General features: G+C 39.3%; 1 pseudogene; it reads right to left on the bottom strand.

The window, feature by feature from the left end:
* Positions 1-9,753: 9,753 nt before the first annotated feature.
* On the bottom strand, positions 9,754-41,824 carry LOC135269627 (histone-lysine N-methyltransferase SETMAR-like; annotated as a pseudogene).
* Positions 41,825-72,089: the final 30,265 nt, after the last annotated feature.

Consider the following 72,089-nt stretch of genomic DNA (forward strand, 5'->3'; position numbering starts at 1 on the left):
CCTGAGGTCAGGAAGCATCCCTTTGCACCCTTAGCCTCTGGGCTTCCCTCCTGCTGGCTCCTGAGTTACCATCACAGAACTTTAGTCTCTTCAGATTACAGGCCAGAGACATCCACCAAAGCTTGTTGTCTGTTTGTTGCTTAAAGCGGAGAGATTGGCCAGAGATTTTGTTTTAAAATTATCCTGGAAACTGTAAGCAAGTTATCTCAGAATGTAAGAGGGCATGGAAAGAAAATCCATTTATGAAGGTTTAGTGACACGTTGCACTTTTGAAAAGAGAGGAAGAAATTTATCATGACTCCAGATGTCCAGTGCAGGATAGACAAATGGCTGAACTAGAAAACAGAGAAGGAGGATTGAGTTAGGAGAGGCACTGGGAGAATTTAAAGAATGCGGCAATTTTAATTATGTTGAGTTTAAGGGCTTGTGGCACACACAAATATAAATGTCTATAAGATGAGTACGTATAGACGGGTGTGGGGTTTTCATGCAAAAGGGTAGATTGGCAATTCACACACACACACACAGGGCAGATAATAACTTCTCAATTGCAATCATTCATTCATCCACTGATTTATCAATTAATAATTTCTTGGAGAATTATCTTTTCCAGGCACTGTGCTGACCCCTAGGAATGTAGAAATCCATCAGACCACGCCATCCCTGAGCTGGCAGCCTAGTGGGCATTAACAGCTACAACTCCACCTAACAAACACAGATACACATAGGGTGTCAGAGAGCACAGAAGAGGTGTGATGTGGAACGACTGCATTTCCCTGAGATGACCTTTGAGCTGAATATCAGACATTTGCTGGTGGATGTGGGTAGGAACAGTGTTGCAGAAAGAGGGAACTGTCTGTGCAAAGGAATAAATTTTTTAAAAGCCTCTATGTTCAGACCGGCTTGTTGCCCTAAATAAAAATATCAGCAGAAGGAAAAGCAGCAATATCTTGCATGAGTGACAACTTCCTTGGACCAGATGCAGGAAAGGATCATTCTGTGTCTGAGCGTGGATCGTCCCCAAGGACAGCACCCCCAACCCCAAGCTCTGCCTTGCTCTGGTCGTCTATTTCTCCTCAGGCTCCTCCAACAACTGACGTGATTCTCATTAAATGCAACATTGGAGAATTTCACATGAACTAAATGATTATCCAGGTGACCAAAATGGGCATTTGGGGAGCTTACACAGAGAGGAAGAAAGAAAAGCAGAAGGCCTTTCCGTCCCAGGGGCCTTCTTGAAGCCATGATGAAGTGCCGCTCTTTCTGGTTTGCAAATTCAGAATCTTTGTCAATCCTTAGCCTGGGATTCTCGACTGTGCCACAGTGGAAGGTTTGCTGAATCTGTGTTTAGTGTGTGGCAACACATGGCTCAGAATTTTAAAATATTTCAGTGCTACAGTGATTGAGTAACCTAAAGTGGTTCCACATGGTTGATAAAAGTCTCATCAAGCAGCGAGGTCTGGGCTATTTCTCATACTCTAGTTTCTTGTAATCTGCAGATTGTTTTTTCTACTGTAGCACGCAGTAGAAGTATTGTATACTTCAGAGTGTATCATCCATCCAAGGGAGGGGACACAGTATCTGATTTCACTCAGATCAAGTCCGGTGACTTGCCTTTTAAAACAAGAGATGGGCAGCTATTTTGAAACTTAAGTCTGTCTTTTAACCATCTTCATAAAAAGAACACCAAGAAACGTTTTTTTCCTTAATGTTCATTGAAGCCTTATTCACAATGGTCAAGTTATGGAAACAACCTGAGTGTCTGTAGACATCTTACTTAGGGTTCTGACAAGATCTGGCAATTTCACCCAGATTTCCTTTTAATTTAAAGAAAATGAATAGAAACAATTGTGAAAGTTATTTGCTGTTATTATTTTAAGTGAACCTTCACAAAACACTGTGTATTAAATAGACCTAATGTGTCTTTTCTAAAAGATAATAAATCAATGGACAGGAAACATACAAACTTGATCACAGTATTGGACTTTTTAAAATGGTTTCTTTTTTGTCACTATCCATTTATTCTCATATGAGAAAGTATCACTGTGGTATAAATAGGTCCTTGATTATGAAGAAAAGAGATCATCTCAGAACGCCCCGCAGAATGAAGAGTTGGAGGGAAATTTAGTGACCTGTTCCTCTCCTGAGGATCCTACCCAGTGGTGCAATGGAAAGAACATGAGATTGAAAAGCAGAATCTGTAACTGAACAATGTGGGAGACTTTCTTTCAACACATCTGGAATAGGTATTTAAATGGGTCAAGAAGAAATATTGTTGAAGAGGTTCAAGTCAGACAAAGGCGATGATTGCTAAAGGTTATAGAGGGAGGTATAAATGACTCAAGTTTTGGAATTAAGCTATGTTGGATTTGACTTTCAAATCTGCCATTAATTAGCTATTTAACACTGGGAAGTTTTATTTATTTATTTTTTGTTTTCTTAATTCCTTGCAGCACCGAATTCCCCATTTGGAACTTGTGGGAATTTTATAAGCATTAAATGGCTGAATATATGCAATTAGTATGATGACTGGCTGATAGTTGGCAGAGTTGGAGAAACCAATAGCTAACCATCTCTTTGTTAAGATTCAGAACTGACAGAGAGGTAGTCATATGACCCAGAGAAATGAAATTCAAAATATATTGAGAAAGGCCAAGTTAGAGGATATGACTTAGTTTTGTGGCAACAATTTGCTTCCCATACTGATTCCTAGAATTGGACAGACACACTCACCTCTTCACCGTCGGTACTGCCCTCTTTGAGCCAGAACACAAACTACCTTTAAGAGTCTATCCTCTCTGCAGGTAGGCAGACCCGAACAGAAAGGAGAGAGGATGTGGGACTCTTCACTCTGCCTAGAACTGCCTGTGAGATACCTGCTGGTGCTGGGTGCTATCGGGGAGAGAGTGGGGCCAGAAGAGGAGGAAATAATGGGACTTCATCCCTACCTTAGGAGATCTTACAGCCTGGACGGGGGGGCGGGGCATCTGCTGTGAGAATTAAGTGAATAATTAACATGGAAGATGCTATTGCATTTTAACAATGTACTATCAAATTCTCCATAATATATAGACTAGAATTACTAAATAAAAGTTAATCTTGTATGCAAGAAGACCCTCTGGCTTAACTTTCCCACAGCCAGAGGAGATGGGAAGGTGTTCACTTGGCTGTGCGTGCCCTTCCTTCTTTGGAGCAGCCTTTCTTTTCACTCCAACATACACTTCTACAATGCCTGTTGTTTGCACAGAATATATTTTAGGTTTTTCTCTTTGCAAAGGGTGTAACTTGAAGATTAAAAAAAAAAACAAAGACATCAGGTCAAAACAAAAGATTTTGAAATTTCACCTTGGACTCAAATAGTGCTTTACTGTACTTTGACAATGACCCTTTCTTCTTATACTATCTCCATGTAAAACTATCCAGCAACTTCCCTCTCAGAGTTTAACCAGTTGATAGCTAAGTTTTTATATCACCAAGGTTGCTAACATTTTAACATACCGAAACAAATGTCACATAGAGATAACTATTTTAAGAAGCAATGGCACATAGTTTCCGTGGGGTGGTGGTGGTGATAGGCAGCAGTAGATGGCAAGATTGGTATTTTTGATTGGAAAATCCTAATATACTTAACCAAAAGGTGGTCTTGCTTTCCTTTCTCCTGAGTCTTGGTCAGCCCAGTAAGCAAAATAACGAAAAAAAAAAATGCTAGATACTATTTTAAGTATTACTCTTAAAATGTACAATTGTGTAAACAAAGCAAAAAATGATAGAGAGGAGATACAATAAGGTTAAACAGGATTATTTTTAGCTAATGTGCAGATATGAAAAACAATAGAATGCAACTCTGTGTGTGTGTTTTCAGAACGTCAGCTCAAACTATCTCATTGGTAGACCAATCGTATGGATGAACATACTGCCATGTCTTTCAAATATGCTCATCAAGCACATAGAACCAGTTTGAGACAATTGCTCTCCTGCACTGAATCAAGGAGAAGAATTCTTAAGTGATTGTTCACTGATCCATTCTTTCAGTTCTGGAGACCTATCGTTGTGCTATAATTGTGCATGTGAAAGTATTTTGGTTAGGATCATAGTGATAAAAAATAACTAAGCAAAACTAAAATGAGTTAATGTTGTAGAGATTCTGAGTTAAAGATAATCTGAGAGTTGATCAGCTTCACCACGATCGTGAGCATGACGCAAGCACCTTGTGTGCTGCCATGATGTGACAACCGATGGCAAAGCCTCTATCTTAGCAAGGTGGATTTCTGTCTCCATCAATGACTATGGTGACTTTGGCAAGTTACTTAACTTTTCTGCTATTCATTTTTTTCGCCTGTCCAATGGCAGCAATAAAACCTAAGGAGACAACGTGAAATACCAACTCGGGGCTATAACGATGGATGAGAATTGCTGAGAACAGCACCTATTTACAGCAGAACAAACAACAGATGTCCATTTCTTCAATTTATACAGATACAACATAGATGTGAGGAAATGCACACTTGTGAGTGTGTGGGTGCATATAAATTTCTCCAAATGAAAAATAAACAAAAACGTTTCTAATTGAAAGACCAAATCACAGCTGAACGGCAGTGGCCAAAAATCTCTGACTCATCAGTTAGCTTTGAACATTATTTTCTCAAGGAACAAAGCCCAATGTGAAATATGATTAATATTCAAGTGAAAAGCACTGAAAGAAAAAAAAGAGAAGATGGAGAAGCTCATGGTTTTATCTAAGGCACCAGGTTTACTTTATTTTCAAAATAAAAAAAAGTGAAAAGCCCATAAAATATGCAACCGATGTCTCTTGAAAGCACATGAGGTTTTGAAAGAAGACATGTTAATTCATCCTCTAGCTTCACAGAAGCCTCTATCTAAGGTAATAAAACTCAGCACATTTTTAGAAGAGAAGGGGGAAAAAAACCCTCTCAATATTGTAGGTGTATGTATAATTCCTTAAAACCTGCCAGTGCCTTGTCACAGAAATGAAAAAAAATGCCACCACTAGCAATGAGAAGTGTGCTAATGTAAAAGAGTGTTGCTTGGCAACAGATTAACTTATTTAAACTTTCATCACTGCTTTGAAGAAGATACTGCATAGGAAAAGGCAAGGACCTCAGTAAAATCCTTGGGATCCGTGGTTTCAGGAGGCCTGCAAAGGACAAGGCACGCCTGCCTGGAACTAAAACCAAGAGTTTGCATACCATGTTTCCAGAGCGCCCCAGCCAGCAGGATTCCCACTAGATTCAGCCAATAGGAGGCATTGGCTGGAGATTACAATGCTGGGAAGAAAAGCTGGGGGTTTGTGCCTCTGATTGTGTAGAAGTTACTGGGTACAGCTGACAGTGGGCATAAGGTAATGGCAGGCTCCAGTGACCCTAGGGGAAGTAGCACCTGCTTAGAAGCTCCAGCCCTGGCCCAAGCAATGAGGAGGAAGGGGTTTCTGGGCTGCGAAACAGGTCTTTGAAGTGCCTAAGACCCTTTAATAGACCCTTTAATAGAGTCAGGATCCAGAATCAGGTGTGGTAGTGTCTCCAACAGCCCAGGGCAGGAGTAGCCTATAGCTGCCAGCACTAGAGTGTTAGTGTAAGCTGATGGATAGATCAGACTTTTCATCCTTTTTATTCCTCCACTCCTTTATTTTCTTTTTTTTTTTCCTGGCTTTGTAACACCTTCTTTGCATTAAATTCCCTCCATCTGAAACACCTAAAATGGTTTCTGACTGGACATAAACTGATAGAAGTTTAGAGTTTTCCTCAATAGACTCAAACTATAGAACAATATGATATGACATAGAGAAATCAGTATTATGTACCAATCTAGGAAAGTTATTGTGATGAGCAATTAAAACCTCTCTACATATTGATGTAGATATAAATATAGATATAGACATGATATAGATATATAGATGTAGATAGGTTATGTAAATGATATGAATATATATACAAATGCAGACATACATATCCTTTGGTCTTGTTTCTCTGGAAAACCCTGACTAACACAGGCATGGAGGGGGTGATGACCAGAAAGTGAGGCCATGAGCTGGTGGCCAAGGCCAGGTAATGAAAAGGACTCTGGTATCAGCTGAAGGCTTTGGGGTTTTATTCTGAGATTCATCAGAACCACTGGTAGTCTTCAGGAAGAGGAGCAAAATGGTCATATTTATTTCCTGGAAAACCACCTGCTTGTAGGCGTGTAAGGAATGAATTTCCAGGGAAACTAGATTTAGGAGAGCGTGACTTTCAAGAAAACAATTCCTCAAGCATTCAACTGCACCTCTGCCCATCAGCGAGGCATGTCTCCCACTTTCCAGCCATTCAAACCTTCCTAGTACTTAGAGCCGAACTCATTCTTCCCTGCTGACAACTTATTTTACAATGTGCTTGGGCCACCCCCAAGGCACAATTTCTTTTTCCCTTTGCTTTTGATCAGATTAGAATGACGAAGAGCTATAGGAGAGGGTTTAGCTGCATCCTAGTGGACTGATTAAGGCACAAAGTTGTTATTTTCGACACAGACCATTTCAATGACCACAGCTCATAAGTCAACAGTTTGGGTGCCAAAAGGTACATGGAAACAGAGATGACTTCTATATCCAGGCCCTGACAGCCTTCATGGTCACCAGAGAGCTATTTCATTAAAAAAAAAAAAAAAGAATCCGTGCCCCAGGTGGTGGTCTGGGGATTAGCATGTGCTCTTTCTTATTCCACTGGTTGATTTTCAGGGTGATGTAAACTAGTCGTCCACACTGCAAAGGCTCCAGACGTGGAGCCAGGGGTGTGTTTTCCCTGAGTTTAAGGAAACTTCAGCTCCAGAGCTCACCATGTGCATGGGCTCCTTCCAAGGCTCTCAGAAAGTCCCTGACCATGTGTTTAGATGTTCATTTGGTTTTGCAAAATTTGCAAAAGTAAGATATTTTAACTGTCGTCAGTTAAGACTGTTGCCTTTTTCCATTCCACTTCTTCTCTGTCCAACTTTTCCTCGTGTTAAGTGGTGTTGCAGGGGTGGGCGGCATTTTGAGGACCTAACTGAGAAGAATCTCCCTTAGAGTTAGCTTGGGTTTATTGAAATAAATTCATATGTCTCCTAGTCACTTCCCGAATAATTGAGCTTTTGCTAACCATCCTGGTGTAGAAGTGGCTTCTAGAATATTCCTACCACCCACTGTGTTGACTCACCCAGTGCCATGACAAAAAAGAGCAGAACCAGAGGTTGATACACAATATAAGCTTGCCCCACAGCTGCAGAAATGTTTGGGGAGCAGAGAAGAAACAGATTTTGAAATGTGAAGGTTCAGAAGCTCATCTGTGGAAAATGCTTTCAATCGTCAAACACGTAAAACTGCAAGCAGATAATTTGAAACAGAAGTTCTATCCTTCTCAGAATATGCTCAATAATATAGCATATACAATTAAAACACCCCACATTGTTTTCTTTTCAGAAGAGAATTAGATTAAATAGAATTATGAAAGTGACTATTTAAATTTCTTGCTGATTTGACTGGAAATACTGACATCGTCAAAATAGCAAACTCATAATATGCCATTGCAACAAAGACTTCTTAAAAAGCTGGTTAAGGGAATTTGTCTAATCAAAGATTTTAAGAATGGTTGCTGCACAAGAAAATGTGAAGTGGCTTGAAATAGTACAGCTTTGAAATAAATGTGATGTGATTTTTTTCCAAATTTGACAACAGTAAACATTTTAATGGCCTTACTGATAGGGAGTTTGAAAGTAACAGAAGTTTTTCTGAATTATTAATAAGTTAAAGAAAGCAACCGACTATGCAAGAGGAAAGACCCTGAGTTATCTTTCCCTTTTCTTTATAGAAAATATTATAGGCCAGGCATGGTGGCTCACACCTGTAATCCCAGCACTTTGGGAGGCAGAGGCCAGTGGATCACCTGAGATCAGGAGTTCGAGACCAGCCTGACCAACAAGGTGAAACCCCGTCTCTACTAAAAATACAAAAATTAGCTGAGCTTGGTGGCAGATGCCTGTGGTCCCAGCTACACAGGAAGCTGAGACAGGAAAATCGCTTGAACCCGCGAGGCAGAGGTTGCAGTGAGTTGAGATCGTGCCACTGCACTCCAGCCTGGGCAATGGGGGGACACTTCATCTCAAAAAAATAAATTATAAAATTATTGTCATCTGAAGAAGTTTTCAAAGATTATAGCACTTGCCATAGCCTTTTGCTCATAAGTCCTAAGTGATTCCTAGCCCCTCTTGATCTGTGAATTCCACAAAGATGTAATCTCCAATCCAAAGGCCTAGAAGATATTGGTGCTCAGGGAATATTGGCTGAGTAAAGAAAGAAATGCATTATGAGCACTGCCTTTAAAAAAATTTCCATATATATCTCTCTCTCTACATTGTTGACTATATATACAATTAAGAAGATCTTATTTACACGTATTGAACAAATACGGTAAAAGTATTGGCTTAAGCACCTCATGTATACTGTTTTCAAAATACGTACACCCGTTAAGGTAATTACAGAAGTCCACTTAACTCACTAACAGAGGAAAGTGGAGGGGATTCCAAAGTGGAAATGTTTTTGTCATAGGTAATTCAGGCAATTGATGGACATTTTCCTAAGGTCAGCAAAATAAATGATCACAATGTATTGAATTGCATTTATTTTTCTGCAAAAATTCCATTCCACATTTGAGGAAGGGAACATGGTAGAAAGAGCATCGCTTTGGAACTGTAAAGATCTGAGGCTGACTTCATGCCCTGTTAGTTACCAGGTGAGGGATCTGAAAAAGTTGCATAGCCTACCTCACTGTGCTTTGGTTAGACAGTAAAAATATCAGTGACAGCCTCTTAAGGAGAAGTGAAGTTGAGTTTTCAAAAAAATTTTGGTGCCATTCCATGAACAGACAAACATATATAGAAAGAATGGGAAGAAACTGTTTTACCCAGAATGTTCTCCTCAATGCCAACAGCTATGGCCAAAACCACTATGCCATTCACTGGTCATCTATTCAAGGCTTTTTCAGAAGAAGGGAGAGCACAGAGTGCTCAGGAACTGCTCCTCATGCACCTAGAGGGCAGGTCCTAAAGGTGTTGGTAAACCCAACATGATTGCATCCCACATGGTGCCACCCGCCCAGCCCTTCCCTCACACTGAGAACCCTGGGCTACAACCACAGGACTTCACACACTCTTGCTCGAATGTGCTTTATCGATGTCTCCCTGCAGCTTCATGTACTATTCTCCTTGCTGGGACCGTTTTCCTCTCTTCTTCATCCATAACCTTTTACCTTCCCTTCAAGGCCCAGCTTAACTATCACTCCCACCGTGAAATCTGCTTGAATGCCACCAGACAGAATAAGTCACTCCCCTTGTATATCCCTCCTTGGCTCATCCTTTAAACTTTTTTTGACAGGTGTCTCCATCATTAAACTATGAACTCTGTGAAAGCTTTTTCTTTTGGTGAGGAAGTTTAGGGGTCATGATATTTTTGAAGAAAAATGCAAAGCTTATGTCAAGTCCACTCATAAAAATTAAAAACAAATGTCTTTTGGAAAAAGATGGAAGAAACAGTGATTTCTGAAGTCAGAAAGTGGAATACTAAGTAAAGACCTTTGGTGGCTGAATAAAAGTAGAATTAACAAAAGGGAAGAGAAAAGAAAGACTGATTTGTCTTTGGTACTATAAACTGCAATTACTACGTTTTTGCAAAAGTAAGTGCAGTTTCGGATTATGAATTTTAAATCATTATAACTAGGCTCAAACATATCATTATTAATCAAAATGAGAAACATTACAATCAATACCTTTTTGCCAATGAGAAGTTTGTTTATTCCTGTAGCATAAAAATCCACGCTTTGGGATTTGATGAACGCTTGGAAAGTATTTTCTGTGTCCTGCTGGTTGTGGAAGCATTTTTCTGGCAAAAAGTGGTCAAGATGCTTGAAAAAGTGGTAGCCGATTGGCGAGAGGTCAGTTGAATATGGTGGATGAGGCAGAACCTCATAGCCCAATTCATTCAACTTTTGAAGCATTGGTCCGGCATTTTCATGGAGAAGAATTGGACCCTTTCTGTTGACCAATGCCAGCTGCAGGAATTGTAGTTTTCGGTGCATCTCATCGATTTGCTGAGCTTACTTCTCAGATGTAATGGTTTCACCAGGATTCAGAGAGCTGTAGTGGATCAGACCAGCAGCAGACCACCACACAGTGACCATGACCTTTTTTGGGTACAAGTTTGGCTTTGGGAAGTACTTTGGAGCTTCTTCTCTGTCCAACCACAGAGCTGGTCGTTGCTGGTTGTCATATAAAGTTCACTTTTTGTTGCATGTCACAATCCGATCAAAAAGTGATTTGTTGTTTTTTAGAATAAGAGAAGACAATACTTCAAAATGACGATTTAAAAAATTTTCACTCAGCTCATTAAGTACCCACTTGTCAAGCTTTTTCACCTTTCCAATTTGCTTCAAATGCTGAACAATCGTAGAATGGTTGAGGTTGAGTTCTTTAGCAACTTCTCATGTAGTTATAAGAGGACCAGCTTCGATGATTGCTCTCAATTGGCTGTTGTCAGTTTCCTATGGCCAGTCACTCCACTCCTCATCTTCAAGGCTCCCTCTTCTTTTTGTGAAACTTCTTGAACCACCACTGCACTGTATGTTCATTAGCAGTTCCTGGGCCAAATGCCTTGTTGATGTTGCAAGTTATCTTTGATGCTTTACAACCCATGTTGAACTCAAATAAGAAAATCTCTCAAATTTCCTTTTTGTTTAACATAATTTTCATAGTCTAAAATAAATATAAAATAAACATAAAGCAAAAAACATAAAGCAAGAAATGCGCATTAAAATGATGCATAGCATCACCACATTTGTTTAAGAATGTATTCCAATATCAAAGGGCTAATGGCAACAATGCAAAAACCACAAGTACTTTTGCACCAAATCAAAATAACGTGGATGTCAATTTGGTGCTAGATGGAGTAAGATGGAACCTGGCCTGATCCCCAAGACCAAGACATTTATCTGCCTGTAAAGAGTTTCTGTTGGACAAGAAAATGATGATAAAGGAGGTTTATTGGTCCCCCTTGGGATGCTGGAACAGGATACCACAAATTTGGTGACTTAATTTATGTTTTCATAGTTCTAGAGGCTAAAAGTTCAAAATCAAGGTGAAACAGGGTTGGCTTCTTCCTGGCTTGCAGATGGTCACATTCTCACTGTCCTCATGTGACCTTTCATGCTTGTTTGCACATTCCTGCTGTCTCTTCCTCTTTTAGTAAGGACACAGGTCTTATCAGATTAGCATCCCACTCTTTTGACCTCATTTAAACTTAATTAAACTGGTAGAGGTTGAGAAATTACTTAATGGGTGCAGTTATGCTATTCAGGTGATGGGTACCCTAATAGCCCTGACTTGACCACCATGCAATCTGTACATGCAAAGAAATTGCACTAATATCCTGTAAACTTATATGAATAAAAAATTAAATAAGCTTAATTACCTCCTTAAAGACCTTATCTTTAGATACAGTCACGTCGGGTTAGGACTTCCACATGTGGATTCTAGGCGGACAGAATTTAGTCCATAACAACAGAGGACCACTGAAACTGAAAAAGGGGTGTGATTCATTCCAGCTGCTGCACTGCGGCAGCTCCCAAGCAGTGGCACTGACAAGCTATGTCACCAGGCAGAGGCTGACGCAAAAGAGCAACCCAGGGGACTAAAGGCCACATTTATAGCAGCTTAGAAGCTGCCTTAGCCTCATGGTGTGGCTCCTGAGCAGGTTAAACAGGGTTGGGCAAGGATAAGAAGCCAGGGACACAGCAGGGGTTGCTGAGTAAGAGTCAGGAGTTTGTCCTCCTAAGACCAGGGTAGCTTAGAGACATCATTATCAAATTTGTGTCTCTGCTTCCTAGGAGACATCGGGGCACAGAGTAGGTGTTTAATTATTCCTCAACGAATTTCAGATGGCTAAATATTTGAGAACACAGGGAGCTCCCCACCACTGGGGACTTTCAGACAAAGGCTGCGTCCATGGGGCTATGAAAAGTGGTTGTGCATTGAATGAGACCTTGAAAATCTTGTCCTGGTCTAATACTCTGACTCTTTGTTTACATAATAAAGTGGATCGTAAAAAATCCCCATCTCTTTCTACAGCCGAGTACATTTTCCTAGTTTACACTGTAATCTTGTGAGCTATGTTTGTATTTTGCATATGAGTTTGCCTCATTTTTGGGTGGCATTTTAAGGGGATGATGACTCATAATGTTCCTTCATTAGAAACATTATAAAGCAAGATAGTTTTGTATGACCCTATATCCTTCTGATGTACATATGTAGACTGCATTAGTAATATCTCGTCAGTAGCCTTTCCTTCTTTCAACTGGGTCCATAGGTGAACTCTTTCTCTGAGTGGAGCCCCAGGGCTGCCCATTGCCCTGTCTGGCAGTGGTGCACAGAAAGTTATGGACCATCAGCCCCAGATCTTTCTAAGAGGATTGCTGAGCATATCAAGAGTTAAACTAGACAAAGTGGACCCAAACATAATAAGACAGCCCATTAGAAACATTTTCTGTGCTTACATCTTTCAGACATTTATCATAAATTAGAGATTTTGAAGAGAATGAGTCATAGAAAAAGAAAAAAATAATAACCTGGTTCGGCAATCAGCATATTATATCTCCCCAGTGACTCATAGCATCAGACTCAAGTCAGGACAAACAGAGTTCCTGTCAGAAAGAAGTGCAGTTAAAAATAAAAGCAAAAATAGGAAGGGGTGGGCGGCGGTGGTGGTGGGGGGGTGGTGGGTTGGAAACAAAACCTTTTAAACTGTGCCCAGAACTCTCCCCAGACTGGATCCCCTAATGAGGGATTTGAGGTGCAAATAGGCTGGAAAGCCTGAGTCGGACAGCAGGAGGAAGCAGCTCCCAGGGCGCGAAGACAAATAGATTTCTTAATAAAATCCTCCAGGAAAAGAAAAGCAGCACCAACCATGAAGTGTGGATTATTCGTTAAATATGAAAGGGGCCTGCAGGAGGGCCTCTCCTAATGTAAGCGAGGTGCAATTTGATGAAGAAACACAGGTTTCAGAGTTAAACTAACTTGCATCTTAATCATGGTTCCACCAAAATTGACTGTGTAACCTTGGCAGGGTCCTTGGTTTTCACATCTGTTGGATGTGGATGACAAGCCACGGTCCAGAGCTGTTGTGAAGATTAACTGACGCTGAGTGTGTAAAGCACTTAGCATGGTGTATATATTTACAGGAAATAAGACCGGCATTCAATAATAATTTGTCTTAAAACTATAGATGAAAATACATCTGGACAGAGGTTGCTGAAGTTTTAATTCAGATTCAGATAAGTGTCTATCAAGCATGTCACATAATCACAGCTTCATACAGGTGGATTGAACCCTTGCTGACTAAGGCCATGGTACCCTTGAACATTTTATTACAGCAGAAAAGGTTAGGCAGCCTTGGCTGGTCCAATCATTTCCCTGTTCTACATGAGTTCCTCTTCTTCAGTCTCTCCCCAGGCAGCCTAGCCAGCATTTTTAGTGCACATTTGGAAACCTGAAAATAAGTTTGCAGCCAGACAACCTTGGATTAAGCCTTGATTCTTCCATGTACTACCTAGGTGACACTGGCGAGATGTTTCACCTTTCTAAGCCTTAGCTATCTTACCTGTGAAATGAAGTAGGTAGCTACCACCTTAAACAGATGCTATGGAATTTTGAATGAAGAACTTGAAATGTCTAGCATAGTTTGTGAGCACAAAAGTAATTGACAGACTATTTTCTTTCCTCTCTCCTAACTAATGTATGCATTTTGTTAACTATAAGTAAGACAATCAACAGCAGAAATTATCTACTCGCCATTTACAAGAGAATATTTGGGAACAAGTTAGTTCAAGGTATAAGTGTTTACAGAAAAGAAGGAGCAAAGTGAATGTCCCACTCCTCAGGCCAGTATCTCTTAGTCTTTGTAATCTTCGTTCTCACGTTTCCAGAGAGGACAAAACATGTCCCTGATAAATGGGTTTGCCTGTGGTCCTCTCAGTCACCTATCCCAGTACACTGCTGTGAAAGGTTGTAGGCTTCGGAGACAGGCTTATGTGGTTTCTGTGTCCTAGTTTCCCGCTTTAAAGCTGTATAAAGTTAATCAAATCATGGAAGCCTCCATTTCCTCACCTACGATGCAGAGAGCTACTTCATAGGCTTGCTATGAAGAGCAAACCGCAGGACGGAAGAGCCTGACCTATGAGTCAACAGGGGTAGCTGCTGTGCGGCTGTCCCAGGCCATTCACCATTCTGCATTGTGTTTCTTGCTGCAGGACCCTGAACTTTGCTGTCTGCACTTCCTTTGAGAGCAGACACCTCTCATGAACTGCTTTGAGGATTCGTCCTTGTAAATAGATGGAGTATGGAATGACCTTTGTGACCCGTGTTTTGTGCCAACCTCCTATCTCATCCTGTGACTTAGAATGCCTAACTGGGAGTGCAGCCCAGTAGGTTTCAGCCTTAGTGTGCCCAGCTCCTATTCAAGATGAAGTTGCTCTAGTTCAAACACCTCTGACATCACAGTGTTTCACTCCTAGAAATGTTGATTACTTGATATAATAGGCAGCACTCAGTGTGGCAGATTATAGTCTCCATAATAATGATTGTGGTTCCACATAGTCTTCCAGAATTTTGTGATAAAGAAGCAGAGCAGATTACCCACACCGTGAGTGTTGACATATCTTAATGGATGGCCCAACGAAGAGGCATGGCCGAAGGGACACAAGCAGCTTCTAAAGCTGAATTAGAGAAGGTACTACAGTTTTAGCCTCCTTCTGTCTCTCCTCTCTCTCTCTCTCTGTCTCTCTGTCTCTCTTTCAGGGAACTCACTTTGGAGCCCTCATCTACCACATAAGAATTCCAGCAATCCTGCAACTATCCTGAAGCTGCCATGCTGGAAAGGCCAATTGGGAGACCACACAGAGACTGAGAGAGACTTCCAAGGACTGCAGCCAATCTGGACCCCCAGCAGTTTGAATCTCCCAGCAATGCCACCATAGAGGATAGGGAGCAAACACTAAGAAGATTCAAGAGCCAACTGGATGAGTTGGGTACATGGAAGGCATTGGGTAAGAACTTTTGCACTGAGTCCAGTCAACCCCTAGAAATGTGAGAAATAAAAATAAAATAAATACTGCTGTTTGAAGTCCCTGTGGTATAGGGTGACTTGTTATTCTGATACATGTAAGTGAAGTGCTGCTCTAACAGAATCTGACATAAGGCAGTGGCTTTGGGACTAAGTGACTAAAGGACTTGGAGATTAAGGGATGATGCAAAAGTTGAAAAAGCCTTAGAAAAACAGTGGGAGCTGAATGAACTCCAGAGAGATCATCAGGAAAGACTTAAAAGGAAGCGAGAATAAGGCAATTAGGAGTTGGAAGAAAGGAGACTTTCTTATGGAGTGGTAGAAAGTTTAACACTGCTACTTCCAGCTGTAAGGTGGAAAATAGGCAGTCTACCTCATGCCTTGGATGATCCAGCCAAGATTTCTAGGTGGATGTTGATGGTGCTATGTGGCTTCTTATTAAATATAGTAAAATGCGAAAGAGGATAGAATTAAAGAAAGAACTGCTAAATATAAAAACTAGGACCTGCCAGGTTTTGAAATAAAACTTTTTCTCATGGCCAGCCCTCCACCAGTGGGCAAACAATGCTGAAATTCAGAAATGACTTCTGGAAAGAAGACAAATTTACAATTTTAGGAAAATATGATGTAAGGGAGAATCTAAGGGCATCAAAGTAAAACATTTTAAGACCATAGAGCAATTTAAGTTATTGTCTAATAGACCCTTTCAATAGACAGAAATCCTTCCACAGTTCTTGAAGGTATGACATGAAGATTCTATTCGTTAAACAACAGTTTTTCTAAGACTGTTAAGATCATTGACCCACCGCAATCCCCAATGGAGTCCATAGCACAGAAAGAATTATCTTCAAGAAATGTATGGAGTGGTTTGTATCTAACGAAGCGAATTATACATTGATTCATTGAAAACCCAGAAAGTTTTTAAAGGCATTATATTAGTTTATACTGAAAGGGCTATCAAAACTAAGAAAACACAAAGAGATATCAAAATCCTTTGCTTCTACAGGCACAAAACAGGCTGAAAAACTATCAAGTAGAGAACATATGCTACATTCTTCAGAGCTATATACTATGAGAATGATTTCCAGACATTAGAGCTAAGCTCTAATCAACTGACAACTTGCTTTCAGATACCTGTTGGCCATGAGAATGCCTCCTTGGAAATATGTTTGTTTAAGTCCTCTGTTCATTTTTTTAATTGTTCATTGTGTTATACGGGGTTGGTTGGTTGGTTGGTTGGTTTTGCTACTGAGTTATGGGAGTTTCATATATATTTTGAAAATTAAATCCCTTCTCAGATATATGATTTGAAGACATTTTTTCCCCATTCTATATGTTGCCTTTTATTCTGATGACTCTTTTCTTTGCTGTACAGAACGTTTTGAATTTGACATAGTTGCCCTTGTCTAGTTTTGCTTGTATTGCCTATGCTTTTTGTGTCACACCCAAGAAATCATTGCCAAGACTAATGTTAAGATGCTTTTCCTTTTTTTTTTTTTTTGAGATTGAGTCTCACTCTATCACCTACGGTGGAGTACAAGGGTGTAATCTTGGCTCACTGCAACCTCTGCCTCCCAGGTTCAAGTGATTCTTGTGCCTCAGCCTCCTGAGTAGCTAGGGATTCAGGTGCCTGTCACCATGCTCACCTAATTTTTCTATTTTTAGTAGAGATGGGGTTTCACCATGTTGGCCAGGCTGGTCTTGAACTCCTGATTTCAAGTGATCTGTCCACCTTGGCCTCCCAAAATGCTAGGATTGCAGGTGTGAGCCACTGTGCCTGGCCCCCTATTTTTTTTTCTAGAAGTTTTACAGTTTCAGGTCTTGCATTTAAGTCTTTGAAACATTTTGAGTTTATTTTTGTGTATAGTATAAAGTGATAGTTCAATTTAATTAAATTAATTAATTAATTTATTTATTTTTGAGACAGAGTTTTGCTCTTGTTGCCCAGGCTGGAGTGCAATGGCATGATCTCAGTTCATTCCCAGGTTCAAGTGATTCTCCTGCCTCAGCCTTCTGAGTAGATAGGATTATAGGCATGTGCCACCATGCCCGGCTAATTTTGTATTTTTAGTAGAGACGGGGTCTCCATGCCGGTCGGGATGATCTCGAACTTCTGACCTTAGGTGATTTCCCCTCGGCCTCCCAAAGTGCTGGTATTACAGGCATAAGCCACTGTACCAGATCCCCAATTTTATTTTTGACATGAAGATATACAGTTTTTCAGCACTATTTGTTAGAGACTATCCATTCTCCATTGTATACGCTTGATACCTTTGTCAAAAGTCAGTTGACCATACATGCATGGATTTGTTTCTGGGCTCTCTATTCTGTTCCATGCGTTTACATGTCTGTCTTTATGCCAGTATCAGACTAATATCTGGAGCTTTTAATATATTTTGAAATCAGAAATTTTCAGGGAAATGAAAGTCAAAACTACCATGACATATTACTTCACACCTGTTAGTATGGCTAATTTCAAAATAAGAAATAGAAGTTAAGTGTTGGTGCAGATGTGGAACCCTTGTACACTGTTGATGGAAATGTAAAATGGTATAGCCACTAAGGAAAACAGTATTGATGTTTCTCAAAGATTAAAAATAGAACTATCATATGATCTAGTAATCTTATATTTGGTTACATATTCCAAAGAATTGAATCCAGGATCTTGAAGAGATAGCTGAACTCCCATGTTCATTGCAGCATCATTCACAAGAGCCAAGATATGGAAATAATTGTCCATTGATAGATGAACAAATAAGGGAAATGTGGCATATATACACCATGGAATATTATTCAGCCTTAAAGAAGGAAATCCTGAATCCTGCTATTTCTGACAACATAGAACTACAGGACATTATGCTGAGTGAAATAAGACAGTCACAAGAGGACAAATACTGTAAGATTCCACTTTTATAAGATGTGTATAATAGCAAAACTTATAGATATAAGAATACAGTAGTGGTTGTTAGGGATTAAGGGGATAGAGAAAACAGGAATTTGTTTTTCAATGAGTTTAAAATTTTAGCCAGATGAAGACATTCTAGAGATATGTTGTACAACACAGTGCCTATAGTTAACAACAAGGTCTTATGCACTTTAAAATTTGTTAAGAGGCTAGAACTCACATTGAATGTTTTTGCCACACTCACACACAAAAGACCCCAAAACACAGGGACACAGAAAACATTGGGAGGTATCAGATTTGTCTATTAACTTGATTGTAGCGATGGTATCCTAAGTGTTTACATATTTACAAACTCATCAAATTCTACATATTAAATATCTACAGTTCTTTTTATTTGTTTATTTATTTATTTATTGCATTTTAGGTTTGGGGGTACATGTGAAGAACATGCAAGATTGTTGCATAGGTACACACATGGCAGCATGATTTGCTTCCTTCCTCCTCTTCACCTATATTTGGCATTTCTCCCCATGCTATCTCTCCTCAACTCCCCACCCTCCACTGTCCCTCCCCTATTTCCCCCCAACAGACCCCAGTGTGTGATGCTCCCCTCCCTGTGTCCATGTGCTCTTATTGTTCAACACCCACCTATGAGTGAGAACATGTGGTATTTGATTTTCTGTTCTTGTGTCAGTTTGCTGAGAATGATGGTTTCCAGATTCATCCATGTCCCTACAAAGGAAATGAACTCATCATCTTTTATGGCTGCATAGTATTCCATGGTGTATATGTGCCACATTTTCCCTGTCCAGTGTATCATCGATGGGCATTTGGGTTGGTTCCAGGTCTTTGCTATTGTAAACAGTGCTGCAATGAATATTCGTGTGCATGTGTCCTTATAGTAGAGTGATTTATAATCCTTTGGATATATACCCAGTAATGGGATTGCTGGGTCAAATGGAATTTCTATTTCTAGGTCCTTGAGGAATCGCCACACTGTCTTCCACAATGGTTGAACTAATTTACACTCCCACCAACAGTGTAAAAGTGTTCCTATTTCTCCACATGCTCTCCATCATCTGTTTTCTTCAGATTTTTTAATTATCGCCATTCTAACTGGCGTGAGATGGTATCTCAATGTAGTTTTGATTTGCATTTCTCTAATGACCAGTGATGATGAGCATTTTTTCACATGTTTGTTGGCCTCATGTATGTCTTCTTTTGTAAACTGTCTGTTCATATCCTTCACCCACTCTTGAATGGGCTTGTTTGTTTTTTTCTTGCAAATCTGTTTTAGTTCTTTGTAGATTCTGGATGTCAGCCCTTTGTCGGATGGGTAGACTGCAAAAATTTTTTCTCATTCTGTTGGTTGCCAATTCACTCTAATGACTATTTCTTTTGCCGTGCAGAAGCTGTGGAGTTTGATTAGGTCCCATTTGTCTATTTTGGCTTTTGTTGCCAATGCTTTTGGTGTTTTGGTCATGAAGTCCTTGCCTATGTCCTGAATGGTTTTGCCTAGATTTTCTTCTAGGGTTTTTATGGTGTTAGATCTTATGTTTAAGTCTTTAATCCTTCTGGAGTTAATTTTAGTGTAAGGTGTCAGGAAGGGGTCCAGTTTCTGCTTTCTGCACATGGCTAGCCAGTTTTCCCTACACCATTTATTAAACAGGGAATCCTTTCCCCATTGCTTATTTTTGTCAGGTTTGTCAAAGATCGGATGGTTGTAGATCTGTTGTGTTGCCTCCGACGCCTCTGTTCTGTTCCATTGGTCTATATCTCTGTTTTGGTACCAGTACCTTGCTGTTTTGATTACTGTAGCCTTGTAGTATAGTTTGAAGTCCGGTAGTGTGATGCCTCCCACTTTGTTCTTTTTGCTTAGAATTGACTTAGCTATGTGGGCTCTCTTTTGGTTCAATATAAAGTTTAAGGTGTTTTTTTCCAGTTCTGTGAAGAAGGTCATTGGTAGCTTGATGAGGATAGCATTGTATGTGTAAATTACATTGGGCAGTATGGCCATTTTCACGATATTGATTCTTCCTAACCATGAACATGGAATGTTTCTCCATCCGTTTGTGTCCTCTCTTATTTCGTTGAGCAGTGGTTTGTAGTTCTCCATGAAGAGGTCCTTTACATTCCTTGTTAGCTGTATTCCTAGGTATTTTATTCTCTTTGTAGCAATTGTGAATGGCAGTTCATTCTTGATGTGGCTCTCTTTTAGTCTGTTATTGGTGTATGGAATGCTTGTGATTTTTGCACATTGATTTTGTATCCTGAGACTTTGCTGAAGTTGCTTATCAGTTTCAGGAGATTTTGGGCTGAAACAATGGGGTCTTCTAGATATACAATCATGTCGTCTGCAAATAGAGACAATTTGACTTCCTCCTTTCCTATTTGAATACCCTTTATTTCTTTTTCTTGCCTGATTGCTCTGGCTAGAACTTCCAGTACTATATTGAATAGGAGTGGTGAGAGAGGGCATCCTTGTCTAGTGGCAGATTTCAAAGGGAATGCTTTAAGTTTTTTGCCCATTCGGTATGATATTGGCTGTTGGTTTGTCATAAATAGCTTTTATTATTTTGAGATACGTTTCATCAATACCTAGTTTATTGAGGGTTTTTAGCATAAAGGGCTGTTGAATTTTGTCAAAGGCCTTCTGTGCATCAATTGAGATAATCATGTGGTTTTTGTCTTTGGTTCTGTTTATGTGGTGAGTTACATTTATAGACTTGCGTATGTTGAACCAGCCTTGCATCCCTGGGATGAATCCTACTTGATTATGGTGGATAAGCTTTTTGATGGGCTGTATCAATTATACATCAATAAAGCTGTTTAAAAAAAAACTGACAGCATGTGCCAGACTTGATTTCAGGAATCATACAGACCAACAACTTCTATGTGCACCACAGTATTTCCCCTTTGAAAGGGAATGCCTATAGTGGTTGTCCTATGCTTGTTGTACTTCTCTACGTTAAGTGTAGAGAGGGAAGGGGGAGGATAACTTTTCTTTTGTGATCTGAAAATCGTAAGTCTTTATATCAAGAGGAGTCATTCTCATGGAACTTTACTTGAGGAAGAGCACTCTGGGAGCCTCATCACACCTGGAACTAATTGAGATATTAAAATTCTGTCTGTAAGACCTCAGCCTGATCCCATCATGAAATAAGGCTCTAGGAGGTCTTGAAGGTAAGGGTTAGTGTATTTTTAATGTGTAAGGAAAGTAGATTATTGTGGCCAGAGGGAAGACTCTGATCGATTGTTATTTTTTCAGAAAATGGTCACACATGGCCTTTCTGGAATTTTTCTCATCCCTTAATCAAGAAGTGGAGCCTATTGACCCTCAACCTTGAAATTGACTGGGACTTTGTTACCACATTGCTCTTAACATCACCATGCTGAAGAAATAGCATGGCAAGGCCACCTGGTGATAGAGAAACATAAGATGCCTAAGGAGCTCCAGCTGTCACTTTTCCTGGATATTTGAGTTTTCCCAGTCCAGCCAGACATTTGATAGGACAAAACCCTCAGGTAAGTATAGCCTTATCCTCTGTCTGACTATCACAAAATGAGAGACCTTGGTTGAGGACCACTTATGTGAGCTCAGTCACCCTGCAGAGATGCGAAAAAACTAAGAATATGATTATTGTTATTTTAAAATCACTAAGTTTGGGTTAATATGTATGCAGCAATAGATAACCAGGACACAAAGATAGACTGTAAAAAATAAAGAGGGAATGGTTAGACTAAAAACATCATGATCAAATCAATGAAAGATGGCTATCTGGGGAAGAGAGGTTGCACAACAAAATGAAACAAGCAAACAAAAAAGCATGGGTGATACTGGTAAGAGAGAAAACCATATTAAGGGGAGTTATTTGAACATTTTGTGTGAAATAGCAGAAACTGGAGATGAGTGAGCTGACTTTGGAGGCAGGAAGGAAGCTCATGGGGAATTCTAGGAAAACAGAATGATACAAAGCAGAATCCTCAATGTCCCTACCCAAAACCTAATGAAATTAACAGAAATGAGAAAAACCATTTTAAAAATTAATTCTCCAAGAGCAATACAAAAATAAACGGAGCAAAAATTATTATTATTCATTTTATAAAAGATAATCTAGAAACAGAGAGACAGGGGAATCTAGAAAATGGTACACAAAGTCTTTTGTGAGAAGACATCTATAGGTAAAACTGCATAAAATTCTCTCCAGTTTGGAAGGCCATCCTGGGTAATTTTATAAAATGTCCCTTTAATAATAGAAGCCCCTTCCCAACATCATAGATGAAAAAATTTTCAACACAGGAAAATCTGTTAGTGCTCATCAATTTTCCCCTACACCTCGAGGATGAGGGAGTAGAAACAGAGATTGAGCACAGCTATTTCCAATAATAAACAGCATCAAGGTAAGACAAAATCTTCATGCAATTTGGTTGTCTCTTGACAAAGGAAATAATGTGGAAGGAAGTAAAATAAATAAATAAATAAATAAATAAATAAAAGAGCCCTATATGGCCTTTCTTCCTGTAGCACCTTGTTCAAATGATAAGTTTAACTCATTTTTCCCACCTCTAGCTTGGTCAGCAGGGATAACAACATGGAAGAGCTCAGGAGGATGGCAATGTGAAATGCAGTAGCCATCAGGTGATGTCTGCATTAGCAGAACGATCCAATATAAACACAATTTCTCTGCTCACCTAAGAAGGACATACCTTGCAGTGCTCATAATAAACTCTATTATAATAATAAAATTATATGAAACTGAGTAGAAAACAACAAATCAAAACAGTCACAACTGCATCTGAGGCTGCCTAAGAAAACAGAAACCTACAATCAGACAGCAGTAACCAGGTCACAAGCTGAACCTCTAGTAGAATAAACAAATAAGCTTCCACTAAGATAGGCGGGTAAGCAAGAAGAATTTGTATATGCTATATATGCACAAAGAAGCACCCACATAGAGCTGCTAATATCAAAGATGAGTAAAATGAAAACAAGAGTCATGCCACTGTTAAAAATTATGAAATATAAAAACATAAGAGGAGAAGAAAAAAAGCTTGCATATAAAAAAGAAGAATTTCTTCTAGAAAAAGGTATATACCAAGTAATAGAATAAATATTCTCATAAAACGCTTTCTCAGAAGAACTTATAAAAACACCAAAACTACAATTAAAATAATGAACATATTTATATAAATAAAAATGAAATATAAAATATAATACCACCAAATTAATTTGCAAAAGTAGTGAAAGTATTTGAATATCAAGCAATAGCACTGCAGGTTAATAAACATGCTTTAGAGGGTGAGGAAAAGAGAAGATGTCAGTTGAAAATCAATGCTGTGTTATGGAAGAGAGAACTGAAATAATCATAAAGATTGTCATTAGAAAGCAGGGCAGGTTGACAACAATTTCAAGGAAGATGGCAGATAATGGAAGTTATGCATCAAAGAAGCAGCATGTGAACATCTGTGTCCTTGAGAAGGAGAAGAGAAAATAACAGAACAGATAAAGAACACTCAGAGATAAAGAAAAATATTTCCTGAAATGAAACATTTACCAAACCTTCAAATACAAAAAAACATTTACATTCACATATGTAAAGGGAGTAAAAGATCCCTTGATCTGACATGAATCTCAGCTCCATTCTTTAGTAGCTGTGACTCTGGGCAGGTTTCTCAAGCTGATTTTTTAATCTGCAAACTGTGACTATTAAAAATCCCAGCTTCACGGTTTGTTGTGAATGGGAATGAAATGAGGTAATATATGTCATATACTTAGGTGAGTTACTGGTACAGAGGATATTCTTTTCAAGTGTCAGCTATTGTTTGTATCTTGGCAAAGTTCCTGAATATTATAGAGGAAAGAAAGAATTCTGTAAGTGTAAAAAAAAAAGTTGCGTTACATTCAAACTTCTACATTGTATCAGTTAATGCCAGAAGACAATGCAGGAATTCCAGCAGAGGCTCGTGTGGTGGAAATTGTATGATCTGTGAATGGCAGCCTGGTAGTCATTCAGGTATAAAGGAAATCAACAGGCATCCTAAAAATTGCTAGGATACAGAGACTGAAACCTTTTTGAAAAAGCTCACTGATGAAAATGAGCAATTTATATGGTAAAAAAAAACCAAACTAACAGAATGGAAAGACCTTGTATGAAAGGATTGACAGTAAGTACTAAATCCATTTAAATATAAAACCAGAGTGAAATAATTGAGGCAATTATGGTTACCTAAAATATATGTTATATTTTAAAACAGAAAAAAATGTTTTTTTCATTATGAATAAAAATAACTAGAAAACTCTGATGGACCCTGGAAAGATGTTTTAAAACAAATATTAGGAAGTTGAGAGGGAAAAAAGAATGTGTAAATTTCCTATTTCCCTATGTTCACAGTGGAAGACCAAAAAGTGGCACGTTTATTGGAAAAGTTTATTTTTGTATATAAAGATAAACCCTAAAAAAAAGATGCAAAATCTTTTTAAACTTTGAAAAAGAAACTGCAAATTAAAAACAAAAGAGAAACAAATGTTTCCTCCAAATTCCAATCTTTTTGAATGAGATGAAATGCACATTTTTCTATGCATAGGCTAAGATCTGGAGAAGTGAAGGTGAGCAGTGACGGCTTGGAATCAGTGGAGGTGGTAGGATAGGAATGGGCTTTTTATGTCCTTCTTTCTGGTTATTTATTTTGTTTGTTTTTGTTGAGAAACAAATCACAAATACAGACTAGTATGAAGAATAAGGTGAGAAACTGCTAGATATCTATTATCCTGAATTGACAGTTTCACATTGTGTTATATTTATTTCAAGACCTTTTTAAAGAAATAAATAAATCATCACAGATTAATCACACTCTCCATCTGCCTTCCTCTTTTCACTCTTCTCTGAAACAGACTCTGTGAAGAACTTGTGTATATCTGTTGAACCAAATTATAAAGTAACATACATATGTCCATGAACAACATAGCTATTCATATTTGAGAAATATATTTGAAATCACTGGATCTTTTAACACTTACAGAAATAGTATCATGCTATATTATACTGTTAAATGCATTTTTTTAATCAAACATGCTTTTTCATTACATTTTTTAAAGAACATGTGTAGGAATTATTTTAAGGTAAATGAAATTGTCTGGTTAAAGGAAAAACATGTACAATATTGCTAATTGTTGCCAAGTGGTAGCATCAATAAATTTTGTGTAAAATAAGTTTGTGAATACAGAAAATGGATGAATTTCTAGGAAAATATCAAGAACAGAAATGTATTTCAGAAAAGATATTATCGACACAAAGAAACAAATATCATGGTTTTTTAAATATGGGAATATGGGACAATTCCCCTGTCGCATACACACCCATCCATACTCACACATCACAGCACATGCTAAGGAGGTGTTGCACAGGCAAATTGTTTTTACATTTTTGAATGTTATGTGACTTCAGTGTGTTTAAATTCTTCTAGCCACAGAGAAGAAAAATGTTCAGATTCTTTTTACCAAGCCAGCATGAGGTTAAACCTCAAATCTGAAAATGACCACAGAGAGAAAACTACTGATGAATGCCACCCATGAACATCCATGTAAAAATCCAAATAAAATTCAAAATTATAATTCTATAGTGTATTATATTTTTAAAGTATATATATAACTATATATAATATTTATATGTATTTATGCATAATAACATTATATATGCAAATATGTAAAACACATGTGTACAAATATACACAGGTATGTATATATGTACTTATGGATATCTACAGATATGAATATGTACATTATTCTGTAGCACACCATTTAAATATGCAGAATGTGCTCTGTGTATCTTGTTATATGGGTAGCAAGTGACTTGGGTGGTAATCCAGAAGTACTTGGCAAAAAAATAATGAGGAAAGTGTGATCAATTCTTAAGAGAAAAGACAATTGATAGAGACAATCCAAAAGGTGAACCAGTTTGGTGCATTCAGAAAGTTAGACATACAGCCACCACATGACAAACAATTCCACTCTTAGGTGTATGTCCAAGGTACTTGAAAATGTACATTCATAGAAACTCGTACCAAAGGTTCGTAGCGGCATCATTCGTAATAGCCTAAAAGTGGAAACAACCAAATGCCCATCAAGTGGCTAAAGGGATAAATAAAATGTGGTACATTTACTTAGTGGAATATTATCTGGTGATAGAAAGGAACAGAGCCTGGATACATACCACAGTATGGACGAATCTGAAAAGTATGTTAAGTGAAAGAAGCGAAGCACAAAAAACCATGTATCTTGTGATTGCATTGTATGAAATGTGAAGAACAGGCAAATGCATAAAGGCATAAAGTAAATAAGATGTTGTCAGGGTCCAGGTGGTGGGTAGAATAGAGTGTGACTGATAATGGGTACAGGGTTTCTTTTGGGGGTATGAAAATACTTTAAAATTCAATAGTAGTAATGATTGCAGAAGTCTGTGAATGTGCTAAAAAAATTGATTGTTACACACCAAAAGGATGAATTTCATAACATATAAATTATACTTCAATACTATTACTTTTTGAATTTCCAATGATTATTTTGTATAACCTGATAAATTGATTCCAAAAGACATACGTAGAAAACTAAGAACAGCCATTTATATTTGAGAGAAAATAAAGTGAAAGCACTTGCCCTAGCCAAAAGAAAAAGTAATCAATATTTATTATAATAGTTTAAAAAGAATGGTATAGTATCAGTTAAGTATGGCATAGTATCAGTTCAGTAATAGAAAAACGGAGTTATGATGCAAGATATAGAATCCAAAGTCAGACTGGCACATGTATGAAAACTTGCAATACAGGAAGTAACATTTAAATCAGATGGGGAAAGGATTATGCAATACTTGGTGTTGTAAAATCTGCTCTTTACATAAGGGAAAACCGATGCCTCTATCCCAAACTGCATAAAATAAATATGCTTCTCAGATGATTAAAACCTAAAAAGCAACAGACTTTTAAGTCACCTGGAAAAACAGATTGTAAGTTAACATTATGACCTTGGGCTTGGCAATAAAGAATTTCTTAAATAAAACATATAACTCTTAAGAAAAATCATTGATAAAATCAACTACCTTAAAATGGAAAATTTTGTACAATGAAAGACAAGGCAGCTTTTTTAAATTAAAAAAGCTACAGGATGGCAGAAGGTATTTGCCATTTATATCACCAACATATAATTGATGGCTATTGGACATGCAAGAAAATACTAGAAACAGCCTAGTTGTCCATTATCACAAAAGGGATGAAGGATAAGTAAAGTATACAATAAGCCAATTGCAAAGAATAGTACACCTCAGCTAAAATGAAAAGGGAGCTATATATTAATGTAGATCAGTTTGTCAGTATAAAAGTTATTTTACTTATTCACCTATAATCCTTTTACTGATTTTAGGATCTCTCTGATCTATATTTCCTTACAATCCCATAAAAGACTATAGGATATCTTTCATTGTGATATTGAAAATTGTGATTCCTTTATTCTACCTTTAAGAATTTTGTTAGGAATATGTTAATTTTATTACTCTTGACAAAAAGATTCATTTTGATTTTTTCTCTTTTCTAGTTTGTTCTGCTTTCTATTTCATTAAATTCTTACTTTTGTTACTTTCTATTTGTTTTGATTGTAAATAGAAAAAAAATGTTTATTCCTTTTTCCTCAAGTAAATACAGAAAATACAATTGGAAAAAAATGAGCAAAAGTCATGAACAGGTGTTTTACAGAAAAAAAAATTCAAGGGACCAATCAGCATAAAAAATGTGCTCAATATCGCAAATCTTCAAAATCCATGAATTGAAATCATAATTAGACACCACCATCTGAAATGTCAAATTAAAAAAAGAAAAAAGACAAAACCAAACAACAAATCTATCGAGACCAGTGGTGGTGAGAATGTGGAATAACTCTCTAGGCTGCTAGTAGGAATGTGAATTTGACAGGTAACTTAGAAAACCTTGTGGTAGTATCTGCTGAGACTAAACATATGCATACCCGATGATTGAGCAATTTCCCTTTTAGAAATATGCCCTCAAGAAAATGCACACATACGTACACAAAAAAAATGGCACAAGAACATTCTTAGAAACATTTTTCATAATAGCTGCAAAATGGAAACAACACACATAACCTCCCATGATACAACAGATTCATTGTTGTAAAACCACGTAAGGTAATACTATGGTGCAACAGCAAAGTTTTAACTATTGCTCTGTGAGACATCAAGGATAAAACTAACAGACAGAACGTTAAGTAAAAGAATATTGCTAACCCAAGGGAGTACATGGAGTACAACTTCATTTACATCAAGTTTCAGAAATGGCCAAACCTAACTATAATAATTTAAGTAAGAATCGAGGTTATTTTGGGAAAGCTGGTATAATAAATGGAATGGGGAAAGAGGATACTTCTAGGTCCTGGTGATGTTTGAGCTTCTAATTTCTGTTGTAGTTTTCATGGGTCTGTTCCTTTAGTAAAATTTACGGAGCAACATACTCATAATTTTTATACCTTACCGTATTGTTATGTTTTGATTAATTTGATAAATCCCCTTTAGGTATGTGCTCTTGGGTGATTCCCCTAATCACAGCAGAAAGATGGGAGTTGAGACTCAAAGACTGTAAGTAACTTGGCCAAGACTCATGGCTTGACACAGATCTTCTAACTCAAAATCGTGTGTTCTTCTCACTACCCAACTATTGCTTCACACTTCATCATTTTGCAGATGACTGTGTGTTGATGAAAGGCTGCCATAATTTGAAGCCATGAAGAAAATGAAATAATATCTGCACACGTGCACAATCCTCAGCTGCCACGGCCATTCCCTCAAGCTGCAGCCTGGCAGGAAATTATCAGTGCTAGAAGAGTTAAACTGTAAGCTCACTTGAGATGTAGTGGTTCAAAACCCTTGCCAATAACTCTTTATTATGTGCAGCATTTTCAAAGCAAAATTACAACATGTTAGAAAGTGAGTGAGGCACATTACTGGTGATGTCATCAAAGTAATAACTGCTAATGACCCTTTTACTCCTGGGCATCGCCTGAGGCCACACTGACAGGAACAGCTGATCTGCTTTCTGCGAATCTATTTGAATGATCCAGAAGGCATCCTGAAAGTTGTGAAAACATAATGTGAGAAAATGATAGATCAAAGTTTGAATATAATGCAGGGACGACAGAAAGGAAAATGTACTCTCTATTGTGTAATGGGCATTTTCGCCGGAGTCTGAAGAGCTTTGGTAAGGGGTCACAACAAACATATATTTAAATGATGACATTTCCTCCAAAATAAAATAAACAAATAAATATGTAGAATGTAAAACTTTTTTTTTTCCATGGAAGAGTTTGGAATGCCCTTCCAAACTCTCATCATTCACTGAGATGATGGGTCTCTTGTTATTAACTGAGACACTAAATTTGAGGTGACAGTCCTGTTCTGGAAGCAGAAACATTACCAGTGCTGCTCCTTCAGAAGCTGACTTATGATGTGACAGTTGGTGATGAGTTTCTCCCTCATGGAGATGCTCTCTCACAGGGACTGCCGTAACATACTTGAAACGGCCACTTACCCAGGCTTACTGCAATAGCCCCTTCGTTCATCTTCCCTTAGTTCTTCTTTAACCGGTCCATTCCCCTGGCTTCCACAGAGAAACCATTCTATAAACTGCTCGTGTGTCAGCTGCTCACCAGCTCAAAAACCATTCAGAATCCCACACCTTCTCCCACTGTCCACAGAATATTGTCAGTACTCCTTCTAAGAGAATTCAAAGCAAAATGACATCATCCTATATTTCTAGCCTTCCCTAATAAATATTCATACAGACTACCTACTGCTTTCTATACAGAGAAGCATCTCAAGGCCTCTGAGGTCTGCTTGGAATTCTCCCATCCACCATCATTTCTGCTGCCTATTCATATTCCACCCATAATTTATTCACCAAACATTCCTTGAATGAGTGCAAGGTGTCAGATACCTCAGTTCCAAGGTCCTTTCTTTTGTGAAGTTTTCTTTGTAAGTTCTTCTTTCTGAGCTCTCACTCTAATTGGGACATTATTTAATTATAGCCTATATTGAGCAATATTCATGTCAAATGCATTTCTGTTTCTCCTAGTGGATTTGGAGCGTATATCTTGGAATCACTGCCACCTGGCATGCTATCTAGTACATTATAGACAATAATTTTTATTGACTGAATCATGTTGAAATCATTCCTCTATGTTCTAAAGAATTAATACTTTAGTTTCTGTATTCCCTGCTTACATTTTAAGATAATTTTATGGGTTCATTGATAATTATTCCAGGATTTATTAAGATCTTTAGAGAGCATCTCAGAATGAGATTATAATTCTGTCTCAGAGCAGGGATAAGACTGGTGCTGTAGAAGAAAGGAATCCTAATTTTCTGCTCACATCCTGCTTCCGCAGAGTCAAGGTACAGGACCAATAAAGATGTAGCACCCTTATCTCCTATGAAGGGAAAATCTTGCCTCCCTCGTCTCACCAGCTCTTGGTAGAGCTATTAGGAGACAGGTTTCAGATGCCAGCTCTTCTAGTGATTTTCTCAGCTGCAGAGAGCCACCTTGCCCAAGGCCATGCCTTTCCATGTGTGACCCACATCCACGACTGATCGATGCAGGAGCTATAAAGGCCCAGCCACTGCAGCCCAGTGCAGGGGAACTCGACCATCTTAGATCCAGAGCTCTGCATGAGACTGGCTGAGGTTGTGCCTGCATAATAGTTCAGCTTTCTTTTTGTCCAGTCCTACTCCCTATGCATCTCCCTTTAGTGAGGATTGATTATAAGAATACTCTGATAAACACTCTGAACATTAAACTTCATCTCAGAGTCTGCATCCTGGTGAACCTAAATAGTATCATTAATGCAAGTGGGGCTAAGATGGAATTTCGGAGCTGGATGACTCACCACCCAGCCAGTGGTTAAGATGCAGTCATTTGTGGTCGGTGGAACATAACTAGTCCTGGTGCAAGGTGGGAACTGCTTGGTAAAACTTCGATGAAGGTGAGCTTGAAAGCTATACCAGTGGAAGGGAATGCACTCGCTGGTGCAATGCATGCTTTTCAATGCATTTGAAAATTATGGGAGGAATGGGGACTATAAGGGCAAAGAGGTTGTATGACTATTGTTAAACTCTATTAAAGCTCTAGAAAAAACAAAAATAAGGTTAAGTGTGAAAGCCAATGGCAAAAGCCAAAGCTTTTATATAGTACCCTATAAAAGCCTCTCATCTCCTTTAACAGCAGGGAAGAATGTTGGAGAAAAGCTCCACAACTTCATTGTCACGCTAGCTAAACTACAAAAAAGAATGTACTCATAACAAAGTCATTTGTATCTAGGTGAAGACTGATTGGGAAGAATGGGACCCTGAAACATGGAATGGAGACTCGGTTGATGACCTGAAAAATTCTGAATTCCTACATTCTCCCAAATCTCTGAGCCTATAGAAGCAGCCTTTCCTTCCATTTTAGCACATTCAGAGGTTACTCCCCTGAAAGAGAGCAGGTACCCCACTCAGGATCTTTCCCCACCTTGCTTCCTGGCCATTAGGCTAATAACTAAGGTAAATTGAAGCATAATCCAGCCTTGAATGTGCCGGGCCTGGTAAGAAAGGAAAGGAATTACATCCCAAAGGAGCTACAAAACCTGCTAACATAGACTAGCAGGGTCCAGGAGAGCAGGTATGGGACTGATGGAGAAGAATGGAGACTAAGAGTGAATAATAGAGGTTATCTATTGGTGGTTTAGTGAATTTGGGAGCACTCTCCCAAGGTACAGGATTTAAAATGTAGCAAAAACCCTAGAAGATAAGACAAACTGGATCTTAGGAGCATGCAAATTAGCTCCTAGGAGTAGGGAAAAAGTGATGGCGAGAGTAAGGGAGGTCTACATGTTGGGGCCACTGCATCTGATGGTGGAGAATGGGATAAAAAGCTAGGGAGTGAGCATGCTGGGGAGGATACACAATGTACAAAAAGCCCACCATGTGGTTATACTTCATGGGAAATCCCCAGAGTAAATGAGAGGCGTTCTGGTGAGAGGGGAGTCAGCATCACCAAGAAGTTCATTGGTGGCTGTCATTTGCAGATGGAATTGACCACAGGAGAGGGCAGTATTACAGAGCTAGGGTCGCTGACAGTGATAAGGATAATAAGATCCCTATTGAAGACAGGCTGTGGCACTTCATTGTCAAAATCTAAATAGACAGGTACCTCAGGTAACTTTATGCTTGGAGAATAGGAAAACTCAAACTGGCAGTGATACCAGAAAGTCCAAAAGTCACCATGGCCCCAGTTTTGGGGTGGAGCTAACTAATAAAGTTGGAGGCCAATATCTAACCGACTGTGAGTCCCCAGTATCTGCTATTTTCTCAGGCCCTTCTGAAACTGTTCCCCCCATCAATCCAAGACAGTAAATTAAAACTAACATCACATTCCAGGGTATGTAAAAAATGAGATTCATTCGTAAGTATTTAAATGATGCATTGATAGTGGTCATATATCAAATACCATTCAATTCATCAATCCAGCTCCTATAGAATCCAGGTGAATCTTACAGGAGGACAACGTACTACCAACAATGATACCAAATGTAACTTCAGTCGCAATTGCAGTCTCTGTTCCAGATTGAGTATATTTGATGGAGCAGATTAACATGGTTTTAGCATGTAGTTTGAGGCCATGTATTGTGGTCATTTTTTCTATTCCTATCGGAAAGAAGATAAAAAATTGTTAATATTTACATTGAATGAACAAAACTACAGGTTCGTATTGTGCCTCAAGGCACTGTTGATTTCGTCTCTCCCCTACCTTGTCAATAACACAGTCTGAGGAGGTTCCGGACTGTCTGAGATTCCAGAGCATCACATTGATCATCTGCATTTATACATCATGCTAATTGGATTAGTGGAGCCAAAGGTGGCAACCTGGTTGAGAGCCTTAGTAAGACACACAGCTGAGGGTGGAATATGAAGCCGACAAAGCTACATGGCCTGCCACACTAGTAAAATACTTAGGATGCCAGTGTTCAGGGCAAACTAGGATCCCATCTGTATTAGTTTCCTGTAACTGCCATGACAAATTATTTAAAAAGGGGTGGGTGGAAACAACAGAAATGTTTTCTTTCACTGTTTTAGGGGCCAAAAGTCCAAAATTAAGATGTTGACAGATCCACACATCCTCAAAATGCTCATGGAAAAATTCCATTCCTTACCTTGACCTGCTTTGGGTGGCTCCCAGAACTCCATGGGCAGTGTACTCCCTTGGGAATACTGCTCTGGCTTATGTAATAGGTGACATGAGATGCTGCCAGCCTCAAGTGGGTCCCAGAACATGAAAGTGTACTGTGAAAGGTTGAGACTGAAGTTCAAGCAGCCATTACCCTTGGGCCATGTGACCCAGTAGATCCTAAGATATTAAAGATATTACTGGTGGAATAAAGAGACCGTGGAGAGCCAATGACAGGCTCAAGGGAGAGCTTCTGGGACTCTGGACCATGAATGCCAGTGGACATATGCAGTGCAGATGCAGCGGAGAAACAGCTTTTGAAAAACAACTGCCGGCATTCCACTAACCCCAATGAAAGTGGAGCATCTGTGCCTGGGACTCTTTTCACCCTGCATGATGAACTGCCCACAGTGAGCTGCATTCTGTTGGAACACACCATGTTACAAAATTAGATGCACCTGGTAACAATAGTGTGAAAATGAAGTGGTGCATGGGCAGGACCAGGGCAGAGCAAGCTGCATGCAAAGGGAAACCTGACCCCAGGCCACCCACCAATGATGCCCCAGCACCCTCCCTCATTATGTACCGGTGCCACATGGTGTGATCCTTCATGCCAGCTTATGAAGAGGGAAGAGCAGGAGCTTGGTTCACAGGCAGGTTAGCTCTGAATGTGGCCCACGTCATAAATAACAGCCTTTCTTGGAGACAGCCCTAAAAGACAGTGGTGAGGGGATTCCACTTTGGGGAGAGCACCTAGCTGTGCATTTTGGAAAGAGGTGTCCTAAGGTGAGACTATACAGATTCATAGGCAGCAGCAAGCAGCCTGGCCAGTCTGAAAAAACAAATAAACAAAATTTGCAATGAGAAGGTCAAGGAGTGGGGAGGATAGAGGTATTTGGGAGTGAAAATGGTGTATGAAGATCTTGGAATCACATATTAACACCCACCTCAGAACATCCACCAGAAAAGACGTCCTGAACACCCAAGTTAACAGAATGTCAGCCAGCTTTGTCATAGACCAGTGTTGGTACAGGAACATACAACCAAAGCAGTGGTATAGACGCAGAGCCTCCATGTGGACACGACAGCAGGATCTCTCACTGACCAACACTAACCTAGCTAGTGTTGCCACTGAGTGTCAGTGCCAAATGCGGAGGCCAATACTGAGCCTCTCATAGTCTGAAGACCAACTAGTCATTTGATAACAGTTGACCAAGTGGGCCCATTCCACATTGCAGATGCCAGCAATTCATTGAGAGAAATTGATAGCTATTTCAGGTTTGGATTATACCTACCTTCCTGCAGAGTATCAGACAGGCCCACTGTCTGAAGCCTTACAGAGTGTTGGATGCTTGGAACAGGATTCCACAAAAAACTGTCAAAAACTAATGAGCCCACCTAACAGAAATGTAGGTGAGGGAGTGAGCCAATAACTACAGAAGTGAACTTGATAAATATTACACCAGCTAAAAGCTGCAGGCCTGAAAGAACTTTGGAATGGTGAAAACACAGCTGAAGCACCAGTTCAAGAGATGGACAGAAGATGGAGTGCCCGTCTCCAGGAAGCAGTCTATGCACGAAGCAAGTTCGCTATATGATGCTGTGTTCCCAGTAGGAGGAAAATATGAGTCCCAGGCAAATGAAGTGAAAGCCAAAGTGGCAACTCCTGGAATGTTATGAAAAAGAATCCTTTCCAATCAATGTTCTATGGCACCTAGTTCATCCATTACTATTGCTTGTAGAATAGTCATTTTGAGATGTTCACAGACCCAAAAAATTATGCCATATGCATTTTTCTAGATCTCAAGGAGGCAATTTACCAAAAAATAAAAAATGAGAATACATGAGATTCATTAAAGTAGGAATGCAACACAAAAGAGCTAGGGGATCTCCAAAGGACAGTGAGGGAAAATTTTAGGCAGCCGTGCCCCAGGCTCAGTGAGCTACCAGTCCAGATAGAAGCTTCTGGGAGGGACATCTGCGAGCAGATAAAACTTTCCTAGGATTGGGCACACTCCACTGTATTACAAAAAGATTTTATTTCTGGGGAAGAATTTGGGGATAATAATAGAAAACCAATAAATTAGACAACTTTAAGAAAAACAAATTTGTGTAAGAAAATTAATTCAAGTGTTTTGTATCTGTCAATCGTGACTAGCATTTACATAGCCATAATAAAATAAACACTAAATTTCGTACCCAACTAAAATTAAAATATGGATAGGCTGGAAGATCATGGGCCAGGAAGTATGCATGAATAGGGCAGGGAAAGGGGTATGAAAGAGAGGTTAATTCCCCTCTTCAAGTGCATAGCTTTTATTTAAGTGTGATTTGGTGGAAGGTTATCAGCCTATGCACTGGAGCATTATCAGAAAAAAGTCTGTTGCATTTGCTTTGGAGGTATTACTAAACATTAGTTTCTTTTTGTGCTCATATCACTCATATGATCAATTATAAGGTAAATTTTTCTCTGGTCATTTTACTAAGTAAGGTTATATTTCCTTTGAGAAGAACTTGCTTATTGTTTTTATTTTTTTTCTTATAAACACCATGAATCTTACACAAATCAGCTTTCACGCTTTTGTGTTGAATGTTAATGAATGCAGAGGTGGCTTTGAATTACGTTTTTCTCGCACGTATAGAATGTTCTGACATTCATCTTGCATACTAACTTCGCCGCTGATTATTATATTTTCTGACCTTCATTTTCCTTTCTCCATGTTTTCTTCAATTAAAAATTCTTGTAATGGCTTTATTTCTTCAAATAAAAGAAATCATTTTGTTTTGGAATGAGGCAAGGTTAGAAGCAAACATATAAATAAATGTAACTTTGAACAATTAATGAATTTTGGATGCACTTTTTGTAATTGCTTTGCCTGTTTGTACTGTGCAGTCACCATATCTTCCCACTGGAGCATAAATTTATAAACTTCATGCAAATGCATTATTTGTAATAAAACTGACTAATGAGCATTAAAAGCCAATTATTTCTATACATCTGCTGGCTATGGCTGGCAATAATTGTGCATCATTCAGATTTGTGGCTATGTGTTTGCCTTAGCAAGATTTGAATCACTCATTAATTTATGGATTACAATATGCATCATGGGCACCTGCATTCCCCAAACTGCCTCAGACTTATAAATCAAGAAGCTACAGAACTTGGAACTGTGACAACAGAGGCCTCTTTTTCAAGTTGTGTCTTTATGCCGATGTCTACTGGGGGATCATAGATGGGATCAAACAATTCCCCACCCCTCACTCCACAAAACACATTGAGTACAATTGATCTTCCATTCCACTGATGAATTTTTTCATGTTTTGAATAATATCATACTATGCATGTTTATGTTACATTTATTTGCCAGTTAATGACTTCTTGGTGGCCTAACCTCTCTGGAGGCAGGGTCCCTATGGAAGGAGCACACTTTCACATTTAGGTAGAAGGGGACCTAAATCCTTTTCCCAATTCTTGTTGTAAAATATTAGGCAAATCACTTAGTGTCTCTGAACCCATACCTACGAAAACTTTTTTAAATAGTAAAGGTGTAGTATTAGTAGTAGTGGGGATTTTGATGAGTGGCAGGCCAGTCTCTGAAGGAATTGTCCTTAACTTTGGCAGGAATGAGCTTAGGGAAAGGACTGGTGATTGACTCCCACCTGAACCTCTGAAACAGAGCATTCTAACCAGACAGAAAAAAGAGTGGCTGGAAAACGCTGCTGGCCACCTCCACTCTTTCCATCAAGGGCAGGCAGAGAATTAGAAGCAGAATGCTATAAATAGTGCATTTTTACATGCCCCACACTGATCAGAACAGGAAAAAATATAGATTCCTTCAAATATACAGAAGCTAGATGGAAGGACAAAAAATTTCTGATGGTCAAAGAACTATATTGAGGGAATGCGGAAAAATATCCACCCTCCCACAAAGCAGAGCAAGATAAAGGCCTACCACACACTAGACATATGGGTAGGGCTCGTGCTTACTGCATAGTTTGAGATGTGAGGGGACGTTAAGGCAGCACCCAGGTGAATAACAAAGAAATCAAAGTGAATACACACTCCTTATCTGTTGGCAAACAGCAGACACATCCATGTCTTTTCTCATAGAAGAAAAAACTGGAAAAGAACAACAGAAAACAACAACAAGGGCTGTATGAAAACATTCTGACACATGACAAGGTGAGACATAGCAATAAAGACTCAGAGAAAAACAAAATAATTCACTCCAAATGGCAGAAAAAAAATAGAATGCATCTGCTTTGTGTTCTCAGTATATAAAAAAATATTGTTGCTATGAAGTAAGACAGAATTTGTGTTGGTCAAGTGGAAAGTAAGGTTTCAAAAGAGCTGGCGGAGTTGGGGGAAAATGTAATTAAACTACAGTATGCTATCAAAAAATAAAGTATACATTGGAGACTGTAAAAAGCTGAATTTAGACTTGTTCAGTCACTGATGAATGCAAGGTCAGCAAACAGTGGTTCACAGGCCAAATCTGGCACATCTCTGTTTTTATATTGCCCATGAGATAAGAATAACTTTTACATTTTTAAATGGTTTAGAAAAAAGAAACCCAAAGAAGAATAAAATTGTGTGGCATACGGAACTTATATGAAATTCAAATTTCAATGTCATGCATAAAGTTGGACTGGAACACAGCACCACTCCCCCATCCATTTACATATTATCTACAGCTGATTTCTGGATCCAAAGGCAGACTATTTGGAGCAGAGATCATATAGCTCACAGAGCCAGAAACATTGACTATCTGACCCTGTACGAAGGATATTTGCCAGTTTCTAATACAGAGGACTTATTAACTAGAGAAACATGTGCTCAAAAGTGACAGGTTTCTTTTTTCCTTTCTTCCTTTAGTGTGTTTATGTTATTAACTTGAAATGTAGTTTGGTTAATTTGTTTCTGTTTGCATTCCATTTGGAGTTTTTTTCTTCCATTCTTAGTAATTATATTTGAGTATGCAAAATACTAATATAGTTGTATAAGTCATATCTAGATAGGTTCTTGAAAACTGGAACTTCAAGCTAAATGATGTATAATGAAACCAACTTTGCCATAGACTAATTGATATAAACAGGACTTAAGTTTCTGCAGCATATTTCTAGTCATGAAAACATCATCCAATTTCTAAATAAAGACCAAAACACTTCTAATATTAAACATTGAAATTAATATGAGCTATACACATACTTAAGAAAGACAAATAAGAGGAAGTAATGTATTAGTGCTCAATAAATATGTATGTCTTCGTTCTGCTATCTTATACAAGCATAGATAAGAAACATATAACAACTAGAAGTCAATCGTGGGGTATATTAGTTGTATATAATAAATTGACACAGATTTAGTAGCTTAAAACAGCACAGATTTCTTGTCTTACAGCTTCTGTGGGTCAGAAGTCCAGGTACAGAGTAACTAGGTTCTCTACTCAATCAAGGTCTCTACCAGGACTGTGAACCCATCTGAGGCTTGGCATCTTCCTCCAAGCTCACTGGTTGTTTGCAGAATTCAGTTTTTTGTAGTTGTGAGACAGAAGTCCTCAGCTTCTAGAGGTCACCTGCCATTCTCTGCCACATGGCTCCTTTCACAACAAGGCACTTGTTTTAAAGGGCTTGCCTGATTAGATCAGAATCACTCAGGATAATCTCTCTTAGATTACCTCAAAGTCAATTGATTAGGGGACTTAATTACATTTTCAAAATCTTTTCACCTTTGCTGTATAACTGATTTAGTTCTAGGACAGATACCCTTCCTATTGCTGTTACACTCAAGGGGAAAGGATTATACAAGGATGTGGGGCATTGGGAGTCACTTTAGAGTTCTGCCTGTCACATGGGTGCTTCCCTCATTGCCTGCCTCCTCCAGCTTGCATGCTGTCTAGAGGAGCCAGTGATCCCACGGAAGAATGAAGTCAGCAGGAAAGGTCGGGAGTAGACTGTGTGTGCACCATGGTAGCCTGTGAGCAGATCTGGTTGACTTTGTGACCTCGAGTAAGTCATTTCAAGCATATTTGCTTTTCCTACTGTGAGTCTCCATTGGGTTTTCACATTTCTGAATGTATTGCAGGCAGAAGCATTAAAAGATCACTACATTTTCAAGGATGTTTGTACAGCATGAAGCCTTGGAAGACAGAGAGAGTGTCACCCTATAGAGTAGAGGGTAAGTTTGCTTACTGCCAGGTAAAAGATAGTGTCTTCCTTCTGGGAAAAATTTCCACAAGTTTTCTTGCAATCCAGTATAAAAGATTTGGGTTCCCTGAGATTGGAGTTCCTCATCTGTGATGCACACCTGTGCATGCAGCATTCACCTGGATCCACTTTTCTGTTGTCTCCATTAGAAATTGGGGAAAGGAGAACCAATGCAACCATGAAGTTTATGCTGCAGGGAGAACCAATGCAACTGTGAAGTCTGTGTTGTAAATAATGGTCCTTTGTCTCTGACCCAGGAGTCTCGTTTCTTCTGCCAGCATTCATGAAACTGCAACAGCTTATTTGTTAGCTTTCAAAGAAAAGAACATCTCAGATTTTCCATGGTTCTAACATTTCCCCATAGAACCCTTGTGTGAGGGGTTCTTCCAACTTAACTTCCTTAGCACCATGACCTCTGGTCCTTCCAACTCACCCTCAGGTATCACTTCCTCCTTGGAAATTTTCTTAACTCACCCGTTTTCTTCTAGAAAAAGTTGATCACACTCTCCTCCATACAGTAGTTCTTCCTTACCCACAGTTTCACTTTCCAGTTTCACTTTTCAGTTACCTATGGTTAACTGCAGTCTGGAAACATTATGTGGAAAATTTCAGAAGCAATTCATGTTGTAAATTGTGTGCCTTTGTGAGTAGCATGATGAAACCTTGTGCTGCCTTGCTGTCTCCCATCCAGGACTTGATTCATCCCACTGTCCAGCATATCCACACTGCATATGCTCCTGGCCTGTGAGTCACTGAGTAGCCTTCCCAGCTCTCAGAACTGGATGTCCTGGTATTGTAATACTTGTGTCTAAGAAACCTTGTTTTACTTAATAACGGCCTCAGAGTGCAACAGCAGTGAAGCCAGCATATTGTGATCAAGGTTCTATCTTATTATTGTCATTAATCTCTTACTGTGCCTAATTTATGAATTAAACTTTATCATAGGTTTGTATGTACAGGAAAAAGTGTAGTAGGTATAGAGTTCAGTACCATCTGCAGTTTCAGGCATTCAGCGGGGGTCTTAGAACATATTTCATGGAACATAATCCCCATGGAAATGAGGGGACTACTGTATTACCTTTCCACTTGTGCTGTAAAGGTCAGATTAAAAGGAAAACTGTCTTCCCCCAAACAACACATCATTTTGAGAATAAGGACTTACAGCATATCTAGTTCTGTATAAAATCTACTATAGAAGACTCTTCCCAACATTTGAGTCTTCAAATAAGATTAGTATTTGGAGGAGATACATTAACATGAAGCAACCTCAATAAACGTTGGTATTGGATCCCCAGAGAAGTCACTTAATGGGATTATTAACAAAGGGGGCAAAGCAATTTAGTTTAGGTGTAATTATTTCTCTGGGGATTGGGAGTCAGTAATGACCTCCCAAGTTCATTTGTTGCACGTTGTCACAAACAAGGATTTTAAAACCACTTTAAGAACGCAGTTGGGCAAGAGATGTATGTTGCGAAGATCATGAATAGTAAATAGAAACTTGTGACTTGGGAAGAAACTTCCAGTGGCAACCTTTTATAAAGCTTGGAGAAGAGCTGCCTCTCAAACCAAATAGAAATAAAGATGAGGTACATTAAATGACTCAAAGAGTGCTTTGATTGATGAGGAAGACACAATACTGAGGAGACAGGATGAGTTTGAATAAACTTGCATCAGGAAATGAGTGGAGAAAAATTAATATACTTCACACATGACTGAATTTTAAATGTGTAGCTATTTTGAAGGGTAGATAGCTTATTATTTGGCCACCTTAGCTATTTGTATAGATATTGTGTGTGTGTGTATGTGTGTGTGCGCGCGTGTGTGTGTGAGATCCTATTTTGCACTTCCTAATAGGGAACCTGCGGCTGTCCTTATATTGACAGCTCTGCTGCATTTGGTGTTGGTTAGTAAATATTTCTTGCATTTTTCACATGACAGACTGTCTCTGCTTCTGAATGGGACGAAGTTAGAGATCATTGCATCCTCAACATTTTGCATACCATTTGACACATGGTGATCAGAAAAGATCATGCTGAAAATTAAATTCTTCACCTGAGGCATCAATTTTCATCTCTATAAAATTAGGTGATTTGACCCACCAATCTGCACTGTCCTTCTGGGCTCAGACGTTCCAGGAGTCCTTCATCTAGAAGCTGCTGGAAATCGGTGCTGTAACTGGCTGCAAATTCCTGTGAGAAGACTTGGTGGAAGTCTCCCCTCAGAGGCCTAATCAAGAAAGCCTTCCAGGGCTGAAAGGCGCCTTTGTGACACTGCCCCACCTCCCCTCTTGCAAAGGGGCCAGGGTTTCTGCGGGAAGAAGGGAAGCTCATGCTTTATGGCATGTTTTGCTAATGTGAGAATCAAAGGCCTTCCAGGTGTTAATGGCGGCAACAGTGCAGAAAGCCCAGAGTAACATAACTCGGTCCTGGCTTGTGTTGGTCTGATTGCCTTTTTTGGCATCAGCTAACTCTTAGTTTCCTTTCACCTTTGCTTGAAATGAACCGAGTGAGCTGAGGTGAAGTTTCCTAGGGATTAGAATGTAAACCTGATCTTCCTGTACCCCAGATCCCAGGGCTGGAAATCAGCTGGCGGAGGAGAGGGAGATGGATAGGTGGGCAACTACTCACCCCATGGAAGCCACAGCTCTCACCACGTTTAAGAGACACTGGAGAAGAAAACAGGTTTCACAGAGTCTCCTAATTACAAACAAGGGCCTGTCTCTTCTCACCCACATTAATTAATGCTGTTGTCTGGCTTTGCTTGCACAGAAGCTGAGCGACATATTCTGCCTTGCTCATGAAATTCTCAACTAAAAGCACTCTGCCCGGCTAGCCATGATGCCTGGAGGCATGGGGACAGACCTTCCCAATTATCACCTCCAGAATAAACCTATTCAGTTCTCTGCAAAAACAAATGACATCAGCAACAATAACTACACAATCACACTGGCATTTACTTCTACCTAAAATGCATTCCCTGTAATTTCAAACAACATAGTGCAGTGGGCAGGAAAGGTGTTGCTATTTGCACTGGCAAAATGGGAACATGAAGGCCCAGGGGAGCAAAGCAACCTCCTTGGGATAATAAAGTGCATCAGGCAAACTGGGTCCTGGTCCTTGGTCTTAAACTCTCAGAAGAAGGAGACTTTCTTATGAAAACCACGTCATTGGAAGTCACCCAAAAACAGAATTTTGTTTACTTTTTCTTATGCACAGGGCTGAGGTTTCATGGTATGGGAAGGACATGGTGCTGGGAATGAGTTAGCTATATTTAAATACTAATTCCATAGTTTACTGTGTTATCTGACATCTCATAAGCTCAGTTAATTTATCTATAAAATCATAATGATGCTTTACTCATAGTATTTCTGGGATATATAAATGCAAAAATGTAAGTACCTTTAGGTACTCAACAAATATATGAATTCCTTTCTCCTTTCTTTAAGAGACAAAGTTCTTCATCATCAGCAATTTTATTTGCAGTTCTCTCAAATGGCAGGACTACAGAAAAACATATGAAAAATAATAGACTAAGATATGGGATTAAACATATCATGGAGGGTGCCGTGGTAGGGAGGACTTCATATTGTAAAGTTTTCAGTTCTATCATCAAAAAGGATAGATAGGCCACTCTTGCCACATCTTCCCTTTGGCTTCAATCTGCAGCTCCATGTTGCAGTCTCACTTGTCAGAGAATAGGACCTCAGACACCAATAAACTCACTGGTTGTTGCTACAAAGGCCTCTGAACAAAATGTGACATGGCAAAGGAAACTAATGACAGCTTTCCATTCTACACATACCAATACAGGCTGGAGCTCAGACTCCCAGAAACTTTCTCTGCACTGAAGGAACCTCCAGTTCTTAGGACCCAGCCTTCATTCTCTTGCTCTTTGGGCAGAATGGATAAATTGGTTAATGCTACCTGGACTTTAGCAAACCAGTACCTTGAAACTAAACCAGTACCTTCCACACTGTAGAAAAACTACAGTGTGGAAGGTACTGGTTTAGTTTCAAGGTACTGGTTTAGTTTTAAGCAAACATCTCCTGCTAAGGGCAAGGAACATACTCACTTAAAAGATGAAACCAGTTTAGGTAATGTATTAGTTCCTTCTCATGCTGCTAATAAAGATATACCCAAGACTGAGTAATTTATAAAGGAAGGAGGTTTAATTGACTTACAGTTCAGCATGGCTGGAGAGGCCTCAGGAAACTTACAATCATGGCAGAAGGGGAAGCAACATGTCCTTCTTCACATGACGGCTGGAAGGAGAAATGCCGGCCAAAGCGGGAAAAGCCTCTTACAAAACCATCAGATCTTGTGAGAACTCACCACTATCATGGAAACAGCATAGGGGTAACCACCCCTAAAATACATAGGACCAACTATGTACCTTGTGAGATCCAGTGCACACATGGGAATCCTGGTTCAAAAACTGCTTAGAATTTCAAGGTGATGATAAGATATTATTAAACCAATCATGGAGCCTTTCTGAGAGCAGGATCTGTACAAGAGCAATTGTTAAAGATCTTTAGATCTGGGTACTTTCCACAGATTCTTTAAAACATGCATTTGAATCTAGCAAATGAGAGATTTTTAAACATAATGAATTGGCAGCCTGGAGAAGGCTCGTAAATGTTCATTCATTTACTCATCACTCAATTTAATGAGGGCCCACCATGCATACTACTTGAGACTGGGAATGCAAAGATTCGTAGAGACCAACAATTGCTTTGCATTTCCATATGCCAGCACAGCAGAGAGTCTTTGATAAGGAAAACTTTCCGTGAAAGGTTAAGGAAACATATGATCTGACTGAGAAACTTCCATAGGTAGAGACAGAGAACAGACAGCATGTAGTCCAGGTCAATAACTACCCCCGTAGAAGCATGTGTGGGAGAAAGCTATCCTTGTCACTTGATTACATTATACAGACCATAAAAATCTAAACAGCTCTTGCCACGTTGGTTTTTCTTCAGCCGTTAATTTCACAAGCATAGGACTTCCCAGGCTATGACTTGGACATCTACAGGTGAGATGAAGGTGGCGCAAGCAATGATGCTCCAGGAGTATAGTAGAAGGAGGAGGCAGCACACTTAGACCCACTGACTTGCACTTTGCCCAACTCATTGCAGATAGAATCTGTGCCATCCTGAAAAGACAAAGGCCACCACAAGCAATTTCTCCACTGGACACATCCCAATCCTTTATTCCAACAAGTGAGGTCTGTTATGTTGTATCCTAAGGTGGTGGAGATGGAGGTGATTATTCATTTTTCAATTAATAGCACAGTCTATGGAAAAGGCTTGAGCAAGCCTAGGTTCCAAATAAGCTCCTGATTTGCATTGGTGGCAAAGCCCATGAAGTCAGTCAAGTTTCTGAGCATCTTTAATATGCAAGAAGGGGCCCGATCCCTCAAGCATGGTCCTTTAACTTGGGAAGGTAAGTAGTTCTCTCTCAATTTTACCTATAAAGAAGCTGAAGCTAAGATAAATCAAATGTCCTTCTCATGTGGGCACTCAGCCTGGCTGTGGCCTCTGCATCTTTGTCTATAAAATGAAAAGCAGGTCCCTCTGCTAGGTATGTCAAGGGTTGTTGAAAGTAAGATGTGGGCATGGATATATAACCCACCTTGAAAGCTATGAAGCACTGCAATGGAACTGGAAATGACTATTATTACTTTTCAGCAAATAGAAACACATTTTATCCAAAAAAGCATTATGAGAAGAAAGCTACATATGCATTATTTTGTATTCCTTACCAAACCTTAGGGCAATTTTATTCATTTTTATTATCTGATTATATTATGATCTGATTATGAAAATTGTACAGGCTTATTGTGAAAAATATGGATGACACAGACTAAAATAAGGGAAATTGTATCTATAATATAAGGCGCTAATGGTAAATATTTATATCCTATGTTTTCTGTGTGTGGATCTCTAAAACATATTGTTGAGAGGAAATTACATAATCCATACATGCACATATTATTTCAATCACACTTTTAAAACTCAACGTTCATTTATTCATTCAAAGTAGCTGAGCTTCTGCTGTTTCAGGCATGTGTAACAGGTCCTGGGAGAATAAGGGAGAGTGGTGCAGAGAATTTAAGAAAGCCAGCAACGCAGGTGGATGCAGAGAAAGAAATTTCAAAAATGATACTCATCAAACCTGGTAGGGGTATTGCTGAAGAAGAATATAAGAAATAAACCTAGAGGATAAATAGGAGGTATTAGGATAAAGGAGGGATAAGGTAAGGGAACAGCCTGTGCTGGTTTATTGGGGGCAGGAAAGAGCATAATGCACAGGGTGTACAAGGAACCGAAAATAAGACTTCTATGGCCAGGGCTAGAAGAACAAACGACACAAGGGGTAGTATGTGGATTTTCCCACATCATTTAAACTTTCTATGAAAAAGCATTTTAAATGCCTGTGGCAAGTTTTCACTCCAATACTTCAAAACACGAGGGTACAGACAGCCATCAGTCTTCTCTCTACACTTATAGACTGGAAGGTTTCCTCTCCCAGAAAATAGATTTGATGAAACACTCTGAGGGACATTATTATGGTTGTCACCATCCATTTGTTCTATAGAAATCAGAAAATGTTGCCTAAAACCGTTGTGTTGGAATATATTTATCTTACAGGTTCTGATTTATCTGCCTGTGTCTCTGCCTCTTCCAGATCTTCCCCAGTCCCTTTGAGTCTCAACCTGAGGCCCCCTGATATTTCCTCAAACCATGCAGCTTTGTCCCCAACCAGCCTGCAGGTCCAGCACTGGTCTATAAAGAAGGCCGTGACTCACGACCTCCTCATTCCTAGAAGATTCCCTCCCCAGATCTGGAAGGAAGGCAAGATGGTATTGAGGACATTGATGCAGAGGCATGAGGGAGTGAGGATGGCCTTCGCCACTTAGTGAGTAGTTTGAGGTTAGTGGTGGTCTCAGGATCCTCACTGTAAAAGACTGGGAGTGGAGGTTGTGAGGATTAGTATGAAGCAGATGAGGAGGTGAGCAGCGCCTGGTGCTGGGGAGGTATCAATGAAAGGGAGTCGTTATGAGAATGCCCAGACCTGCAGTCTGTAGTGAAAGGCCTCAGGAAGGAAACGGCAGGGACTACTCTGTGGATGGGCATTTCCTGACTTGACTGGGCCTAACAATCACGGGATTGATAGGCTCATTTATGGCTGTTCTTCAGGGGCGACTGGGCTTGTGTAGCAGGGTAATTGGTGTTTTCATTCTGTGCACCCTAAGGTGATTTCTCATTTTATAGGAAAGCCCCCAGTAAATGATTAATTAAAACCTCATGAAATATGACTTTTTAAAGCCATTTACTGTTCAACTAGGACACCTCAGAAGTTCATGCTATGTTGTTTTATCATGGCACACTTGGAATCAATTAATTCATTTATTTATCCATTCTCTAAGCAGCCCACTTTCTCATCCCCAATGTGTTTGAATCATGGTAGGCACTGGAAGGAGGGAAAAAAATCTAATTTTTACACAGGGCTTGCTAAATGGCATATGCTATTTCATTTCAGCTTTCCATACTGCTTTTTGAGACACGGGCTATTACTATTGTCCCCATGCAACAGAAAAGGTCCTTGAGGACTTTAGGTGGTATTGGCAAAGCTACATGGCTAGGAAACACTGGAGCTGGACCTTGCAGCCAGGCACATTTGGTGCCAAGGTGTCTGTTCTCTCAACTCACTTACATGGTATCTCCAAGGAGGAATGAAAAGTATCTCCTGTCTTCAATGGCCTCAGCTTTGCTAAACTAAACAAGATTCAAATTATGCGAAGACTGTATGTTTCAAATTAAACGGAGACTCCCTGTGTTTTGAGTCTTTATGCTGAAAGACGCAAGTGCATGGCATGGATTTGCCAGACTAATGGATGGGTCCACTTTCTGCAAAGCAAAGAAGGATGAACAAGGTGGATGTGTATGCTAGGGAGGCCACAGTGCTGTGGCTACGAAGGGTGTTGGCATGGTGAAAGCAGATTCCAAAAGTTCCGTCAACTCAAGTCCTCTCAACTAGGTTCTCATGATAGGTAAATGACCCAGAGTCCAGTTTTAAAATTTGTGAGCTAATGTTTTAATGAACCTCAGCTCCTACCGAGAGACAGGTGTGTCCTCTCACCATCTCTAAGTTGAGGCTTCACATCCATAGTCCCCTTCTTGGCCATCACATTGACATCACAATTATCTGTAGAGAGTTTAGCAAATACTAATGATTGGAATTCACCCCAAAAGTGTGTGTATGTCATGGTCTGTGATGCCTCCCATGTATTCACAGTTTTTTAAATCTCCCAACATGAATCTAACATGCAGTAAGTTTGAAGACTTGGAGAACTCTGTCTTCTCCCTTAGAGTTTGTTTGCTAGGCTCAATTTAGAGGAAGAGTCATATGATGTCATCTTTCTCTTTTACCTGTCAATTTCAATGACCCTTTTCTTTTCATTTCTGGACTTCTTATTCTGTGTCCCCTTCCCTCAGCCTCGTACAACCTGCTAATGGCATGTACTAATTCCACACTGGGCACTAACTCTTTGGATTTCCTAACTCAGAGGACATTTTTTGTTGTTGTTTAGAAAGAGGACATTGATGTCTTAACAACAACAACAACAGCAAAAATCAAATCATGGGAGATTTGTGGAGCATTTTGAAGGCTTCTAAAGGAGCCTGTATAGGAAACCCAGTGCTATTACTGTGTCCAAGCCAACCCTGCTTGGGGTGCAAACTTTCCTTGGAAAACAAACCTTCTGAGTCTAAGTTGAAGCTTGTGCCCAAATCTTTGAATTATTTTGTCTTTGTAGTAAAAGAAGGATTTGTTTTTCTCTAGAAGCAAGGCAACATCACAAATCCTAGCTGACCACAACATTCCCAAAGCTCCAAAGGCTCAGTCATCTAGTTAACACTCATGGCCAAACATCAGCTCCCCAGGCTGCACTGTGTTATATGCTGGGTCTCGGCCCTCAAAGAGCTGCTTCCAGCGGGGTGGAGAGAAGACAGGGCAACAGTTACAGGACAATGAGGTCAGTGCCCTGAAAACATAGAGAATGGCTCCACTGCTCAACCCAGAACAGAAGCGTGGGCAGGGAAGACTTCCTGATGGAGATAAAGCTGAAAGGGAGGATTTTAGGGCACCTTGAAGCCCCAGAGGATAGGCATTCCAGGCAGGAAGACCAGTGTGAGCAGAGGTGTGGAGTGGCACACGTACCACAAGGAAGTGGGGAGACACTGAACCAGATTCAAGAACTCTGGATATCCTCGTCTCAACACAGTTTTAAGTGCTCTGTGTGCATTTAAGATAGATCTCCTTCTCTGGGCCCTACTTTCTCAGCTTCATAAGAAGGAACAGTGGGAGACCCTTCTTCTCCACAATTTCCCATGATTCTAAGTTCATAGAGACTTTTCAGCTACACTCCGGTGCAAAGCTCCAGCGGACCAGTCACCTCTGCCTGGTGATTTTTAGATTCTTCTTTTAATGATATGCCAGATGACACCTTCTGCTTTCACCCATCTCTGCACTAACCTGCAAAATGGCCAAAGTAAATGACAGCAAGTCTTGTACAACAAACCAAAACAGCACAAATATCTACTTCTCACAGTATGGCGCCTCCCCTTAGCCTGGCAATCTCTCCTGGCCAACATGCTTGGTTCACTTGTGAAGGAAAAGAGCAGCCAAAGGACAGCCAACTGCATCCTGGTAGGTAGGGTAGGGGCACCAGAGCTGACTCCAGCCAGTGCCTAAGTTGTAAACTAGCCATCCGTTTGGCTGAGGTTAACAGGCCTTGCCTTACATTTCCTTAAGACTGGATGGAAGGGTCTTTTGACTTATTTTCCTCTGATTTCCTGCCTCTTATTTCTTCTGCAAGAAATTGAAACAAAATCTGTTCAGAATCCAAAGGCAATAGTCTTTGTTGGCTGGCACAGGAAGGCTCTCCTGTCACTCATTGCATGGCTCTGTACTTTGTTTTGTTTTTTTAACCCTGCAAGTGCTTATGACTCTGGCTTTGCCTACCTAAGCTCTCAGGGTGTGTCAAATGCCTCCATTCCTAGGATACAGTTTTGTTACTGCTTTATGACTAGCTAGCTGGCTTTGAGTCCAGGGGCAGGAAGCCAACTCTAATTAAGTATCTATTTGTGTCAGCCCTTTAGATGAGGCCAGTGTCCTCAGTCATCATGTGACAGAAGTATTATTATTACTATTACTATTCTCACTTTACACAAGGAAAACCGTCAGCTCTACCTTTCACTAGTGGTTTACATTGCCTTATTTCAAGGCTTAAAACGGGTCTGCAGGTATCTGTGTCATTAGACAGTCTCATAGTCGAGAGGAGGACCCTTTGAACAAGGCCAGTAGCATACCAGGCATAAACAACAACAAAAATAAACAACACAAAATGGCATCAGGCCCTCAAGTGTATTTGCTAATATACTGCTTCACTCTTCAAATAAATCTCTATCAAACTACTGAAAAATAAGCATGGAAAACAGAAACAGCAGTCTTTATGGTAGACAGCGGCCAGAATCCTCGGACAATGACTGCCCTCTGGCATCAGAGCTGCCTCCAGTGCTCACTTGTCCCTTAAGGATCAGAGCAAATGTGTCATTGCCTGGAGTCTCCCCTGCACTTTCTTGTTACTGGCTGAAATGTGTGCTTCCAAAATGTATTTATTGAAGCCCTAACCCTGAATGAAAGTGTATCTGGAGATAGGACCTTTAAAGAGTTAATGAAGATAAAATGAGGTCATTAGTGTGGGCCCTCAATCAATAGGACTAGTGTTCTTATAAGAAGAAAATGTTTGGACATGCAAAGAGACACCAGGGATGTGTGTGCACAGAAGGAAGAACATGAGAGGACATAGCCACTAAACAGTCATCTACAAGTCAAGAGAAGAGGTCTCAAAAGAAACCAACCCTGCCAACACCTTCATCTTGGACTTCTAGTCTCCAGAACTGTGAGAAAATAAATGTCTGTTGTTTAAGCCACCCAGTCCGTGGTATTTGGTTATGGCCCTAGGCAGATGAATCCAGCCCCTAGACACACCATCACCCTACTCTAAGTGGAAGTAATCTTTTCTCCACCAAATGCTCATATTACTGCACTTACAAGCATTTATATCTGTTCCTATAAGGACGGAATTGAATAGTTGTTTATAGCATGGACCTAAGGGAAGTAGGGACATTATCTTTGGAAGGTCAGAAATGCTTTTTAAAATAATGACTTAATTTCAATGCATACAACTTTCCAACAGAATCAGAGATATCTTTTTCCTTCGTTTTTCTTTTATCCCCTTATTTATAATGGTTTCTCTATCTAAATGACCTTCATTTAGGTTTTCTCTTCTGTAACTAGAGATAATCATACCAGTCATTAAGTTGTAATGAAGTTTACAAAGCACTTAACAGAATGCTTGGCATATATAAGGGATCCATATAAAGACCCCATATATATATATAAGGGGTCTTTAAACAGTTCACGAAAAATATGTATTATGAAAAAAAAGATGCATAGATTTCAAAATCATTTTGCAGCAAAATAAATGCATACCATCTCATGCCAAATAAGATCTTATTTGAGGCACTAAGAAGGATATGACATCAGTTTGAAAAGAGTTACTATAGGAGCAACATAAATTCTGCTGAACTTGAAGCAAGAACAGACATTGAGTTTATAGTGAAGCTTGGGTAGAAGACGTGTGAAATCATTGATGCTTTCTGAATAGCTTATGAAGACAATGCCCCAAAGAAATCAGCAGTTTACAAATGGATAATTCATTTTAAGAAGGAATGAAATGATGTTGTAGATGAAGCCTACCGCAGGAGACCATACATACCAACTTTTGAGAAAAAAAAATACATCTCATTTGTTCCTTAATTGAAGAGGACTGACAATTAACAGCAAAAACAATTATTAGACACCATAGACATCTCAATGGTTCCACTTAGACTACTCTGACTCAGAAATTAAAGTGGAGCAAACTTTGCACTCAATGGGTGCCAAAATCATTGTTTCCAGATGAGCTGCAGACAAAAGCAGAGCTTTTGATGGAAATTTCAAACAACAGGGATCAAGAACCTGAAGTATTTCTTTAAAGAACTGTAACAGGAGATGAGACATGGCTTTACTGGTATGATCCTGAAGACAAAGTGCAATAAAAGCAATGGCTACCAAGAGGCAGAAGTGATCCCTCCAGTCAAAGCAAAAGAGGACCGGCCAAGAGCAGAGGTCATGGCAGCAGTTTTTTGAGATGCTCAAGGAATTTTGTTTGTTGAATGTTTGGAAGTCCAAAGAACAGTAACATCTGCTTATTATAAGAGTGTTTTGAGAAAGTTAGACAAAGCTTCAGCCAAATAAACTTTTGGGTAAACTTCACTAGAAAGTCCTTCTCCACCACAACAGTGCTCCTGCTCATTCCTTGCATGAAACAGTGACAATTTTGCAGGAGTTTCAATGGGAAATTATTAGGCATCACCTTACAATTTTGATTTGGCTTTATTTGACTTCTTTTTGGTCCTCCTATCTTAAAGCATCTTTAAAGGGCATCCAGTTTTCTTTAGTTAATAATGTGAAAAAGACCATGGTGACATGTTTAAATTCCTGGGACTCTCAGCTCTTTAGGGATAGACTAAGTGGCTGGTATCATCACTTACAAAGGTGCTTTGAACTTAATGGAACTTACGTTGATAAATAAAGTTTATGTTTTATATTTTTATCTTTCAATTCCACTTTCCACTAACTTTGTTTACGTCCTCTCATAGTAGGTGCTCGGTTGATGCTGATTTGTTTCCCATCATTTATCTTGTCTCTTCTGGGAGTCACTGAATGAAAGAAACCCTAAAATACCATCAAATTCATAATATTAGTTTTCTAGGGCTGCCGTAACAAAGTACCACAGACTAGTAACAACAGATGTTTACTGTCTCACAATTCTAGAAGCCATAAGAACAAGATCAAGGTGTTGGAAAGGTGGGCTGATTCTGAGAGTTGTGAGCAAGAATCTTTTTCATATCTTTCTCCTAGTGTCTGGGAAATCTTTTACATTCTTATAATACAAGGGCTAGAAAGAAATTATTTAGGCAGACCCTAAGGGCAACAGACTCCTCATTAGAATTCCTCTTTTAATAAAAAAGCATCTCGCAAATTGTTTATTTCCTAACAAAGATCAAACTGAAAAATCGAAGTGCAGACGTTGGAAGCTCACACAGGTGAATGCCAGCAGCTGTGCCAATAGAAAAGGGCTACTTGGCGGCCAAGTATATTCAACATGGAGGCTCTATCTTCCGTTTTCTTTGTCACCACATGTACAGTAAAGAAATAGGCAACATGGTGTTGGCTGGGTAGAGAATCCATCTGCATAATGAAAGATTAGGCCAGCTTTTCATGCCCTATGCAAGTGGCACACCCAATCCAACCAATCTTTCGTACCCTATGTAAATCAGACACTGCCTCCTCAAGCTCATCTATAAAACCCACTGCATTTCACCCCAGAAGTGGCAACCCACTTCTGTGGGGCCCTTCTCTGCTGCAAAGAGCTCTTCTCTTTCGCCTATTAAACTTCCACCCTTAACCTCACTCTTTGTGTGTCTGTGTCTTAGTGTTCCATGGCTATGAGAGAACAAATCTCAGGTATTTACCCCAGACACCAAAACTGCTTCACTTAGGCTTCTAGAAGCACCATCTCAATCTCTGCCTTCATTTTCACATGGTGTTCTCTCTGTGTACATGTTTCAGTGTCCAAATCTTCCTTTTTATAAAGACATTAAGCCCAGCCTAATGACCTTATCTTAACTAACTATATCTGTAAGGAAATCATCTCCAAATACAGTCAGAAATTCTCAGACACTGAGGGCTAGTCCTTCAACATATGAATTGGGAGAAGAAGGAGATATAACCTATAATACTGAGGCGCAAGTGATACAAATTGACTGCCATCCCAGTCAACCCTTTCAATTTACGGCCATCTTAAAACTTCACAGTTTCTTTCTACATAATTCTAGCCTCATGGACACAGAACATATTAATTTTATTTTCCTTCTGATTCATCTTAATAATTTGAAGAAAACTGCTCTTTGTTTCAGAGTCATCTGGGAAGCTTTAGACAAAGCCTGATGCCCAGATCCAATTGCAGACCAATTATCTGAATTTCTGGGGGAACGAACAAAGCCTCACTTTGCTTGTCAAAACGCCCCAAGTGATTCGTCTGTCTACCCAAGGTTGAGAACACTGATCTATTGGATGAGGGGAGCTTGTCCCATCTCTACAGGTGAGAAAACTGACTGATGAATTGCATACTACGAGGCCTTTGGATTCAACCAAATATTTCACATTGGCTTTCAAACCACCAAAAGATTGGGACAAACAACTTGACATGAGCTTGTGTCCAATATTCCTTCCTTTAGTTTTCAAACACATATATTTAAGAGGCAACATGAACCATCTGTTTTTGATTTAGTGACACTGAAGTCATCATTGGAATGCGATTTTGTTAAAAGCTTGTTCATACCCCAGGACTCCATTTGAAAAGACCTGTTTGCTCAGTGTGGAGTTGGGGGTGGGCAAGGAGGCAAAGTTGAAACCTCAAAGGCTCTAGCCTATTTCCAAAGATGTATTCAATTATTAAGAAATCCCAAAGTAACTGATTTATTTATTTTTGGGTCTGGGGATAAAACTGACGGCTGCATTTGGGGAAGAGGTGAGGCGCTGTGGCTGGAAGGGAACTATGAATCTTCTACATTCCTTTGTCCCCACTACACTGGTACCTCTTGGAAGTTCAAGGACCATGTTCTCTCTCTCTCTTTTTCTCTCCTCTCCTTCTCTTTATCTTTCTCAGACTTAGTGTGAAGTCTTTAATTCAGTCACTCATTAAACTTATACTGTTCTGTGCTGGGCTCAGTGTTATAGAAAACATAGACAAAAATGTTTAGTTATCATAAACAAAGCTCAGTTACAGAGCACAACAAATTTTTCAAGGTGAGAAATAACTTTCAGGAACACAAATAACAGAAAAATAGGTACCATTAATAAAGATTTTCATGAAATTTTGTACCTAGTACGTAAGAGAACATCTAATCCACTTCTTCCCTTTTATAGATGGAGAGATTGAAGCCAAGAGTAAGAGAGATGGTGACTTACTCAAGATCACATAAAATGCTATTTTTATGTGAGGGCAGAGACAAGATTTCTTACCTCTCAGATTAAGGTTTTTCAAAATGCTATCCTGCTGGGAGATGCCCAAATAAAAATAAAATTGAAATATAAGCAAGATTTGTTTTATTTTGCTGCAGTACAGCTGGCCTGCAACATCCCTAGCATTTGACATCAAGAAGGGTAGTTTTGCTAGACTGTAAGAAGGTACAGGGCAGAACCTGTTCAAAGGCAAGAGAGATAGCCATTAAGCATGATGAGTTTAATACAGCAAAGAAAATAGTAATAGAGACCAGGATGAGGGGTCCCGGCTAAGAGCCTGTTTAAAGACCGAGAAAGAATGGGAGATGCTGTTGAAGCAAGCAAGAGTGTCAGGGACAGATTGGCATTGCTGGACAGTGGTTTTCAAGCCTGGCTATGTATCAGAATGACATAAGATTTTAAAAACAATAGCAGTGACCAGACTCCACCCTTCCTGCCCTCCCCCAGTAATTCTAATTTGTCTGAAATGGGTTCAAGACATTCTTATGACATATAAACTTTCCCGTTGAGTAGACTATATTGTAATGGTCCAGGGAAGAAATGAGGGAAGGAGGGGAAGAACTGATGTAATGATAGACTGTGCTGCAGAGAAGGCTGTGGAAGAAACATCCAAGAGTGATTCAAGGGAACTCAGTGATGAATTGGATAAGTGGGGAGAGAAAGGAAAGGTTCTGGCTTCAGTGTCTTGGCAGATGATGCATATATTCATAGGGCTGGAGAGAACATAGGATTTGAGGCTGGTTGGATGAGGGTAATGACATCTTCATGTTTGGAGCTGTTGAGTTGAAATTGTCTGTGAAACAGCCAGGTGGAGTTTACTGCAGTCCCTTGTATAAGGGGGCTCAGTACATAGTCCTGCATTGGAGATTGACATATGTTAATATTTATGAACTCTAATCCATAGTTGAAGTGAGATATAAATCTGCTAGCCAGGGTAAGGACAGCCACCAGGTCATTGCAAGCACTGGAAACATAAGCACATTCACCACCACTCGTAAATCACCCTCTGACAGATGACGACTGCAGGACACACGCCACCCACCCCAGGTGTCCTGCTGCCCCAGGCTCATTCTCAGAGTTCACTGTGATGTGGGACAAGGCAGGTTTCTGAAAACATGCTTCTTTTAATCAGCTAGGATCTATCCTAATCCTGGAGACCTGGGGAGACAGCAGGGGGCAGATGGAGGTGTGGGAAGAGAGGGTGCAGGAAACCTCTGTGAAACCCTTCCATTGTGTGTAAGTGACTCTGAAAGAGGAAGAAATAGATGTCAGTAACAGCAACATCAGGGATGGGGAAAAAAATGCAAGCAGAGCCTCAGATATGGGTCTCACCCAAAAGCAAAATACTCAGTCTTACATCATGCCTTAGATATAGCCAAACACAGCTGAGGCTAGACCACCAACAAGGGGCTCCCCAAGGCTCTAAGTCATTCTCCCATGGTTTGCTGGAAAAGCTGTCCGACTTTGCTCCGAATATATGGCTCTGGACAGGAACAGAGAAGCCAGCTTGAGCAACATCTTCTGAGTCACTGGCCAAGAATGCTTGCCCACCTATCCTTCAGTGGTCACTAGTCGAAAAGGCACAAGTATTTGCAATTCAATTTCCCTGCACGTGAGACAGGCTGCAAGAGACAAATGTCACCGATTGAGTCTGACCTTCACACATCCCAACTTAAAGCTCATTAAAAGGCTCCCAAAGAATGAGGACTTCAAGCTTGGAGTTCCCTCTGAAACCCATGCCAGATCTAAAGTTCAGCTCTTACAACATACAGGCACCAGGCTAGCCATCTGACATGCATTTTTCTATTTAATTCCCATGAAAACTTTGCTGAGGATTTGTGATCAACCCTAAGGTGACATAACCAATGCATAGGGAAAAAGGCCTGGCACTTGCACTTTTGTTCACTCAATTCTCTTTCATTCCTTCCCTCTTCTATGAATACATAAACCCATCCACAACCTGAGGTTTTTTCCAGGACTGGCAGGGCACTCTGCTCTGCAAGAGTTACTTGAATTTACTAAGGGGTATTTTGTGGGCAGTCAAGGGGTATAAAAATAATATGTTGGCTGGCTGGAACCGCAAGTTTACGTTTGCTGTTCCCTCGTCTTATGACTATAATGTGTGCACTTAGTCCTTTTGAATTGTAGATTTTTTTCTTCTATGTAGTAGGGATAATAATACCTACCTCATATTGTAATGGTCCAGGGAATTTTTCAGATTAAATATCAAAATTGTTCACAATATGTTAAATTTGCTAGCTTGGTATCACTGAACTTAACATTAACTACTTAAGGAAGAAACTACCCAAATACTGGACTTTAGCCAAGAAATTGCACTATCTTTATGTTGGTTTTGATGAGATGCATTTGTAGTCACTCCGTTTGCATAGCTTTAAGCATCAACAATGCAATTCGATGGTAACTGACTCTACTGTGGCAATGTAACAGCATCATCAATTAGTACAATGGAACAGTAAGATTATCTTTTTAAATGTAGTCTTGATGACCACTTGGCATACCTTTCCATGCATGCCTTCTTCATGAGCTAAGTAAAAAATGCCAAACAATAGGGAGCATTGGTAAGACATACTGGCTTTGGCAAGGCAGAGAAAATAGTACTAGTATTTCCGTTTAGACTAAGATTCGTTTCTTCTGATAAGGTCGAACAAAAACTGTGAAAGCTCAACGGTTCAATATTCTCCCACCATAACCTAGGACAGGTTTCCTATTGTGGCCTAGCTGCTTAATTTACACTATTATTTATCTTAGGCCTCTATACTTCATCTAAATGTGGTCCTAGACACCTTGCAATATCAAGTATGGTTAGAGATGGGGACAGCCCTGACTTGATCATAAAGGTGCATGGTTTTTAAAGTCAGTCTTTTCTGAATCTAGGTCAGGAAAGGCAGCGGGAAGCTAATTTGGAGCTGAGGTCTGCTCCCCCGCCCCCGCTGACTCACAGTGTGGGCACAGACCATAGTATGTGCTCTTAAAGTGCAATAAACTGTCCATGCCAGAGGACAATGCTCCACTTGTTAAAACTGCTTTATTCCAGAGCATGGACTTTCTACATGACACGGTCTGAGTGTGTCCTGGTGAGGAGGCTGAATGGTCCGTGGAAATGAAACTATTCAATATTTCTGTGGCAACTGCAGTCAGCTCCTCTTCCTTCCTGTTTGGGGGAGTTTAATTGGATGCAGCTGGAGCATCCCCACACTCTGAGTCTGAATTTGCTAAAGAAAGAGGGTAGGAAAGGCAATTCCCACTGCATTCTGTCTGAACCTACAACCCACGGGAGAATCCAGAGACAAAATGATTCAAAATCTCACTGAAGTCACTGTGGGTGTTTTCCCAACTGCCAAGACCCAGCTACACAGAACTGAAGTCACTCTTTAAGAATGCATGCAGATTAAGTTTATCTCCATCTTGAAACATTGGGAATAAAAATTAATAATGATAATAGCAATAATATACAATATTACTTGCTTCTCTAAATGTTTTCACTTATAGTATCAGTTGATTGACTAGCATTAATTTTGTTCTGCAAATAAAACATTTCTAGAGTAGGGTACAAAAAACAGATAGGTAGCATGGTGGGAAAAACACAATTTAGGTTCCAAATCCACTGCTGAGAGTTCCCCATGTGTGATCACAGGCAAGCCACTCTTTTCCTTTTTAACAAATAGAGCAGAAGGTATATATCCACAGGAGTGTGTTTACTTCCAGGATCTTCCTTCAAGAGGGAGGAAAACTTATTCCTATGGCGTAGTAATCCTCAGAACACTTTTGGTCTCCAAACTGAGAAACGATATAAAGCTTGCTTATGAATCACTTGAATTTGTGTGATACGATTTTTAGTCACATCCTTTTGTGTTTATTTATTTTTAACCCCATTGATCAGTCACTTCACTTATTGACTTGCCTTGGTTTTGAATGATTTTTGGCTCTTTACAAAACCAAATTCATTCTAAAAGTCGAAGATGTAACATGAGTGAAGAAATTGCAACTCATTTCCTCCCCACTTTCGATCAGTCTCTTACACATTTGTGAGCAAGGACAGTGCAAAAGTTTTAACTTCCACAGAAGGGTGGTCTATAGGAGCGAGAACGTGCATTAATCAGATGCCTAATGTTTACCATACTCTATGTTGGGTGTATCTTAAACACATAAACACATCCAATTTTTTAATAAGATAGACAATGTTATTTCATGTTTAAGATGAAAACAATAAAGCTTGGGCTTTAAACTTATTTTTTACTTATGTATTAAATAAGGAACTACAATTAAATCCTAATTCTCTCTGAGCACAAGGTCTGTTTGTTTTTCCCCTCCACAGGAGGCTTCTCCTGCATCCATTTGCATATGCAAACCAAATAACCAATCTCATCACTTTACGGTCATACTATCTTCCCTGATTGGTTCTCTCAACAATATTTGTTGAGCACCTTCTTTGAATGTGGCTCTTCAGTGTGCCTGTGAGAGACTGAGGCCTCTACGGGACATACTGACTTCTCAGGTTGTATATCTCCAAACTGTTGCTTTTCCCCAGTGACTCAGGGTACCACAAAAGTGTCAACTATTTAGTGATTGTTAGAACCTAATTTAACACAGAATCAGTTCTTATATGCCACAGATCATTAATGCTTTGTCCTCAGAACAACCATAATGGAATTTTAGCTGGATCCAGATAAGATCAAAGAGGAAAAGAGAACCAGACTTCCCTGGTAATTATTATCCCAAATACACCCCTATGTATGTACTTCTGAGAAGTTGTGTGAAAAACAAATGTAAATTGAATTATATTTGATTTTTGGCTTTTATTATAACATTGGAAATATAACTGTGTGGATCAAAAGTAATAAAATTTGTCTTTCACATGTAGCCAAGATGGAAAAACAATACTGGGTTTACAGTGCTACCTGAAAATAAAAATTAAATGAACAAAAAATATGAAAGAATGAATTTTCAAGGCACTAAACATTGGGCAATGAAAGACCATGATCAAGGCGAAACAGAAAACAAATGAAATAAACCCTGCAATTCTCCCTGCTTACTGCCTTGAGAGAGTTTGCAGACCATAATGCAGAGGGAGAGCACCCAGGAAGAACCTGATGGACTCCTTGGATAAAGAAACAAAGCTGAGATTTCAGGGATACCGAGGAGGCTAGAGTTTCTGGAACAAAGTATTGAAGAGAAGAAAACTATATATAGAAAGAATCCTGGAGAAATGCAAATGGACCCTCTTACATTTTCAGCAGAATACTGGTCAAGCCATGCACCAAGACTGCAGAAAGAATCATCCAGAGGATTAAAAGAAAGAGTGATCAGCACTCATACAGGTCTGGAAATATTTCCTGTTTCTGCCAACCAGATTGAAAAATCTCATTATTCCCTGGGTACCGCATACAATCCTCAGGAAAATTTTGCTTCAATAATGGAAAGTAATTAGCTCGAAAATGCTCTGGGGTCTTCCCAACAAATGATAAAAGCAAGACTCTAAAGGGGCAAACTTTCCCAAATAAAAATGGCATCCTAGCATAAATCTCAAGGATATTAACATTTTTTAAAAATCCAGCATTCAACAAGGTAAAATTTACAGTGTTGGATATCCAATCAAAGATTCTGATCCAGAACTGACACATATGTTAGAATTAGCAAACAGTAACATTAAAGCAGTCATTATAAATGCAGTCCATATATTCATAAACTTAACTAAAGACATGGAATTTTTTTTTAAAAGAGGCAAATTGAACTTGTGGAAAGAACATGATAATGTGTGACATGAAAGCACTTTGGATAAGATTAATGTCAGATGAGAAAATTTGGAATAAAGGATTAGCCAATTTAAAGAAATAGCAATAGAAAAAAAAATAAAGTGAACCACTGAAAGAAGAGTAATTTAAATAAAAAGAAAAAAGAATGTCAGTGACCGATAGGACTACTTTAAGCAGTTCAATATATAATTTGAAGTCCCTTGAGTAGAGAACAAAAAAAAAAAAAACAAAACAGAGGGGACAGAAAAGATATACAAAGATAAACTGGCCAAAACATTTCCAAATTTGATGAAATTACATACCTATAAAACTAGGAAATATGAAGAAAACTACACTGATGAATATTGTCACCAAATTGTGCAAAACCATCCATTAAGAGAAAAACCTTAAAAACAGCCAGAAAAAAAAATAGATGCATTTTATACACAGGAACAAAGAAAAAAATGAAAGCATATTTTTATCAGAAATAATACAAGCAAGAAGACAATGGAGCCAACAATATCTCTAAATTACTAATAGGAAAAATATTTTCCACCGTAAATTCTATACCGAGCAAAAATATCTTTCAAAAGACAAAAGAAAAATAAAACACTTTCAGAAATAAGTAAATAGAAAGCCTCATCACCAGCAAACACATATTCGGAAAAAATGTTAAAGGGAGTCTTTTAGGCAGAAGGAAAATAATGTCACATGCAAATATGAGTCTAGACAGAGGAATCAGAGGCATAAAAATAATTACTACATGGGGAAGTATGAACTTTTTATCATTTAAATCTCTTTACAAGATAATTGACTGTTGATAAAAATAATAGTATACCTAATAACAATGAATAAGTAAAATATAGAAAGTCACAGAGAGGAGAAATGGAAACATATTATGTTAAGGTTCTTATACCAAATGAGAAGTAGTATAATATTATCTTTAGGTCAAATATGATAAGTTAAATCTTAAACCAACCACTAAAATAACAAAACAATGAGTTACAGCTAAGCAGACAGAGGACAGAAAATTGAATCCACCAAAATGTATAATTAATCCAAACTAAAAGCAGAGAAAGAAGAAAATGGGAACAAAGAACAGAATTTTTTTTAAAATAGCAGGAAGCTACACTTGAACCTAACTATAGAAATAAGTGCCTTAAATTTAAATAGTTTAGAAAACTCCACTAAAAGACAGAAATTGTCATATTTTATGAAAAAATATAGTAAGATATATGCTGCCTGTAAGAAAATACAGTTTAAGACATAAATAAGTTAAATGTGAAAGGATAGAAGATATATCATGTTAACACTCCTCAAAATAAAGCTATTTTGGCTACATTAACACCAAAGTAGATATTAACGGAAATGATATTGCTAGAAATGACAAAAATAGTTTCATAATGATAATTATAAAATGCATGAAAGTCCCCTATACTGAAAATTACGACATTGCACAAAGAGGTCCTAAATAAGTAGAGAGACACACCTTGTTCATAAGTAAGAAGACTCAATATTGTTAAAACATAAAATGTCCCCAAGTTAGCCTATAGATTCAAAGCAATCCAATCAAAACCCTCAAAAACGTTTTAGTAGTAATCAACATATTGATTCCAAAATTCATATAAAATCACACAGGACTAAGAGTAGCCAAAACAAATTTTAAAAGCAGAATAAATTTAAAAGACTACCACTCCCTGAATTTAAGACTTATTATAAAAATGCAGTTATCCAGGCAGTGTGGTATTAGTACAAATATATAGAAAGACAGATCAATAGAACAGAATAAGGAGTTCAGAAATTGACCCACACATATTTGGATAATGGATTTTCAGCATGAAAAAGCAGTTCAGTAGAGAAAGAATAGTCTTTTTAATAAATGATACTGTAACGATTTGATATTCATATGCAAAAAAAAAATAAACCTAGACCTATATATTCCACCATAGGCAGAATAACTCAGAATAAATTATAAACCTCAATGTATTGTAAAAGTGAAAATTATAAAAATTCTAGAAGAAATCCTTTGTTAGCTCGGGTCAGAAAAACATATGACACTAAAACTAGGATCTTTGAAGAATAAATTGATAACTTGAACTTCATCAAAGTTAAAAATTGCTGCTCTTTGAAAGACACTGTTAAGAAAATTAAAAAAGAAGCACAAAGATGAGAAAAAAATATTTACAAAGCATATATCTGACAAAGGGCTTGTATCAGAATACATAACAAACTTTTAAAATACAGTAAGAAAACTAAGAAAAAAAAAGAAAAAAAAGCCCAAATATTTGAATAGGCACTTCACTAAAGAAGATATAAGCACATGAAAATAAGCTCTATTTGATTAATCATTAAGGAAATACACATTAAATCACATTGAGGTACCACTGTGTGCCTGTTGGAAGTGCTAATTAAAAAGAATGACCATATCAAGAGCTGGAGAAGATACAGTACTCTTACATGCTGCTGGTGTAATGTAAATGGTAAAGCCACTTTAAAGAATGGTTTGATAGATTCTTAAAAAGCTAAATATACATGTACATTAAACACATTCTACCCTTAATAATTCACCCAAGAGAAAAAAAGGTATATATTCATACAAAGCCATGTTCAAAATGTTCATAGCTGCATCATTTGTAATAGACCAAATCTGGAAATAACTCAAATGTCAATAAATAATAGATGAATAAATACACCGTGGTAGATTTATAAAATGGAATATAAAGAACCAAAATCGGCTACATTTGCTAAATGTAGCTAATATTGCTAAAAATAATTATGTTGCATGAAAGAAGGCAGAGGAATGAAGAGCTCATACTGCCTGATTTCATTTAGATAACACTCTAGGAAAAACACATCATCATTGTCTGAGATACAAAGAGAGCCGGGAAGGAAGGATTGCAGGGGGACGCTAGGAAACTTTCAGGGGGTAATGGATGTATTCATTATCTTGATTGTGTTGATAGTTTTACGGATATACGCATAAGTAGGAACTTATCAAGTTCTGTTTTAAACATGTTTAGCTTACAGTAAATAAAAATAAGTAGGAGGGGTTTGAAGAACAATTCTACTTAAAATTGCAATCATCCTTTTAAAAATCACATTTCCAAAGGGCTATAAAACAATTTTCTGATGAAATATTGATTAAATTGTTCAGAGTAAGCCACAGGATTGCATGTTAAACAGCTATGCTTGTTGATCTGGTTGGCATAACAGCTAGACAGCCTGAAGGAAAAACAATGACAGCTTAGCTGAACAGAACTCAGTGGACTGAAAAGTCCCTCCGTACCTAACAGTGTCCCTCAGAACTATGTTACAGTGGGAGGAAAGGCAGCTCGTTCTGGTGCCTTGGCGTATGTGTTCCAGCACTTGGAAGGCACAGCTGGTTTCCAGAAATGCACAGGTGGAGCCGGCCTGAGGACAGATGGGCAGGGCAGGAAGCTGCAGACACAAAACGAAAGCATCGTACATTCAACTATAAACCAAGAACAAGGGAAATTGGGGTATTAGGCTTCTCCCACCTCAACCAGAGTCCAGTGGTCTCTATGGAATGTGTTGAAGCTGTGAGGTTTGCTAATGGGGTAGACCAGGAACCTTCTCCCTGAAATGCTGGGAGGGCTGGAGGCCTCACCCTGCCCATCCCACGCTTATGGCAAAATAAAAGCAAGTCCTGGTACCTGCTTCTTTCCTTGTGCCTCTGCACATTCATCTTAAGGGTGAGAGATAGCGCAAAGCCTTGTGGAGCAGTCATCCAAGGCTGGGGCCAGACACCTGGGCCCTATATCTCCATCCTTCATCATTGCCAAACTTCCCTGTTCTGTCGGTCCTTCTATTTTCCTCTTGTTTTCTCTCTCTTCTTCCTTTCTCATTTTGGCATTTTTCCCTTCTTTAAATATAATTTAAGTGGTATCTGAACAAAGCAGGAAATACATACATTAAATATGGAAGATTTTTACATATTTAATGCATGTATCTTCAGCAAATATTTTGTAAGTAGCTTTTATGTTCCATAAACCATGATGGGCACTGTGAGCAAGTGAAAATGTGAACAAGGCATTAATTCTGCCTTTGAAAAACTCACTGTGAAAGTGAAGGGATAAACAGAAACTGATGCATTAGGAAATGATTCATCTGCACTAAAGCACATATAAGTCAATGATGGTGGCAGCCCAGGGAAAGAATAGTTGGCTTTGACCCTTCAGTAGTCAGGGAGGAAGATGGCATTTGAGCTGGACTTTGAGAAGGAGTTGTAGTTTATCAGTCTAAAAAGAATGGGATGGCAAAAAAAAAAAAAAAAAAAAAAAATGAGGGGGCGTATTTTATACAACAAGGCAAGTGCAAAAGCAAATAGTGGCAAATGGAAGCTTTTCTGCTCAGAAATAAGAAATCTAGAATTGCTAGAATTGGAGCTGAGGATGGAATTGTAGCTAGAGCACCCCTAAGGACTCAGATTCACTTCCTTAAAGGGTTCACACTCAGACGACTAGCTGAGAGTCACTAATGGTTTCTGCAGGAAGGGGAGTTAGATTGAATTGTCACTAATCTTGATGTCAACTCTGTGATCCCATTGATGCAGGGCAGTTGAGCCCCAAAATTGGGGCTTAGCCCACTAGGGCTTTTTGCTTTGCTCAGGAAAAAATTCAAGGGTGAGCTGATGGTGTTAGCAATTTCTACTGAAGTGACCTTGCGCAGCAGCAGGAGAGGGACTGCCCCTATGGAGTGGTGTACCCTACAGGCAGTGTTCCTGGAGCTGCAGCTCAGAGGAAGTTCTGCCCTCATATTCACAGTCACTTTTAACTGTATGTGAATTAAGGGATGGATTATGCAAGCATTGCTAGAAAAATGATAGTAGCTTCCAGGTTGGTGGGTCATTGCCACAGAAGGAGGCAGTAGCTTCCGGGTGTTGCCATGACAATGATAAACTGACATGGAACACTGCTGGGTGTGTCTTATGGAAAGCTGCTTCCACCCTGTCCCTGTTTTAGCTAGTCCTCAATTTGGTCTAGTGTCCAAGCCCCGCCTCCAGAGTCAAGTCCCGCTTCCTACCTCACCATGACACTTGCACTTATCAGCAGTAGAGTCTCTGGTTTCTCTCAGCCATGTGTGTATGCCCACCAGCCTGACAAACACATTGTATCTTTTAAGAGTAAATAGTGAACCAACTCTGGCATAATCAGGATGCACAAACAAATCCCTCCTCTGAAGCCAGGACAAGCTTCAGCCCAAAGCCTGGTCTTTGGATGTAGTCAAGGATAAAGTGGAGTGATAAAAAACAATATTTTCAACAAGCAGTGCAGTAATAGGAAATAATGGATTTGATGTCCACATGCTCTTACCAGCTCTTTGACATGATACTCAAAATGCATCAGACATATAGTACACACAGCTGTTACCTTTATCATGTCTTCCACTACTCTTGTTCTTGGGAAAGATAAGCAAGATAATAGAAGATTCAGCAGAAGACCTGTAAAGGAGTGTACACTGGTCAAGAGCATTATCTGGAGTTGTACCTACCTGTGATGACCCATCCTGTGGTCTCAAGCACCCAGCCTGCCTTGCTGTAAACCAGAATTGCACAAGTTAAAATTAAGAGTTCCAAACTCCCATTTTATAGAAGGAAAAAATTCTTAGAAGGCCTAATAAAGGAAGCCCAGACTGAGTCATGAGGCAGATGGTAGTATCTTAGTATCTCTGAGCTTCTAGGAATCAGTGAGAAAGAGAAAATAAACATGGGTCATGGAAGAGCCGGGCTGGAATTCGGTTCTGCCCTTTACTGTCTAAGCCATACTTAGCAGGATGGCTGCCTTCTCTGAATTTCTTTGTTAAATGGGAATAATAATATCTACTACCAGGGTTGTCATAAGAATTGCAAGGAATGCTTGCAAAGGGCTTGGTGGGGTGCCAAGTTGATATTAAGCACTCACTAAGTGAAGTCCAATACAACATGTCCACTGCAATAGGCTTACTCTGTGTCCCTCCGGGAGCATATAATATAGACACATTTCATGTGGAAATAGGGTAACAAAGTAAATATAGGTGGCAAATTAAATACAGTCAAATACCCTTGAATATCACTTATGGAGGTGCTCTGGCAGAGACCAGCATGTCCCTTAGTAATTGCAGCACAGCTGGCTTTTTATGTTTCCAATTCAGCAATAACACAGATCACTATTTTATTTGGAAAATAAATAAAATAAACACCAGATAAAGTAATTGGTGTGTGTGCCAAGACAACATTTTAATATAATTTTAACACTTCCGTTTTTAAGTAGGCATTCAATTTTGGCAGCTGGAGGAAGGAAGAGTAGAGTCAGGTGCCCGGCACTGCTCATGTGCTCATGCAAAGGTCTACCTTCTCTGTACCCCTGCTGCCCCTCCTCACCCCTATGCTGGAAATCAAGTAGGAAGAAGCAAAGCTGAGGTATTAGACTTTGGGCTGCACTTTTTACCCACTCTAACATTGCTTTCCTCAGTGTATTAGTCCGTTTTCATGCTGCTGATAAAGACATACCTGAGACTGGGTAATTTTTAAGGGAAAAGAGGACTCACAGTTCCACGTGGCTGGGGCGGCCTCACAGTCATGGCAGAAGGTGAAAGGCACATCTTACATGGGCAGGCACAGAGAGAGTGAGAGAACCAAGCGAAAGGGATTTCCCCTTATAAACCCATCAGATCTCAAGAGATTTATTCACTACCACAGGAATAGTATGGGGAAAACTACCCCTGTGATTTAATTATATCCCACTGGGTCTCTCCCACAACACATGGGAGTTATGGGAGCTACAATTCAAGATGAGATTTGGGTGGAGACACAGCCAAACCGTATCACTCAGTATAACTGACTTTATATCATGGGCTCCCTTTTCTAGGGATCTTTAATTTCTGCCTGAGCAATCCCTTTCTCTTTTCAGGATGAAGGGCCAGGTGAATAACCAAGGTCCTCTTTTGACAATGATGCAATGCCTCAGGACTGGGTGAAGATCTCAGAATATCCTTCCCTCATTGTGTAATGACAGCCTAGAGTAAACTTTTGTAACAGATCTGGGTATATCTTCCCATATTACTCAAAAAACACAACTCTTTGAATAGAAGCAAAAATACCTTTTAAAGTTCATTCATTTTGTCATGTATTTATTCATAAAACATATATATTATTATTCCCTATGTGTGCCAGAAACCATGCTTATATTTGAAACCTATCAAAGTCAAATGCAAGGGCATTAAAACATCACATAAAATTATGCAGTTATTGATGAAGGAAAGAAGGAAGGAAAAGTGGAAGAAATAAGAAAGAACAGTGCTATTGATTTATCTCCATGGAAGACATGATTGCTATCAAGTGAAAGCCTAGGAACATGATGTTCAGAAGAGTCCATGGGCTTACCCAACATCAGACAGCTAGTACATTGCAGGGCCAGGATTCTAATTGCAGGTTTCATGAAGCCTCGTCACAGGCAACAACTTCTGATCACAGCCAAGTTCAAGGTGAAACCTGGAAGAACTTAATGAAAAAAAAAAAGGCAGAAGTGTGAGAGGGTAGGCACGTGTTCCATCTGAGGTCTGGAAGAATTTTCAGGGACAGAGTACTGTTGAAATTAAACAAATTCCCCTGCTCTGCCACTTCCGCAACTTGGAGCCTTAAACACTCTGCCTTACCAGGCTAGCATCTTGTGAGAATATGGCTGGAAGATAGCAGACATCACAGTCAATTATTGGTCTTCTTAACCATCTATACGTCATCCAAAATTTCGTGGTTCTTGTTCTTTGGCAAGAACCTTTGGCATCTCTGAGAAGTGATTATTCCATTTGACATAATTCCCAAACAATTCACTTAGAATATTGATGCAGGTGGTCTCCAAAGACAGTTGCCAACAACTCTTCCTTCCCTATACTTACCTGCCACTCCTCCCTCGAGAAGTGGAATGTGTTTTCCTTCCCACTGAATCTCACCCAGCCTGACCTGCTTTGACCAATAGAATAGAGCAAAAGGGACACTCTGCCAATTTGCGGCCTAACCCTACAGAGGCCTGGTGGCTTCCAATCTCTTGGAACTCTGTGTAACCATGTAAGGTGGCTTAACCATACTGCAGGAGAAACCACATGGGGAGAGCAAGCCAAGTGCAGCAGAAAGAAGCCCTCACCTGAGAGTCAGTTTCAAGCCCCCAGGTGTGTGAAACTGTCTTTACGTTCCTGACCAGCCCAACACCAGCTGAACATAAACCCATGAGTGACCCAGCTAACACTATATGAAGATAAATGAACTATTACAAGGAGAAAATAAAAAATGAGAAAGAATAAATCATGGTTGTTATCTTAAGACACTAATTATTGGTGTAGTTTATTACCAAATAATAAGCATCTAAATCGGTATATTGTGTTCAGTATCTCAGAATGATAAGATAAAATCCACTGGTACATATTATGAGATGATAGCATAGCTCTCAGCCATTAATTGCTCCTCAAATGTGACCAGGGACACTGAAATCCTTTCTAGTTTAAAATGCATGTTCTTGTGAAATGAAAACTCATCTTTTCTTCTTAAATACTGACACAATTTGTTTGAAGATAACCTAGTTCAAGTCAAAGGTTTTCCTGAGAGAACTGCCACCCAAACCTCCAGATACCCAAACTAAAATCAATATCTTACCCATTTTTTGTTTCCAAAACTTTTTATGGTACAAGACTGTGGTGGCAATTAAATAGGACTTGGAGTTATGAGTCCCAGCTGCAATTTTTACTGTTAGTGTAAACTTTGGAAAATCACTTAATCTTGCAGATTCTTTGGTTCCTTGTTTGTTAAAAGAACATAATAATAACACTGTAATATTAGATGTATTGGTCTCTTTACAACTTTATCATGAAGGTCAAATAAGAAAAAGTAAGAAATAAAACATTTTAAGCTATAAGATGCTTATAAATGAAAAATATCCAACAGATCTGCCTTTATATAGCTTACAGTAGAACATTGCAAATATTTCTTAGCACAATTATGATTTTAAAATATAATGAGTGATATAAATCATCTCTAGTTGCAGCTTAAGTGTGGTTCTATAAATACACAGCTAAGGGGATTTGGTGACACCCAATCCAATCACAGAAAACCAAGTGTGATTTCAACTAAGGAAAGTGAAATCTAACTATTCACATGGATCCCTTCAGTATGATCAGAACGAGGAGTTATCTGCCTGGAGGCTGGACCCAAAAAGAATCCAAGAGCAAAATCAAGAGAGCATAACATAAAATAGCTTCAGTTCATGAGAAACTCAAGGAACAGACAAGACCATTCCTACCTCTTGAAGTTATCATACTCTTATCAAGTCCATTATGCACATTTGTGTTTTAACATTTCACATCTCCTAAATTCAGATGCATCCGAAGTGAGGGAGTTCTAAAATTACTGTCAGGAAGATGGTATTCATGTTGTTATGGTCATGGTCACTGTATACTCATGAATTTGGACATAGCTGTTCACGTTGTTTTCACTTCTGTCTAAAACACTATAAAAGAGCTCTTTCAGTAAGTTTAACACAAAAATGTGAAGTGATAAGGAAGCATTGTGTCAATCATGTAATGATGGTATTTTCTCCCTCCTCCCTCTCTTCCTTCTCTTATTCCTCCTGCTCCTCCACAGCACATAAAACAATGATGTTTCTTGCACCTGGTGTTACCCTAGGTAAGATAAAATTGAGGTAGACCTATGTTTCCAGACTCATGAAACATATTCTAATTGTTCTTTATCTTCCCAAATACCTGTCACTAAAAGGAGAGACTAAAAAGCATTAGACCTGAGTGTCCTAGTATAGGTATTTCTCATGGTAAACCAGTAATATGGAATCTGGGTTTCTGCATTCATTGCCTAAAGGTTTGATCAATCAGCAGAGTTGAGAAGCGGAATCTCATCACTGAAGGGCACTTTGGCAAAATACAATCTCTCAATGTGAGATTTTGTGGAGAAGATGCCAAACCATGGTGATCTCATCACATTTCTGTCCCTTTGTTAGGCTCCGTCTGGCAGCCAGCCTGGCTCCCATGGGGCATGGCTGTTCTTTCTCTCCAGGGGCCTAGACACCACTATCTGAGCACTCAGTGCCACTCAGTGAATCTCCTACACCTATCAGTCTTGTGGGGAATCTCCTGCACCTGTCAATCCAGGAAGTCTGACCCCACCAGGGCTTTACTTCCCAGGTTATCCTTCAGCTGACTCAGTGTGGGTTCAGCCAATATGAGGCAATGAAACACAGCAGGATGAGAAGTAGGACATGCTGGGACATTTCTCTCCTGCTCTCTCTGCCTCGAAAGGTGTCAGGCAGCAGCTCACTCTCCAGCTTTGCCCCCACATCGCCTACACTGGGAAGCTTGAGGTGGTTGCAGTTGGTGCTAGGTGACCCTCAGCCTCCGGGATCTGGTGATGCCACCTTCCTCTTTGTTCTCCCAGCTAAGGCGTGGAAGAAGTTCCCTGAGCTTTCCAATTTCTATATTGCCTCTCTGTGCTCTGGTCAGTTTCTCCACCTTCCATCCTTGAATAACCAACTTCCTGTAAGACTCTAAAGGATTTGTTTCTCTGGGTGGACTGTGACTGCTGTATACGACCGACCCTCTATCCCCATGTGATTCTGAGAGGCTGGAGTCAAGGACTTCATCTTAGTATCTTTGTTCATATGCATTGGAGGGATACTTGGATTATTGTCAGACTGAGTTGAAAGTACATTATGTAAGATCTAAATTGACAAAACTGACTATGTGGTGGTTGTTCATTTTAAACAGAGATATTTGTTACTGTAGTTAAATTAAGATTTGATTTTTTTTTTTTAAATCACATATTCAGGCCATTTCCAGGAGCACAGGAGCCTGTGGTATCATTTCCTTTGAAATGATAACTGAACTTTAACTAAACACCTAGGAGTCTCCTTAGAGAAAGGATTTGTAGTCCTCACCACTAAATTCTGTAGTTGGGTAGTGCTGGTTCCGTCATACAGATGGGGAAACTGGGGTTCTGAGAGGTTGAGTAAGTAACCAAATTCACACTCTCAGCATGTAACTAGGTTAATATAAAATATTCAAAAACTTCAAGAAAAATAAGAATTAACTCTTCACTAAAAATGGAAAGTCCAGCGCCCATATCCAGAGAGCCTAATTTAGAAGGTCAGAAGATTGAATCCATTTGTAATATTCATGATATAAATATTTATTTATTATGTTTCTCCCACCCACCCCCGCCTGCCTTGATTCTGATGCAAGTGATTCCTCACTTACACTTTGAGAAACACTGTACTAGAATTTAAGGAAAATGTATCTGTGTTAAATTAGTTCTATGATACATCCGCAGGTCCTAGCCAAGTGCCTGGTACTTAGCCAACGATCAGTAAATTGTAAAATTAATAAATGAATGAGTGAATGACATTTCTGTTTGAATTCAAATCCTGACCATTTCTATTTCTAGCTCTCATTTTAGACATCGTGCCAAAGCTTATTCATTAACTCATTTGACAAACATTCACTTAACTTTTACCATATGCCTGGTCAGTGCTAGATACTGGGAAATATGCAGATATTCATCTAACATTCAAGACACAGGCTCCATCCTTCAAAGAGTTCTAATTACTGTAATGCAAAAGAAACCAAGCAAGTAAGGACAATGGAGAGCTATA

Source organism: Aotus nancymaae, unplaced genomic scaffold (genome assembly GCF_030222135.1).
Source record: "Aotus nancymaae isolate 86718 unplaced genomic scaffold, 86718_ANA_hifiasm-v0.15.2.pri h1tg000057l, whole genome shotgun sequence".
Lineage (NCBI taxonomy): Eukaryota > Metazoa > Chordata > Mammalia > Primates > Aotidae > Aotus > Aotus nancymaae.